Source organism: Aquarana catesbeiana, linkage group LG07, assembly GCF_042186555.1.
Source record: "Aquarana catesbeiana isolate 2022-GZ linkage group LG07, ASM4218655v1, whole genome shotgun sequence".
Lineage (NCBI taxonomy): Eukaryota > Metazoa > Chordata > Amphibia > Anura > Ranidae > Aquarana > Aquarana catesbeiana.
This window is the reverse complement of record NC_133330.1, coordinates 317,636,015-317,708,103: the sequence shown is the minus strand read 5'-3', so window position 1 is coordinate 317,708,103 and position 72,089 is coordinate 317,636,015. Positions and strand designations below refer to the sequence as shown.

At 46.6% G+C, this 72,089-nt stretch overlaps 1 protein-coding gene across 1 annotated transcript; it reads right to left on the bottom strand.

Annotated features, from left to right (window-relative positions):
- Nucleotides 1–35,396: 35,396 nt before the first annotated feature.
- FPGT (fucose-1-phosphate guanylyltransferase) lies at nucleotides 35,397–71,494 on the bottom strand. Its single transcript, XM_073593742.1, has 4 exons — nucleotides 70,971–71,494; nucleotides 53,246–53,413; nucleotides 47,858–47,950; nucleotides 35,397–43,043 (listed from the first exon to the last, which is right to left on the bottom strand). Exons 1-4 carry the CDS (start codon nucleotides 71,035–71,037, stop codon nucleotides 41,641–41,643), a joined length of 1,731 nt encoding a protein of 576 aa, XP_073449843.1. The 5' UTR covers nucleotides 71,038–71,494; the 3' UTR covers nucleotides 35,397–41,640.
- Between the last annotated feature and the right edge of the window lie 595 nt (nucleotides 71,495–72,089).

Below are 72,089 nucleotides of genomic sequence, written 5' to 3'. Positions count from 1 at the left end.
TCACTCTTAAAATTAGGTGCGTGTTATACGCCGATAAATACGGTAACTGCCAGTCTTCTGGAAACAAGGACCCTTGTGCTGATGTGGAGGCTTTGAGCGTAATGCGATTTTTTTTATTACAGTCACATGGATCAATAAAAGATCTTTATCCTTCTGCTAAATCTTTACGAATTGAACCTTCTGGTATTTTTTAGCTTAAACTCATAGATGGGTGATTTATCCCTATTGTTGGGATTTGAGTTCTATTCCCAATGCACTGAAAATGCAGCACTGCTAACAGAAATATTATCAATCAGTGATCAGGGATTCCAGTTCTTCTTGGACTCAAACTAAAACTAACTGATATTTTTTGAAAAAAAAAAAAAAAAAAAGGTGAACCGAACCTGATCGGCAAGTTTGGTCTGACATCAGTTGGCTTGATCTGAGATCGGCTAGTTTGGTCTGAGGTCAGTTGGCTTGATCTGAGATCGGCTAGTTTGGTCTGAGGTCAGTTGGCTTGATCTGAGATCGGCTAGTTTGGTCTGACGTCAATTAGCTTGATCTGAGATCGGCTAGCTTGGTTTGAAATTATGACATCATAGTCAGTTGGCTGTTTTAGAAAAGCATCCAGCTGGGAGATCAGTGTCAGTATAGCTTTTGACTTAAGCGATACAGTACTCGTGCGATTTGCTCGGCGATTACACTTCTCTAGATTATTATCTTTGTCACATTTGGATTCTTTGTGAGCAAAGCGATTTCATTTATCGTTATTTAAATATCTTCTTTATCACATTTAATTAATATCTTTGTGATAAAATTGGAAAATGAGCTTTTTCGTAGGATTGCTCATCTCTCTGTGCTGTCTGCACCTGGCAGCAGGTAAGTTTATATATTCATTTCTAATCTCAGCTCTTTTTTTGGGGAAATGTCTAAATTGTTGGGTTAGTTCTGTTTTGAAGTCTGGGGGGGGGGGGGGGATTCTATTTTTAGAAATACAACTCTTTTTTTTTTTTTTTTTAAATGTCACTGGACTAACTGTCAAAACGGCGGTTGGTTTGAAAACAGCCATTCATGTCCTGGTATGTTCATTCTGTGAATTCACCTTAGCCCCGGTTCACACAGGGGCGGCACGACTTGAAGGTCGCCTCACCGAGGCGACCTGCAAACGACTTCCGCGGCGACTTGCAAAACGACTTCTGTATAGAAGTCTATGCAAGTCGCCCCAAGTCGCCCCCAAAGTCGTACAGGAACCTTTTTCTAAGTCGGAGCGACTTGCGTCGCTCCTATTAGAATGGTTCCATTGTACAGAACGGGAGGCGACTTGTCAGGCGGCTAGGTCGCCTGACAAGTCGCCCCTGTGTGAACCGGCTCTTACAGCACATAGTGATGACACAAAAACGCATTTAAAAAAAAAAAAAAATTTCCTTCACTTTCTCTTGGGTAGCAAGGTAAGTGTATATAACGGTTGGCAATGGTTGTGCGGTGTATTGGTAGTAGTGGGGAGCCCAGGGTGGAGATCCTATTCCTGCAATGTTATCTGGAATTTTATTTACATGTAAAAATCTATATTTTTTTCTAGAAAGTTAGAACCCCCAAACATTATATTTATTATACAGTATATACATTTATAATTTTTTTTTTAAATCAGAGACCCTAGAGAATAAATTGGTGGGTGTTGCAATTTTTTTTAATGTCACACGGTATTTGTGCAGTAGTTTTTCAAATGCAATTTTTTTTGGAAAAAATTTCACTTTTTTGCATTTTAATGCAAAAAAAAAACCCCAATACATAACCCACATTTTTGGAAAATATAAATGATGTAAATATATAACAAACATGTCACGCTTTTAAAATTACGCACACCCGTGCAATGGTGACAAATGATGTAAATGTTACTATCCATCGGTGCCTTAATAACCCTTTTACTACCACCCATATATAAGTGACCCCCCCCCAATGCTCCCTGGGCTCCGCTGTCCAACTAGAGATCTCAGGACCTGTAGTGGGGATAGTCGCTGGGTGGAGGGGGGGGGGGGGGAGACCAGCAAATGTTCGCTCACTGATCCCCCCCTCGCTGAAAAGAACCCGGAAGCAACATGTATAACATATTTTCTGGTTTCGGGTGTCACTTTCAGTGCGATCTGCGCTCCATTAGCTTCAATGGAGGGCAGATGAGACATCGGGGGTCTATTAGAATTACCACCATTTTATACTACAGAGAGTCTGCTTTTTGAAAATATATATTTGGGGGTTTCAAGTAATCTTCAGGCCTAAAATTAATTTGAAATGTGTGCAAAAAACACAAAAAGGGTTAAAGGATCTAAACTCAGGAAGAATGTCATGTCCCCCTGAGATCTCCAAAAACGTTTTATCCCTTTGTATTTTGATGTAATAATATCCAGTTTTTAAAATGTTTCCTTATTAAACACATTTTTCTTTCTTTCTTCAGCATTTCCTCATGCCAACCTTCCATATGAAAATGTGGAGGCTAGAGCCGGCTCCAAAATGGTCATTCCATGTGACCTCACCACCAACAGAGAGACTGGCCATGAGAAGATCTACTATGAATGGGGATTCACACCAGATGGATCCAACAATTACAGGACTATCTTTCGGCGCAATGACGTCAAGCTGCATCCTGGGATGCTCCACGACCTAAGAATGCACCTACATCCCACCCATACCACTCAAGAGGACTGCTCTCTGGTGATCAGTCCTCTCCTCATGGAGGACAGTGGGACATATGAGATCCATGTCATTGTGAATGGTGCACGGAGCGGACCGATTCAAAAAACCAATGTCCACGTGACAGGTAAGTGTTAGATCCAGTAGGTCTTTTGGTTATCTATATTGTTATATTCTATAGCTCAGGACTAGAGTGACATTATGGGCAGGTAACCCAGTTAATTAAATATGACCCACCCCTTCCTGTCAAGGCCACACCCCTTGCTGTATAAGACCCGCCCTGAAATTTTCGAGTGGGGACACTAGTTCTGAGGGCCTGGTGGGGGGGGGGCAATCGATTCCCTTAATTTGCATAGATTTCCTCCCATTTCCTGTTTGGCTATGGGGCAGAAAGTAAAGGGAAATCTCTGCAATGGGACAGGGATGGTAAAAAATAAACGGCACAAGCCGGCGGGAACTCTTTCCGTGCTGCCCCCCTGCAAAGTGCTGCCCTTGTCGGCCTAGGCCAGGATACAGCGTTGATGTAACCACTGGTTAAATTTATTTGGCAATTTCATCTAGCGTTCTCTAGAATCATTAAATGAATTACATCTCTTGTTACAAAGACGTATGGATTTCATGCTTCTCCGTTGCATCTAGCGGCCATAATGTGGTATTTTACTACCACCCATAATAAGCTAACGTTCGTTCAGCAAAGGAAATAAACTTAAGAATGTTAATTTTTTTTTTTTTTGCACAGAACGAATGTACATGCATATCACTGAACAAATGGCTATGCAATTTCTTTTATAAATAGAGCCCCTATTAATAAATTCCATAATAATTTGTCCACCCCGATCTCAACTTATGAACCCAAAATGTTATATATTGAAGCTTACAGGTCCTTATTAGTGGTGGCTGCATTACATTTCAGAACAAGTACAGGCAAAATCCCTTGCCAGCTATCTTCTGAAAACTAGAATACCTCTTCCCTATGCAGGGCTTTTTTTCAGGGGGAACTTGGTGGAACTCAGTTCCACCACCTCTGGTTCAGACCCTTTGGTGCCTGCTCACCACAATCACTTGTAAACACAGAAGTATGGTTTCTGTGTTTACAAGTGACAGCTCTGCACTCTGTGTGTAATGCAATCCTGGTATTTAATGCCCCTTTAAGACTCTCCTACTGTTTTTGTGAAATTTGACTGAACACACCCACTATTTGATGTGATTTGGAGGGTGTGTGTAGGGGGGAGGGGTTTTGTGGGGGCGTGGTTAAGTTTCAGCAATTATTGTTTGAGAAAAAAAAGCCCTGTCCCTACGTAATATTGATGATAAGAGGGGGAGACGTTCTGTAGTCCTGACATACTTCCTATCCTAGAGTAAATACACTGCTCCTCCATAGTTACAGTGCAGCAAGTGGGCGTTGTCACTCTAGGACAAGACGTATGTTACTGGCAGAATTTTTAAAGAGCAAAGATTTTTTTTCTTTCATTTTACTAGAACGGGTAAGAATGGCAACCTCTGTCACATATATTTATTGCTGTGTCTCCATTGGTAAAGTAAGCTTACTTCCTGTGTGGTCACCGAGATGAGAATTGAAGGGAAGTTACCTTAAAGCAAGGGTAGGCAACCTGGGGCCCTCCAGCTGTTGCAGAACTACAAGTCATATCATGCCTGGGAGTAATTCTAACTGCCAGCCTTGCAATGCCTCATAGGAAATGCAGTTCCACAACAGCTGGAGGGCCTCAGGTTGCCTACCGATGCCTTAAGGCCTCACGCACACGGGCAAATTATGTTTGGAGACATTTTTGCTGGCAGGAAAATAACCTCTAAATGCCTCTAACCTTGCGTTTAGGCACATTTGGAAGCGTTTGAGCATAAATTCATTCTATTGGCTAGAATATTCATATATTCCATCCATTTGAATAAATGAACGCACATAATAGCACATTTTGCGTATAGGAATGTTTATGCACGTTTATGCCGGAAAAACTGCAAAACTGCTTCTCCAGGAACGCGTGACTGGGCAGTTTTTCTTTCCACCCCTAAACTCTGTGCATAAAAAACATTCTACAATGCCTGCATGCGCATGGGCACATTATATAACATGCAGATGCATTCAGAAGTGTAACAAAAAAAAAAAAAAAAAAAAAATCAAAATTCCCCAAAAAGCAGCTTTTATTTTCATATGCAAAAAAAAGACACAGAGAGCAATAAAAATCTGAGTGAGATGGTGATCCTCCCACACTGAATGCACACCTAAGAAAAAAAAAAGTTTGATCTGCTGCTTCACTGTACATTTGTATGACCTCTCTTTTCATTTGTTTTCATGCAGATTCTCCACTCATGACCGCTGGCAGTAAATTCAGTGCAAGGCGTAAGGCCATGGTTCAGCTTCCAGAACCAATGGCAATTGCGGAGGGAGAACAAATGGCGGCTGTGGATGAAGAACAAACACAGGCTGTGGAAAAACAACAAACAGCGTCTGTGGAGGTAGGACAACCAAGGCCTGTGGACGAAGGACAGACCACTGTCAAGAAACTAAACGCAAGGCATAAGCCCATGGTTCACCGTCCAGTCAATAAAATAAATGCATGGCATATGCCGCCCATGGTTCACCGTCCAGAACAAACACCAACTGTGGATGAAGAACAAACACTGGCTGTGGAAAAACAACAAACAGCTTCTGTGGAGGAAGGACAAGCAAGGCTTGTGGACGAAGGACAGACCACTGGCAAGAAATACAACGCAATGCGTATAGCCATGGTTCACCGTCCAGTCAATAAAATAAATGCATGGCATATGCCGCCCATGGTTCACCTTCCAGAACAAACACCCACTGTGGATGAACAAACACCGGCTGTGGAAAAACAACAAACAGCGTTTGTGGAGGAAGGGCAAGCAAGGCCTGTGGACGAAGGACAGACCACTGACAAGAAACTAAACGCAAGGCATAAGCCCATGGTTCACCGTCCAGTCAATAAAATAAATGCATGGCATATGCCGCCCATGGTTCACCTTCCAGAACAAACACCAACTGTGGATGAACAAACACCGGCTGTGGAAAAACAACAAACAGCTTCTGTGGAGGAAGGACAAGCAAGGCTTGTGGACGAAGGACAGACCACTGGCAAGAAATACAACGCAATGCGTATAGCCATGGTTCACCGTCCAGTCAATAAAATAAATGCATGGCATATGCCACCCATGGTTCACCTTCCAGAACAAACACCAGCTGTGGAAAAACAACAAACAGCGTTTGTGGAGGAAGGGCAAGCAAGGCCTGTGGACGAAGGACAGACCACTGACAAGAAACTAAATGCAAGGCGTAAGCCCATGGTTCACCGTCCAGTCAATAAAATAAATGCATGGCATATGCCGCCCATGGTTCACCGTCCAGAACAAACACCAACTGTGGATGAACAAACACCGGCTGTGGAAAAACAACAAATGGCATCTGTGGAGGAAGGGCAAGCAAGGCCTGTAGACGAAGGACAGACCACTGTCAAGAAATACAACGCAAGGCCTAAGGCCATGGTTCACCATCCAGTCAAGAAATTCAATGCATTGCAATGGCTTATGCCCATGGTTCACCGTCCAGAACAAACACCAACAGCGGATGAACGACAAACGACAGCTGTGGAGGGAGGACAAGCGGGGCCTGTGGAGGGAGGGCAAGCGGGGCCTGTGGAGGGAGGGCAAGCGGGGCCTGTGGAGGGAGGGCAAGCGGGACCCGTGGAGGGAGGGCAAGCGGGACCCGTGGAGGGAGGGCAAGCGGGACCCGTGGAGGGAGGGCAAGCGGGACCCGTGGAGGGAGGGCAAGCGGGGCCCGTGGAGGGGCCCGTGGAGGGAGGACAAGCGGGGCCCGTGGAGGGAGGGCAAGCGGGGCCCGTGGAGGGAGGGCAAGCCGGGCCTGTGAAGGAAGGACAAGCAGGGCTTGTGGAGGAAGGACAAGCAGGGCCTGTGGAGGGAGGACAAGCGGTGGACAAAGGACAGACCACCGTCAAGAAACACAACTCAAGGCGTTTAGCCATGGCTCACCGTCCAGGACAAACACCAACTGCGGATAAAGAACAAACACCAACTGCTAAAAAACAACAAACAGCGGCTGTGGAGAAAGGAAAAGCAAGGCCTGCGGAGAAAGAACAACAAGAGCTTGTGCACGAAGGATTGACCACTGGCAAGAAACACAAAGCAAGGCACAAGGCCATTGTTCACCATCCAGTCAATAAATTCAATGCATGGCGTAGGGACATGATTGACATTCTACTGCAAATACCGACTGTAGATGAAGAGCAAACACCGACTGTAGATGAAGAGCAAACACCGACTGTAGACGAAGAGCAAACACCGACTGGCAAAGGAAAGACCACTGGCAAGAAATACAACACAAGGCGTAAGGTACGGCACAAGCCCATGGTTCACAGTCCAGTCACTACCACCATCCAGATGACGACTGCGGCCGGAGTACAAACAGCAACTGTGGGCAAAAAACCAATGGGATCAGCGGAGAATAACACAAAAAAGCTGACGTTTTTCCGTATCCTGTTAAAATATGTCTACCTTCTCGGTATCGGCATCGTTTCCGGAATCATCATCTTAGTAATCACAGTTTGCATCGCTGCAAGAAAAGTGAGAAAACGGTAAGTTGATTTTACACTTTCTATAGCATTTTATCAACATACAAACCAAAAGGTCCATTTTCTACTTTACCAGCAGTTTGCCCTCTGTGTTCAGTCCCCAAGTTTTAGCAGCAAAAGCTGATCTTTGAGCATAGAGTTATCTTTCACACACCAACAACTGATCTGTTTTGCTAGTAATAAGGGCATTTTATAGCTTTAGCATTTCTGTGGGACAGAGATGGATGGTTATGAGACTGCAGGTAATAGCAAATGGGTTCCTGATGACAGACGTCATAGCCAGGACAACACCAAATGATAGTATCTCACTTTTCCAATAGTTTCCAATGGCAGAGCAAAGTAACTTACAATTTTAAAGGAAGTAACACGCTGGTCACGGCCCCGGAGAGGGCAGATACCTAGATTATTATAGGGAAATCTTCCCATTGCCATGTCTATAAAAAAAAAAAAAGGCGAAATGACGAGCGTTTCTCTAATACCGAGATATCGATTTTAGGTGGAGTCACGCTTTATTGCTGCTAATTTCTGTTAGTTTATGAAAACTGTTTATGTCATTCTTACACTTTTTTTTTGCCTTTACAGTCGACAGAAACAGACAGAGTTAGCAATGGAAGAAGGAAGAAGGATGGAGGAAGACTATTAAACTCAGGATGAAGAAACGGCACCATCAAAAAAAAGTGATGCAATGACATACTGTATGTATGTATGTATGTATATATATACACACACATACATATACACACACAGGGACGTAGTCAAGGGGGGGGGGGGTTGGGGTGTCTGAAAGAGCCCCCCCCCCCCACCCAGGGCAGAGTTACTGACTGTCCAATAGGGAGGGACTGTAAAAAAACAGGGAAACAGGGCGCCTTGCTCCCGCCCATAATTGTCAGTGGATGGGAACAAGCTCCACTAATGTCAGTTTCCCAATCTTCCTGCATATGGATTGGGAGTGTAAGCTGTAGATGCGGGGGCTACAAAGTTGAGTTGTTGACAGGTGGTACAAAAGGTGAGTTGTGGGGGGTGCTAAGATGACATGTGGATAGGGGTGCAGAATTGAGGAGGGACAGGGGAAAGAAGAGGTGTGTGTGTTGTGGACAGAGGGAGTAGCGAATCAGGGGAAGAAGTGGTGAGTAGCGAATGGGGGAGAGAAGTGGTGAGCTGCAGACAGGAGAGAGAGAAGTGGTAAACTACGGGGGGGAAGAAAAGGTGAGCCGTGGACAGGAGGGAGGAAGATATGAGCCGTGGAAGTATAGGTGAGCTGTTGACAGGGCAAAGAAGAAGTGAGCTGCGGACGGGGGGGGAAGAAGTGAGCTGCGGACGGGGGGGGAAGAAGTGAACAGCGGACGGGGGGGGGAGAAGTGAGCTGCGGACGGGGGGGGGGAAGAAGTGAGCTGCGGACGGGGGGGGGAGAAGTGAGCTGCGGACGGGGGGGGGGGAGAAGTGAGCTGCGGACGGGGGGGGGAAGAAGTGAGCTGCGGACGGGGGGGAAGAAGTGAGCTGCGGACGGGGGGGGAAGAAGGGAGCTGCGGACGGGGGGGGAAGAAGGGAGCTGCGGACGGGGGGGGGGAGAAGGGAGCTGCGGACGGGGGGGGAAGAAGTGAGCTGCGGACGGGAGGAAGAAGTGAGCTGCAGATGGGGGGGAAGAAGAGGTGAGCTGTGGATAGGGTAAAAAAAAAAAAAAAAAAAAAAAAGAGGTGAGCTGTGGACAGGGGAATATAGGTGCGCTGTGGACAGGGGAATATAGGTGCGCTGTGGACAGGGGAATATAGGTGCGCTGTGGACAGGGGAATATAGGTGCGCTGTGGACAGGGGAATATAGGTGCGCTGTGGACAGGGGAATATAGGTGCGCTGTGGACAGGGGAATATAGGTGCGCTGTGGACAGGGGAATATAGGTGCGCTGTGGACAGGGGAATATAGGACAGGGGAAAATAGATGAGCTGTGGACAGGGGAAAATAGGTGAGCTGTGGACAGGGGAATATAGGACAGGGGAAAATAGATGAGCTGTGGACAGGGGAATATAGGTGCGCTGTGGACAGGGGAATATAGGTGCGCTGTGGACAGGGGAATATAGGTGCGCTGTGGACAGGGGAATATAGGTGCGCTGTGGACAGGGGAATATAGGTGCGCTGTGGACAGGGGAATATAGGTGTGCTGTGGACAGGGGAATATAGGTGCGCTGTGGACAGGGGAATATAGGACAGGGGAAAATAGATGAGCTGTGGACAGGGGAAAATAGGTGAGCTGTGGACAGGGGAATATAGGTGCGCTGTGGACAGGGGAAAGGGGTGAGCTGTGGACAGGGGAAAGGGGTGAGCTGTGGACAGGGGAAAGGGGTGAGCTGTGGACAGGGGAAAGGGGTGAGCTGTGGACAGGGGAAAGGGGTGAGCTGTGGACAGGGGAAAGGGGTGAGCTGTGGACAGGGGAAAGGGGTGAGCTGTGGACAGGGGAAAGGGGTGAGCTGTGGATAGGGGAAAGGGGTGAGCTGTGGACAGGGGAAAGAAGAGGTGAGCTGTGGAAGGGGGGCATAGGTCGCCTGTGGACAAGGTTTGCAGCGGTGAGGTTTGAATTGGGGGAACAGAAGTGAGCAATAGATATTTACAGTACCGTCCGCTGATTTATGTTTTTCTGTGCCCTGTGTGATACACACACCTAATCACTGCAGAGTACACTTTCCTGAACCCTGTGTGTTATGCCCTCCTAAGTGCCGCACTCTGTGCCTTTTGGGCCTACGTGGACTTGGAGCTGCTTTACTTCTCTCCCCGTGGAACGACAGGATTGGGGGTGGAGAGTTAGCTGGGGAGGGCGAGTTCCTGCACCTGGGGCCCTCCAGCTGTTGCAGAACTACAAGTCATATCATGCCTGGGAGTAATTCTAACTGCCAGCCTTGCAATGCCTCATAGGACATGCAGTTCCACAACAGCTGGAGGGCCTCAGGTTGCCTACCGATGCCTTAAGGCCTCACGCACACGGGCAAATTATGTTTGGAGACATTTTTGCTGGCAGGAAAATAACCTCTAAATGCCTCTAACCTTGCGATTTTTAACTTGCGTTTAGGCACATTTGGAAGCGTTTGAGCATAAATTCATTCTATTGGCTAGAATATTCATATATTCCATCCATTTGAATAAATGAACGCACATAATAGCACATTTTGCGTATAGGAATGTTTATGCACGTTTATGCCGGAAAAACTGCAAAACTGCTTCTCCAGGAACGCGTGACTGGGCAGTTTTTCTTTCCACCCCTAAACTCTGTGCATAAAAAACATTCTACAATGCCTGCATGCGCATGGGCACATTAGATAACATGCAGATGCATTCAGAAGTGTAACAAAAAAAAAATCAAAATTCCCCAAAAAGCAGCTTTTATTTTCATATGCGAAAAAAAGACACAGAGAGCAATAAAAATCTGAGTGAGATGGTGATCCTCCCACACTGAATGCACACCTAAGTAAAAAAAAGTTTGATCTGCTGCTTCACTGTACATTTGTATGACCTCTCTTTTCATTTGTTTTCATGCAGATTCTCCACTCATGACCGCTGGCAGTAAATTCTGTGCAAGGCGTAAGGCCATGGTTCAGCTTCCAGAACCAATGGCAATTGCGGAGGGAGAACAAATGGCGGCTGTGGAAGTCGCAGTAATGGATCGCAACACATTGATCAAAGATAAAACCCCACAGAAACGTTTGATGGAGGGACCAGCACTTATCCTCAATTACAATGTACAATACAGGAAAATAGAAAGAATAATTAGACGTCACTGGCACATTCTAATAACAGACTCACAGCTGAAAGAAAGACTGCCTACAAACCCGAGATTTATCTACAAGAGGGCACCATCAATTCGTGATAAACTGGTGAAAACTGTGACAGAGCCTCCAAAGAAACCTTTTACGTTTTTTTCGGGAAAAGGTTTCTTTCCATGTAAAAGATGTTATGCATGTCTGAGAACAAGACGCCCCAATGAGAAAGTGTTCCACTTCTCATCTACATCGACGGGGGACATTTATGAAGTTCGCAACTTTGTTTGTTGTAACACAGAAGGGGCCGTTTATGCCTTACAATGTAGCTGCGGTCTGCAATACATAGGCCGCACTAAGAGACCGCTTAAAGTCCGCATCAAGGAGCATGTAAAAAATATTATCAACGGATACGATAAGCATAGCGTATCAAAACACTTTCTAATTCACCATAACAAAGATCCCTCCCAGCTTAAATTTTGGGGCATTGAACCCTATGTGAGGCACTGGCGGGGGGGACACAAGGTTAGGACTCTGAGCCAAATGGAATCCAGGTGAATTTTCACCATGGACACCTTCTCGCCAAGAGGCCTCAATACAGAATTTGATTTAAATTGTTTCCTGAGTAATTTCTAATTTTTAATTATTTTTAATCCGTCCACGTTGAAGAGTCTTGTATACACTCTCTATATTTTATCCACACACGCCACCAGCATCCCCATATAGTGCTGACATGTAGGCATATGTTGGAGTTCACACAATGGAGGGAACCCTACCACTACTGAATAGAGAAGCGTGAGCCACACATACCCACCGTTCTATCTAGACCCGAGGGTATACTTATATATGAACTACCTCCCCTTGCCATCTACGTTCACATAACTTCAATGGTCGTATATAATTTTACCTGGTATTAGTACTTATGTATGATCTGACTCTGTATAGGTTAGTTTGGATTTATTTTATTTTATTTTATTTCATACTGTTCTAGTGTGTCGAGATGCCTGTCCTAGACCGTGCAGCTTTATATATATATTTTTATACATTTCCTTAAATCCCTCTTTCCAGCGTTTAATCTTGCTTATTTTAATATTTTTTAATTAAATATACGTTTTTTATATTCTTTATGGTGAGACTATACAGCCATTTTATGTATTATATAGCGATTTAATACATTTTTATTTTTATCTGCTTCTAACATGTCTCAACTATGTAACATGGTTAAAGCTCCATGTCCCCTGCCTGAATGTCGATCTGTACGGGCTGATAAAATATTCACCGCCACACACAGACGATCACTCGGCTGGCCGGCATGTTATGCCGATTTCCCCCTCTGCTGACAGTCTTTAAGGATGAGGATGTGGGCTGGCTGGATGAGGCGGGGCCGCTACTGTGAGGCGCCCGCCCCGGTTATGGTGACTGGCCGATTACCTTCATAGTTGCGCCCACTAGTCTCAGGCAAAATGGCCGCCGGAATACTTCCTGGCGGCTCCGGGAAAATGGCCGCTCATTATAGCCTATGGGGCGCTATTTAAAGACATCTACAGTGCCTCCCTGTATCCCCTGAAGAAGTCACGTGACCGTGACGTCATGCATAGGGACGGGACAGGCACTCTCTGACTGTTATTTGCATTACGAGCTCGCCGGATCTCCACCCGGTTTTTAATGTTTAATGTGAGTACTGTATTTTATGTTGTAATAAAAGTGATACGCTTCCATGCAATACTATACTATTGTGGGCTTCCTTTCTTAATCTATCTGGGTGACCCCGGGACACTACTTGGAAGGACCAGACGCCCCTACAATAGAAGCGATCAGGATAGGACCATATTTCCACCATCCTCCATTACAGAGTATACCTAGGGTCTCTACAAAGGCTGCCATGCCTCTGATTGGCTAAACGAGATTACCCCATTACCGTCAGGTAAGGGGCCACTGCCCACTAATGTGCACACTGTTGCATGAAGACTGACCACCACTGTCACCCATGTTTAGCACCCATGTTTAGCACGGAAGTCAATACACGTTTTATGGACTTTTGATTGAGCACTGCAGCTGTTAATATTTTGCACGCAGTTTTGCATGCATGTTTATGAACTTTTAGCACTTAGTCACATTTAACTTGCACTGGATGCACTTTGGCTATATATGCACTTATGAATGTGTAGATTTATATTGTTTTTAGCTAGTTGGCGATTGGTGATAGTTTTAGCCAGCTGCTATTTTTACCGTAGCCATATGCACCCATACATTTATGTTTGCTACTGTGATATTTAAGCACTAACAACTTTGCACGTTATATTTACTATTATTTATTGTGTATTTATTACGATTTCCTTGACCATACACACTATCAGCACTCAAGGACACATTTGTTATATGAGGTTATCTTTTTATTTGTTATATTTGTAAAGCCTATTTTGGTGCACTATAAGACGCTCACGAGCACAGAGCCAATATGCGCCAATCTCATTGGGATTAGCGCAGCACCACACTTTACTCCATTGTGGATGAAGAACAAACACAGGCTGTGGAAAAACAACAAACAGCGTTTGTGGAGGAAGGGCAAGCAAGGCCTGTGGACGAAGGACAGACCACTGACAAGAAACTAAACGCAAGGCATAAGCCCATGGTTCACCGTCCAGTCAATAAAATAAATGGCATATGCCGCCCATGGTTCACCGTCCAGAACAAACACCAACTGTGGATGAACAAACACCGGCTTTGGAAAAACAACAAATGGCGTCTGTGGAGGAAGGGCAAGCAAGGCCTGTAGACGAAGGACAGACCACTGTCAAGAAATACAACGCAAGGCCTAAGGCCATGGTTCACCATCCAGTCAAGAAATTCAATGCATTGCAATGGCTTATGCCCATGGTTCACCGTCCAGAACAAACACCAACAGCGGATGAACGACAAACGACAGCTGTGGAGGGAGGACAAGCGGGGCCTGTGGAGGGAGGACAAGTGGGGCCTGTGGAGGGAGGACAAGCGGGGCCTGTTGAGGGAGGACAAGCGGGGCCTGTGGAGGGAGGACAAGCGGGGCCTGTGGAGGGAGGACAAGCGGGGCCTGTGGAGGGAGGGCAAACGGGGCCCGTGGAGGGAGGGCAAGTGGGGCCCGTGGAGGGAGGGCAAGCGGGGCCCGTGGAGGGAGGGCAGTGGACAAAGGACAGACCACCGTCAAGAAACACAACTCAAGGCGTTTAGCCATGGCTCACCGTCCAAGACAAACACCAACTGCGGATAAAGAACAAACCCTAACTGCTAAAAAACAACAAACAGCGGCTGTGGAGAAAGGAAAAGCAAGGCCTGCGGAGAAAGAACAAGAGCTTGTGCACGAAGGATTTACCACTGGCAAGAAACACAAAGCAAGGCACAAGGCCATTGTTCGCCATCCAGTCAATAAATTCAATGCATGGCGTAGGGACATGATTGACATTCTACTGCAAATACGACGAAGAGCAAGTAGACGAAGAGCAAACACCGACTGTAGATGAAGAGCAAACACCGACTGTAGACGAAGAGCAAACACCGACTGGCAAAGGAAAGACCACTGGCAAGAAATACAACACAAGGCGTAAGGTACGGCACAAGCCCATGGTTCACAGTCCAGTCACTACCACCATCCAGATGACGACTGCGGCCGGAGTACAAACAGCAACTGTGGGCAAAAAACCAATGGGATCAGCGGAGAATAACACAAAAAAGCTGACGTTTTTCCGTATCCTGTTAAAATATGTCTACCTTCTCGGTATCGGCATCGTTTCCGGAATCATCATCTTAGTAATCACAGTTTGCATCGCTGCAAGAAAAGTGAGAAAACGGTAAGTTGATTTTACACTTTCTATAGCATTTTATCAACATACAAACCAAAAGGTCCATTTTCTACTTTACCAGCAGTTTGCCCTCTGTGTTCAGTTCCCAAGTTTTAGCAGCAAAAGCTGATCTTTGAGCATAGAGTTATCTTTCACACACCAACTGATCTGTTTTGCTAGTAATAAGGGCATTTTATAGCTTTAGCATTTCTGTGGGACAGAGATGGATGGTTATGAGACTGCAGGTAATAGCAAATGGGTTCCTGATGACAGACGTCATAGCCAGGACAACACCAAATGATAGTATCTCACTTTTCCAATAGTTTCCAATGGCAGAGCAAAGTAACTTAGAATTTTAAAGGAAGTAACACGCTGGTCACGGCCCCAGAGAGGGCAGATACCTAGATTATTATAGGGAAATCTTCCCATTGCCATGTCTATAAAAAAAAAAAAAGCGAAATGACGAGTGTTTCTCTAATACCGAGATATCGATTTTAGGTGGAGTCACGCTTTATTGCTGCTAATTTCTGTTAGTTTATGAAAACTGTTTATGTCATTCTTACACTTTTTTTTTTGCCTTTACAGTCGACAGAAACAGATAGAGTTAGCAATGGAAGAAGGATGGAGGAAGACTATTAAACTCAGGATGAAGAAACGGCACCATCAAAAAAAAGTGATGCAATGACATACTGTATGTTTGTATATACACACACACACACACACACACACACACACACAGGGACGTAGTCAGGGGGGGGGGGGTTGGGGTGTCTGAAAGAGCCCCCCCCCCCACCCAGGGGGGGAAGAAGTGAGCTGCGGACGGGGGGAAGAAGTGAGCTGCGGACGGGGGGAAGAAGTGAGCTGCGGATGGGGGGAAGAAGTGAGCTGCAGATGGGGGGGGAGAAGAGGTGAGCTGTGGATAGGGTAAAAAAAAAAAAAAAAAAAAAAAAAAGAAGTGAGCTGTGGACAGGGAAATATAGGTGCGCTGTGGACAGGGGAATATAGGTGCGCTGTGGACAGGGGAATATAGGTGCGCTGTGGATAGGTGCGCTGTGGACAGGGGAATATAGGTGCGCTGTGGACAGGGGAAAATAGGTGAGCTGTGGACAGGGGAATATAGGTGCGCTGTGGACAGGGGAATATAGGTGCGCTGTGGACAGGGGAATATAGGTGCGCTGTGGACAATGTAATGTTTGGTGGGATCAATCCACCTTGGAAAAATACTTGAAAGATAATTTGATACCCAGAAAATTAAGGTGGGATATACCCATTAGTGATGGTTTACTGGGAGATGATGATGTGGATGAATGGTATGCTTTCTTTGCTGGTAAAGGGAAAGAGGTTATGGATTTCCTGATCAAAAGGAAACAATGGAAACTTAAAGCACTAGAGGTGCAGATAAAAGAGATTAGGGATAAGATTAATCCATTTAAGGAGACACCTGAATATAACAAATTGATGGGTGAGTTGCAAAAAAGTATGCAAAAGAAGGATACAGGGAATAGGAATGTGAAGAAAAAGAAATATTGGAGAGATCTTGAAGATTACCAAAAGAAACAAGTTTTTCGCTGGCAGTCAACATTAGCCAATAGGAGTACTGTTAACCCTCAAGAGCAGACCACCACTGATAGAAATGGGGGAAATAAAACACCAATACCGCAGAACCAGCAGCATCGCCCACAGTATGATACTAAACAGCCCGTTAAGGGGTATCCTCCATATTATCAGGAGGTCAGACAGTCTAACACCCCATATGGGCAACCACCGAGAAGACCTGATTATGAGCAGGAGTATCGAGGATATAATGGGAATGATGACCGATATCAACAATATGGTCCACCACCTGAATATGACAACAGGGGTTATGGGGGATCACAGTATCACAGAAATAACAACAGAGCTCAACCACGTAGAAATCAATATGGAAAGGGCTTTCCACCAAATCGCACACCTTATCGGAGAGGGGGGCAGCAACATAATTATTACAACAATGGTCATCAAAATTATGGCTACCAACAAGGAATACCATATGGTGGAGGCCAACGTCAGCCCCTTAGGGGCCCCCCACAGGGTGATTTTCAGCACCCTAGGCAGTTGCGTCGCCCCTATGATGGTACACAAAGGGGGGGGAACTTACTATTCGCCCAAACCTCAGCGTGTAAGATATGAGAAATCACCGGATCAATATGAGATACCTGTGTATAATAGTTATCAACCATTGGAGGGGATTGTAGACCAGCATAATGATGAGTCTTTTTTAGGGGCAGACAGGGGGGGGGGCGTCCGCGATATAAGAAACCTAGAAAGAGGGGGGAAGAGCTGGACGAAGGGTACAACAAAAAAAGAAAGCTGGAAGATTAGGAGAAGGAATTTACAACTTGAGTGGAGCCACACTATCCAAGGAGGAAATCTTGACCCTGGACAAGGGTATTAAGTTTGCGCCAAAAAAGGGGCTTAATAAATTCGAAACTTATGTTGGATTACAAAAATTCATTAGGAAGCTCAACATCAAAAAATACTATGCCATTAATCCGATGGAAAGGGCGATTACGAACAACAGTTTCACTAATTTGAGGAACAACTCTGTATTCAACCCCCACATAACCAACAACAAATATGTTGACCTATTCAAAAAACTAGTCACGAGTGAATTAGAAAGACTACCTATCAAGAAGGTGTATGAATCCATTGATCTCAGGAAGGGGTTGGAATCATTGGAAGGCAGGACTGATACAGTGATCAGGCCTGCGGATAAAGGGGGGGGGATTGTTGTCCTATCCCTTGAACAATATAAAGCAGAGATGAACAGAATATTAAATGATGAGGACACTTACCAGCCTCTAAATGCTAATCCCTCTAAATTATACAAAGAAAGATTAGAACTTATCGTGCAACAGGGTATGGAGAACAAACTTCTCAGTAAACGGGAAGCAAAATATCTGGTTCCCATGGTCAGTAAAATCCCGGTAATATATTACCTTCCTAAAATTCACAAAAATAGCGTTGAACCTCCCGGAAGACCTATAGTAAGTGGGATCGAGTCTTTAACCTCGAGATTGGGAGAATATATCGATCTCCACTTACAACCACTAGTAAGGAAAACGGATGCCTACCTCAAAGATACCAAGCACACTTTACAATTATTAAAGAGATTTAACACCAATGAAGATCTTATCATGGCCACAGGAGATGTAGCCTCGCTGTACACTAATATTGACCATGAAGGGGCCCTGGATGCAGTTAAGTGGGCTCTGGAAAAAGAGGATGATTTAACGCGAGAGGACCTACACAAATTTATTTTGAAGTGCTTGGACTTTTGTCTACATCACAACTTCTTCTGGTATGATAATAAATTTTATCTGCAAGTACGAGGAGTAGCTATGGGCGCCAAGTTCGCCCCGAGCATAGCGAACCTCTATATGGCCAAGTGGGAGGCTGAACGAGGTCTGGGTGATGGATTTGGAGATATCCGGTTGTACAAAAGATTTATTGATGATCTCCTGATTATCTGGAGTGGAAATATGGAATCACTGATGAGGTTACTGGAATCAATGAACAATAATGACCAGAGTATCACGTTAACCTGGGATATTAGTAGGGATCGGATACACTTCCTTGATTTAGAGATATTTAAAACTGTTAGTGGTATTGAAACCAAGTCCTTTTTTAAGGTTACGGATCGTAACTCATATATTCCCACATCAAGTTGTCACCATAGGCCATGGCTTGACAACATTCTCAGAGGCCAATATATGAGAATGCGGAGAAATTGTACGCGGGATGTGGATTTTGAGACCCAATCGGACAGGTTGAGCGCAATGTTCTCTGATAAAGGTTATGGTAATGAATTTCTGAAAAAAGAGAGAGATAAAGTCAGGCATCTGAATAGGGAAGATCTTTTGAGGGATAGAATTGGAACAAGGGATGATGACGATAATGGGAGCACATCTGTCATTTTGGACTACAATCTACAGAGTAAGGAAGTGGAAAAAATCATAAATAAATATTGGGATGTATTAAAACAAGATGTACATCTTAGGGATACACTCCCCAATAAACCTAAAATTGTGTATAAAAGAGCGTCGAGTCTACGTGACAAATTGGTACATAATGTTGTAGAACCGCCCCTTTCCAGACCCAAGATGTTCTGGGATCTAAAAGGATTTTATGGTTGTGGAAGATGTTACAGTTGCATCAGGGTTCCTACTAATACTAAGAGGGTTAAGGAATTTCAGCATCCCCACACTAACCACATATACGCGATAAGGGATTTTATATCCTGCAATACAGTGGGAGTGGTATATGCGGTCAAATGCCCATGCGATTTTCTTTATATTGGGCGCACCACAAGAGCTTTAAAAGATCGTATGGAGGAACATGTGAGGAACATACGGAAAGGTTTCGATAAGCACTACCTTTCGATACATTTTAAAGAGGTGCATAACAAAAGTACAGTCGGGATGCGATTTTGGGGAATAGAGGCACCTAAGAAACATTGGAGAGGTTCAAATTATACTAGGGAGATTAGCAAGCGTGAGTCATGGTGGATACACCAGTTAGGCTCCCTCTTCCCGGGGGGGTTGAATAAAGAATTTGACCTTAGGTGCTTCCTTAGCAATTTTTAATCCTCAGATTGAGCATTCCTGGTGGTTTTTCAGGCCTATTAATTTCCCAGCTTGAATGTTTGATTGATGCGTATCAATCACGTATTTCTAGGGTTAAGGATTATATTAATATATAGGATTTGAGCGATGGTTGGTACGTACATGAGGATTGAGCGATAGCCTTTTAATGGTCTTCTATGGTTATCTTTTTATTTCCTAATTTTATCTATTTTTTATTTTCATATTTTATTCATTGTACATCATACTGTATTAAAATATTAAAATATTGACTCATAATGGGGATATCTATTTACCCCACACGTTTATTCAGATCACTCTGATGAGACGCATTTTAAAATCGCATGGACAGGGGATTCGTGGTATAATAATTTTATTGTATAAAAATATTGATTCATAATGGGGATATCTGTTTACCCCACACACATATTCATATCACTCTGATGAGATGCATTTTAAAATCGCATGGACAGGGAATTTGCGGTATAATAATTTTAGTTTTGATTTTAATCCTAGATTACTGTTATTTATTATATTTTATATGTAGATATGCATTTATCTGTAATTTTGGAGGTATGCTGTGGTATGCGCTGTGCGGGGTACCAGCGCTCTGTCCTGGAATTACACTTACAAATGAGTCTCATTCGACTGTTATTGACAGGTCGTAAAATAACACTAGGCAAATTTTCCCCACTTACTATTTTCAGCAGCAGTTAGGGTTAATGTGATGGGATAGGCTCATTAGTCGTAACAGAAGTTGTAGCCTAGCATTAGAGTGTCTGCGATCTAAGGCAAAATGGCCGCAATCGCCTTATATAATCCTGTAGAGCATCCATCTAATCATATCCCCCTGATGATGACACGTGATTCCTGTGTCGAAGACGCGTAGGGGAGGGGCCAGGACGGAGAGACTGACACAGACTTTACACCAGTGCTGTCTCAGCACAGCATACCGCACCAAACTTCCACTGATTTTGCATAGAAAGCCGTTATAGTATGGTGCACTGACGCACCAGTGCCATGTGAGTACCCCGGTGTGGGGAGCGTTTTCTTTTAATAAAAGCATTTTGACTATATTACACTATATAGTTTCCTTTTCATTCTATGTATGGAGCCACATTGTTTCCAGCTGAAGGAGTGGAGCAGACACTGAGATTGAGCCCAGGGGTGGCTCCAAAGCAATTTTGGACTCAGGGTAGAAGCTGAGTCACACGCTCTGAGGTGAGCACATTAGCTTAAGGGGGTCACGAAGGAGCACAGGAGCATGTTTTGCAGCACTCAGGATATCTTTGGCATGATGTTGGATTGTTGTCACAGCTGAACACCACCTGCACATATTGTTTTATTATCACTGCTGGACATTGTGCCAAAGAGAACTTTTTTTTTTTTTTCATTTAAGATAATTAGGTTACTGTGTATTGAGCACTAAGCACACTTTTTATGTTGATTAAGACACTATGTATGGTGTAAAAAGCACTAATAAGCACTAATTTATGGTGTAACAAGCACTTGTTTTTTCACACCTTGTTTATTTATTCTACATTCATATTATTTGTATTTAATATTATCGCACTAGTAAGCACAAAATTGGTTATTATTAATTTTGTTTTTGGGGTCACCCAAGCGCAGCGCATAACTTGTAAATAGGTGAGCTGTGGACAGGGGAATATAGGTGCGCTGTGGACAGGGGAATATAGGTGCGCTGTGGACAGGGGAATATAGGTGAGTTGTGGACAGGGGAATATAGGTGCGCTGTGGACAGGGGAATATAGGTGCGCTGTGGACAGGGGAAAATAGGTGAGCTGTGGACAGGGGAAAATAGGTGAGCTGTGGACAGGGGAAAATAGGTGAGCTGTGGACAGGGGAAAATAGGTGAGCTGTGGACAGGGGAAAATGGGTGAGCTGTGGACAGGGGAAAATGGGTGAGCTGTGGACAGGGGAAAGGGGTGAGCTGTGGACAGGGGAAAGGGGTGAGCTGTGTACAGGGTGAAAATGAGGTGACCTGTGGACAGGGGAAAGAAGAGGTGAGCTGTGGAAGGGGGGCATAGGTCGCCTGTGAACAAGGTTTGCAGCGGTGAGGTTTGAATGGGGGGCACAGAGGTGAGCAATAGATATTTACATTGGGGGAGATATGCAAGTACCGTCCGCTGATTTATGTTTTTCTGTGCCCTGTGTGATACACACACCTAATCACTGCAGAGTACTCTTTCCTGAACCCTGTATGTTATGCCCTCCTAAGTGCCGCACTCTGTGCCTTTTGGGCCTACGTGGACTTGGAGCTGCTTTACTTCTCTCCCCGTGGAACGACAGGATTGGGGGTGAAGAGTTAGCTGGGGAGGGCGAGTTCCTGCACCTATTTTCTGAGAAAAAAAGCCCTGCACATGGGCATGCAGGGGCGGATAATTTGCTGTAATCAGAGGCAGCTAAATAGCGCCTCTAGATGCCGCAATGCTCCGTACCATGGCTGTGTACAAACTAGCGGATTAGCTGTGCCCAGTATGTGTGCAGCCAGGACCCTGCACAAAGTCTGACCCTGAATTCACACCGTCTGCATCCAGGGTCAACTGTATTATTATTATTATACAGGATTTATATAGCGCCAACAGTTTGTGCAGCGCTTAACAAAATAGAGGCAGACATTACAGTTACATTACAATTTGATACAAGAGGAATCAGAGGGCCCTGCTCGTTAGAGCTTACAATCTAAAAAGGAAGGGTCAATTGATACAGGCCTGATACATCTGTAAGCTCTGTTCACATAAGCACTCAGATAAGCAGTTACACGTAAACAGCAGCACAAGCCATTGATTTGTACAGAGTAGATTTCTGACACCTGTGGCTAACAGCCATTACTGGTCACACACACTGTGTGCAGGCAACTTTACAACCGGTACCAAGAATCTACTGATTCTTGCCTGCAACTGCCCCAGATGTAGCCCTTGGCAGCCCATACACGATTATTTTTTTTATTTTTCATCCAACCAGGAGGTTGAAAAAAAACAAACAAAAAAAAAAACAAACAATTCCCCTATCCACACACTCAATGTGGATGGTGGAATCATTCTTGGTGAGCTGTTGTGTTCTTCGCTGCCGTCACAATACAATGGCCAGTGTTGTTGGCTAAAGCCATCGGCAGTGATTGTTTGGGAAAAAACCCAACAGGCTGGTTGTACACAAGTCAATCAATAGATCAGGGTTAGGATGGGGGATAGCAGGGTTAGGATGGGGGGGGGGGGGTGGCCTGCACTGGGAGGCTACATATACACCCCAACATCTTGATGTACAGTGGAACCTCGGATTACGAGCATAATCTGTTCCAGGAATATGCTCATAATCCAAAGTACTCGCATATCAAAGCGAGTTTTCCCAGTGAAGTCAATGGAAACAAAAATAATTTGTTCCGCATTGACTTCAAAGGGTTGCAATACCACATATGTTATTGGTTGTATTATTTTTTTAAAGGTATCTCTATGGCTGGAACAGTGATTGATTTGTTGTCTTGGAGCGTCAGAGGCCTTAACGATAAATTTTATCGTGCCCTAATGTTCCAATACTTAAAACCACTTAAACCGCATATTGTCTTCTTACAGGAGACTCATTTAGATGGCAATAGAGTTCTGACTATGCGGCGCTCCTGGATCCAACGTGCCATACACGCTACATACTCCACATATGCCAGGGGTGGGTAGCTATTTTGATCAGTAAAACAGTCGCCTGCATTGTTCATCAAGTTATCACGGATCCAGGGGGCCGATATGCGATTGTTGTAGCTGATATTTGTATGCATAAGATGGTGTTAGTAAATGTATATGTTCCTCCACCATTTCAAATTCAGGTGCTGCATGACCTGCTGGGTAGGTTGGCTCCCTTCATGCATCTGCCTCTTATTGTAGCAGGCGATTTCAATGCCATTTTAAATGCTACTCTAGACTCATCTAACTCCAGGAGAGTTGCGTCTGTAGAATTGTCAGCTTGGGCTGAGACGGCTGCTCTCACGAAACTATGGAGATGGAAAAATCCCAACACAAGAAGTTTCTCACACTTATCCAAAATGCATAAGTCGCCCTCAAGGATTGATCTGGCATTCGCCAATGCTTCAATGCTGGAGTTGGTGAGAGGAGCAAACTATATAGCGGGGGGCTGTCGGATCACACGCCCCTACGGTTACATATTGGCTTGCCCTTGCAGGTTGGGGGGGTGCAACATGGGATGGTTGGAAGTAGAATCTATTGCTTCCCAGGTGGCACCAGTTTTTCTGGTTACTGGGAAGACAACCTTCAGTCAACCCCCTTGCCTGTAGTGTGGGATGCCTTCAAGGCGTGTATGAGAGGACAGTATATCTTAGAAATAAAACAGGCACGCAAACAATTTAATGCTGAGTCACAGGAATTGCAGGACAGAGAGAGGATGTGTGAACTGACGCATGTAGGCAACCAGTCAGATGTCACCTACACTGAACTGCTCGAGGCGAACCGTCCTCTGGCATTGCACTTCACTAAGTTGACACACACTTCTTGGGAGAGGAGGGCAGAGTCCCTCTTTGAACAAGGAGATAAAAATGGGAAACTTCTAGCTGTTGGTTGCGGAACAGACCAACATTCCTTGTATTACCAACTCTCAGGGAACTCAGCTGTCAGACCCAAATGACATCCCAAACACTTTTGTAGACTACTACAGCACCCTTTACACACCTATACCGGTATATAACAAACAGGATCTGGAATCCCTGCTTACCTCAATACGTATTCCAAAACTGAGGAAGATAAAAATAGTTTAGAGGTAGAGATCACTGAAAAAGAAATCGAAACTGCCATTAGATCATTCCCACCGCACAAATCACCGGAGCCAAATGGATTTTGCATAGAATGGTATAGGTTACACCTGGAGGCTCTTGTACCAAGACTTAGGACTTTGTTCATCTTTTGCCTTGAAAACAAGATCTTACCAGATTCTCCCATGGAGGCTCAGGTGGTCCTGCTGCCTAAATCAGGCAAGGACCCCCTGAGCTGCTCCTCCTATAGACCCATAGCTCTCCTCAACCAGGATCTTAAGATCCTAACAAAAATACTAGCCACAAGATTATCAAAGGAGATTACCACACTGGTAGATATAGACCAAACCGCTTCTATTCCCCAGAAATCCACCGACACTAATCTCCGCAGGCTGTTTGCGCACTTACAGATTAATCATACTAACCCTGGGGCCAGAGTGTTGGTGCTCTTAGACATGGCCAAAGCCTTTGATTCCGTGGACTGGCATTATATGTCCATGGTACTAAGCCATATGGGATTTGGAGATGTTTTTCTTACCTGGATTTCCCTCCTGTAGAGTAAACCCAAGGCGACCATTAAGATCACATCAGTTTCCACAGTTTTCGGTAGGTAGGGGAACGAGACAGGGGTGCCCACTTTCCCCGGCTTTATTTGCCTTGGCCATTGAACCCATAGCCATTGCTCTACAAGCATCCACAGTGGTCAAAGCCCTTGAGATAGGAGGCATTTGTGAATGCACTGCCCTATATGCTTCTTTTCTCAGAGGATCCCGGACCATCAATGGAACCAGCATTTGAGATTTTAGGCACCTTCACAAATTTTTCAGGCCTACGAGTTAACTGGGAGAAGTCCAATGTCATGGCCATTAATGATGGGGCTCAGGCACAGGCATCACCTTTGGTCCCTATAGCTTGGGTTTCTGAATTTAACCACTAAGCCACCGCCCACCGTCATATGACGGTTGGACGAGGCTTCTATTGTTCTGGGAGGACGTCATATGACGTCCTCGCCTTCCCGAGCCACTAGGGGGCGCGCGCGCGTGCCCGCTGCGTCGCTCGGGACCCGGTGCGCGTGCCCGGTGGCCGCGATGTCCGCCGGGCACCCGCGATTGCCGGGTAACAGAGCAGGAGCGTGGATCTGTGCATGTAAACATAGATCCACGTCCTGTCAGAGAGGAGAGGAGACCGATGGCGCGTCCCTTGTACATAGGGACAGCGATCGGTCACCTCCCCCAGTCAGTCCCCTCCCCCCACAGTTAGAATCACCTCCTTAGGTAATACATTAACCCCTCGAGCGCCCCCTAGTGTTAACCCCTTCCCTGCCAGTCACATTTACACAGTAATCAATGCAATTTTATAGCATTGATCGCTGTATAAATGTGAATGGTCCCAAAAATGTGTCAAAAGTGTCCGATATGTCCGCCGCAATATCGCAGTCACAATAAAAATTGCAGATCGCCGCCATTACTAGTAAAAAATAAATAAATAATAAAAATGCTATAAATCTATCCCCTATTTTGTAGACGCTATAACTTTTGCGCAAACCAATCAATATACGCTTATCGCAATTTTTTTTTACCAAAAATATGTAGAAGAATACATATCGGCCTAAACTGAGGAAAAAATTTGTTAAAAAAAAAAAAAAAATTGGATATTTATTATAGCAAAAAGTAAAAAATATTGTGTTTTTTCAAAATTGTCCCTCTTCTTTTGTTTATAGCGCAATAAATAAAAACCGCAGAGGTGATCAAATACCACCAAAAGAAAGCTCTATTTGTGGGGAAAAAATGATAAAAATTTCATTAGGGTACAGTGTAACATGACCGCGCAATTGTCATTCAAAGTGCAACAGCGCTGAAAACTGAAAAATGGCTTGGGCAGGAAGGGGGTGAAAGTGCCCTGTATTGAGGTGGTTAAATATCTGGGCATTCGTGTATCCCCGACTACCTATCACTCAATCTAATGCCACTACTCGCAAAGATTAAGATACAGTTGGACACCTGGAAACATTTACCACTTTCCCCTAATCGGTAGGGTGAATCTACTTAGAATTAAGATATTAGCAGTTTTCCTGCATTTTCTGCGCAACGCTCTAATCTGGGTCCCATGCTTGTTCTTTAAGTGTGCAAATAGCCTGTTCAGTTCTTTCTTGTGGTGCTTGGGTCATCCTAGAATAGGTCTTTGAACATTACAGGAACCCTGTGGGCAGGGAGGATTAGCTCTCCCAAATCTGTTCAAATATTTTATTGCAGGGCAGATGGTGTTTGCCCGGCGCTGGCTGATAAGAGATATTGGCGATGCAGCGAAAGTACTTGAAGCTGCACTTATGGGATCCTACAAGAGTCTATAATACTTGGTGCATAGGGGACTACAGGTGTTAGCGCCTTTGACTGGCTCCATGCGCGCTACTATTCACGTGTGGGACAGAGCAAAGGTACTCATGCACTTTGAATCGGAGCGGTGGTCACCAGACACCCCATTATGGCTCAATCCCAGATTATCCCATTTGAATTAAATTGGCTTCAAACAACTAAAGAACATGGTGGGAGGGAGAATGTTTACTTTTGATCAATTGAAGGATAGACACAAGCTCCCAAACTGGTACTTTTTTCGTAATCTACAGCTGCGGCACACATTCGCCACACAGTTTGGTACAGGCAAGGTGGAACTCCAAACTTCACCTCTGGAACGGTTACTCTGTGACAAGTCTGTGCAGAAGATGCTGTCAGAAACCTATAAAGAGCTATTTGTCGACAGGCCACAAACACTCAGTAAGTGTAGGGATAAATGGAGCTCACTAGTGCCCAATTTTCAAGGGGACGACTGGGACAATACGTGGGACCACCCATTTCAGGTCCTGGTCTTGGCTTCTTTGGAGCGGTGCGTTTACCGCTTCTCCACCGCGTCTCCCCATTGAAATCAATGGGGCAGCGCTGCGATACCGCCGGCAAAACGCCACTACTGCGGTGCATTGCGGGCGGTTTTAACCCTTTCTCGGCCCCTAGTGGGGGTAAAAGCGCCCCGCTAGAGGCCGAAATGCGCCGCAAATCTAACGGTAAAACGCCGCTAAAATACCGCCGACTCTATGGGCGGCTCGGCGTGAAAGCCGTCTTAGTGAATAAGGCGTTGCCCTTCTATCAAGCCACATACTTGAGCAGAGGTTGCCCCAAAAAGTTTGAGAAGGTATGGCAATGCTGGCTTTCATCAGATGACACTCTGTAATTGAGAGGTTTAAGTAACGCATGAACAAGAATCGCAAAGTACTACAGATTCGAAAAAATAAATATCAAATAAATCATTGTTTAGAAGACCGTCAAAATTACAAATATTTAAAAGGAAATACTCAAAGTGATTCAGAATGGAAAAAAAAGTAACAAAGTATAGTAGTCCATTGCAACCAATCAGAGAAAAAAGTAAAAGTAATAAAGTGCAGTAAACATCAGAAAAAAACAGTAGTAACCCACAGCATCCAATCATCTTGCTCTGGCTGATCTAAACTAAAGAAAGGTGGCATCCCATTGATGGCTCTGGGTTACTTTCTATTCCACCCATTACCTTACAAATTAAGCCCAATAATTCACAGCTATAAGCCATTACCCGATTTCCATTTGCTCCACTAAAGAATACGAAGTAAAAAAAAATAAAATAAAAACAAAAATCAGAACCTGGAAATATAAATAAGCAAAGCATTATTAAATTATCTTTGGATGTTTTCCAGTTTATGCTGTAGAGGTTTCACATCAAGCAGCGAGTTAATTAACTCAACAATCGCATTACGAAAATAATCTGATTCATTATCACAGCGAGAAATACCCCTGTACGTTTCTTATTTTGCAACATAATAGTAATTAATGAGAATTATCATTAAATCCTCTACCTGCAGTTCCCTTCTCTACATTCCTTATTTACAAAGAATGGTCTGACTGCGGTATTGTGGGATGCCACGCCTGGACTGTTGGTAACATGATCTATGGTTTGCCTATGCCGTTAAAAAGTAAGAAAACTTTTAAGGCTGAAGATATTAAAAGGCACAATGTTAATGCAGCACTGTAATCATTAAGACATTGTTTAAAGCCAAACTCCATAGTTACAATGGTCCAGCTTGGATCAATGCGAGTACACATACGGCATGCATACCTACCTGTGGGATCCCTGGGAGAGCTGGAAATACCTCTAGTATTGGAAAGCCGTTGTCTTACAGATCCTGCTGCATAGTAACCACAGCTGCCCTGCTGCATAGTAACCACAAGGGGTCACCCGCTCGGCAGGAGCTCCATTCACAGAAAACCTTGCATTTTTCTCAATTAATGCAAGACATTCTCTCATTGGAGTATGTGGAGATCCTATCCCGCTGATCTACCTTTTCCAATACGACAGCACCTTACAATAATTGAGAAAAACGCAAGGTGTTCTGTGAATGGTGCCCATGCCGAGCAAACTTGGAAGTAGAAATGCACCAATATATGTTGGCCACTGGAAATTATTGTGCGAAAATATGGTTATACGCGTTTTGTCAATATAAAAAAAAAAAAGGGAGGCGATAATGGCTTAAAAAAATTTGCTTCTGCATCCAATCAGAGCGCGGCTTTCTGTTCCACCTTCGCAAAACTGAGTGCCATGGGTAGTCGGGGTGATTGTCCAATCATCATGTGACAAGGGGCGGGGGTTGCGCTGCGATATGCCCAATCGGATGTGCAGAGCAGCAGAAGGGGCAGCGAGTCCGAAAAGCTGAGTGAATCTCTCCAATCAGCTGAGAGAGGCCTGGGGTAACTGGAGAGCCCCAGGGGAACCACAAGTACCGGCATGTCCTGGCACTGCCACCCTGGAGACACCATGAGTACAAATATCCAGATATTACAACCCTTGGGGCACCATGAGTACAAATATCCAGATATTACCAAACTCGGGGTGCCAGGAGTACAAATATCTGGATATTACCCCCCTGGGGGCCTTATAAGTACAAATATCCAGATATTACCACCCTGGGGGCACCATAAGTACAACTATCCAGATATTACCACTCTGGGGGCACCATAAGTACAACTATCCAGATATTACCCCTCTCGGGGCATTAGGAGTACAAATATCCAGATATTAAATACCCTGGGGGCACCAGAAGTACAAATATCCAGATATTACCACCCTGTGGGCATCATAAGTACAATCCAGATATTACCAACCTTGGGGTGCCAGAAGTACAAATATCCAGATATTACCACCCTGTAGGCCCCATAAGTACAAATATCCAGATATTACCACCCTGGGGGCATCATAAGTACAAATTTCCAGATATCACCACCCTGGGGATACCATGATTAGTATTAAAAAGTCAAATAAAATACAACTATATATAGAAATATATATTTTGAAAAAACTGTCGATTTCGGTTTCCCGGCCAAGTGTATCCTGAATTTTCAGTTTTGGAAGACAGCGGTGATCACTGTAGTGGTACAGACTAAAACAGAGATTTCCAGATTCCACAGTGATGCCACAGGTATGGCATATGCATACTTACATTGCTACAAGCTGGACCAATGTAACGGTGCTTTAAAATCCCTACTTGGAGTTCCACTTTAATGTATTTTTGAATGCAAGCTGTGCAAGTAACCACATTTGACCTAGTATCGGCTTCTTGCAGTCCACTGTACAGCAGAGTTCAGACTGGGAAAGCAACACAAGTCCATTGTGATGTAGTGTGCCAACACTGGACATGCTAATAGGAGGAAAGAGCAGAGTGACAAAGATGAGCTCATCAGTCTGCTGCTTTTCCGTTTACTGTCCGGTTACAGGCTGGGGCCAGGATAGGAGCATTGGCTGTGCTGTGTGACAGAGCTGTGTATATCTCAGGACTGGATAGACAGAAGTGCACATTCTTTGGCAGGTACAGATCCTTCATATGTACAGTATTTCATCTGTGTATTTACCTAGAGTTCAGCTTTAACCAGGAAAGTCTGGAAGTGGCCAGAATAGAGAAAAACACAAGGTTAAAAAAAAAAAAAACTATTTGTAAAATGTGTAACCTTGTAATATCTCCTCTAATTCTGCTGCCCAAAACAAGACCTATGATTGTGTTCTTTGAACAGGGATGCCTGCAGGAAATGTGATTGCAAAGTCTCATTGGTATTCCAGGAGGAGCCGCTGCTCTGTGTGTCTATTCAGACACGGAGCCACGGTTTGGCTCCACCCCCTCTCTCTCCTGTTTGGCTAACTGACTTTGATTGACAGCAGCGGGAGCCAATGGCGCCACTGCTGTGTCTCAACCAATCAGGACAGAGAGGCAGTCGTCCACATCGCTGGACCGAGATGGACCTTAAGTATTGGGGGGGGGGGCTGCTGCACATAGGTTTTTTATTTTAATGCATAGAATGCATTAAGATAAAAATCTTGTGCCATTAGAATCACTTTAAGCCCCCGTTCACACTGGTGTGATTTGTCATGTGATTTGACAGTTCCAAATCGCATGATAAGTCGTACCCCATTGCCGGCAGTCAAACCATTCAAACTGTTGCAACTCATGTCGCCGCGACTTTGAAAAAGGTTCCTGCACTACTTTTTTCCCCCGATTTCATTACGACCTGTGTAGACTTCTGTTAAACTAAGTCGCAATGAAATTGGAGGTGCAAATCACACTGATCTGCATCTTTGAAATCATGCTGAAGTTGCACTATTTCAAAGCCACACTGGTGTGAACCAGAGCTAACTGTCACAGAACAGACAAGAGCATAATGCTTTTGACAAACACAATCAGACCAGAATACTGCTCAATGACCCACCCCCTCAAATTGAAATTCAACCCCATTCAATATAAATTAGCAAAATCCAGCAAACTGATTCCTCCAACCACACATTCGAGGTGCATGGGGAAATCACCCCTCCCACCGCTGTGCTATTGTATTCTGGCAGTGGGACTCCTCCACTGTCAGGATACACTGATCAGTGTTGCAGCCAACTGGCTTTGAGTGCTGATTGAACATCAATATAGTAACGCCCCATACACACGATCGGATTTTCGACAACAAAACCATGGATTTTTTTCCGAAGTATGTTGGCTCAAACTTGTCTTGCCTACACAAGGTCACATAAATGTTGGCCCAAAATTCCGAACGTGAGAAAGCGGTGACGTACAATGAGCCGAGAAAAAGGAAGTTCAATAGCCAGTGCGGCTCCTTCTGCTCGATTCCGAGCATGTGTGAACTTTTGTGTGACGGACTTGTGTACACACGATCGGAAATTCCGACAACAAGTTTTGTTGGCGGAAACATTAAGAACCTGCTATCAAACATTTGTTGGCGGAAATTCTGACAGCAAATGTTCGATGGAGCGCACACACGGTCGGACTTTCCGACAAGCTCACATCCATTTGTTGTCGGAAAATCCGATCGTGTGTACGGGGCATAACAGTCCTGTCACCAGTTCCATTCCTCTTGAATGAAACAGCCATACATGGATTGAACGTCAGGATTATAAAACGGGGCAGTAGCCAATAGCATTCGTCTCTTAATTTATTCTGAGCATGCGTGGCACTTTTTGCATCGGATTTGTGTACACACGATCGGAAAATCCGACAACGGATTTTGTTGTCAGAAAATTTTATATCCTGCTCTCAAACTTTGTCAGAAATTCCGATGGAAAATGTGTGATGGAGCCCACACACGGTCGGAATTTCCGACAACAAGGTCCCATCACACATTTTCCATCGGAAAATCCTATTGTGTGTACGGGGCATAAGACGAACCACCACTCACTCTGTGTTCAACCTTTGTTAGACCTCAAACCACTAGATCAGACATTCACAACACGGCTGGTGGGCATGACTTTTTTCAGATTTGGCAACCCCTTAGAGCTATGGGACGCCAGTGGGATGACATCACAGCGTGGGTGTCGGTCCCCCACACAGAGACATACTCGCTGGAGCCTCACGTGGTCATGTGACAGCTCAGAAAAAAAGATTTTAAGATACTAAAGTCTAATTTTTTTCCCATTAAAAAATTACAAACATGTTATACTTACCTGCTCTGTACAGTTTTGCACAGGGCAACCCCGATCCTCCTCTACTCGGGTCCTGGGCCCTCCCTCCTGCCGAGAGCCCCCACAACAAGCAGCTTGCTATGGGGGAACCCGAGCTGAGCCGCTGCTCTGTGTGTCCATTCAGACACAGAGCCGCGGTTTGGCCCCACCCCCTCTCTTTCCTCATTGGCTCACTGGCTTTGATTAACAGCTGCGGGAGCCAATGATGCCCCGCTGCTGTTTCAGCCAATGAGGAGGGCGCGTCCCGGGCAGCTGAGTCTCCTATGCAACGTCGCTGGATTGAGATGAGCTCATGTAAGTATTAGGAGGCTGCTACACACAGAAGGTTTTTTATCTTAATGCATAGAATGCATTAAGATAAAAAAAACCTTCTGACTTTACAACCACTTTAACCAGTTGCCGACCGCCGCACGCTGATGTACGTCGGCAGAATGGCATGGGTAGGCAAATGGGCGTACCTGTACGTCCATGGGCGCGACTGGGTATGCAATTCTATTATACTTTACTGTTTAATGTGTTTTATTGTTAACCTTTTTTTTATTTCAGATATGCCATTCAGCTGCAGCACTGATTTATTTATCTTGACAGCAACAGCGTTTGCTCCCATGATATGTAAATCTGCGACTCCAGCGCTGTAGAAGGTGCTTTCACCATCACAGTAAAAAAAAAAAAAAAAAAAAAAAAAAAAAGAAAAAAAAAGAAGAGCATTTATGCCGAAGCATGGGGGCAGGGGTGGTTTGACCCTAACATTAGGGGGGCGGATTGCCCCCATGCTTCGGCATATATTTTTTTAGCACAGATTGCGTTAAAAAATGTTTTATTTTTACTATGTTTTATTGTATTTGCTTTGCAGGTATGGTATGTCTTACTGTTATACTGTAATGTTACTTTGTTTTATTGTCCATCGTTTGCTTAGCAGGTACGCCATTCAGCTGCAGCACTGATTTATTTATCTTGACAGCAACAGCGTTTGCTCCCACGATATGTCAATCAGCGACTCCAGCGCTGTAGGAGGTGATTTCACCACCACACCCACCGATCAATCTATTTTTTTCGTTCAGCCCACAGGCTGCATGAAAAAAAGAACATTACAATGTATGCCCAACAAGGACCAGCAACATACTGGTATGTTGTTGGACTTTGATTGGTTATACCAGAATGATGCCTGCAGGTTTAGGTATCATCTTGGTATCATTCTTTTCAGCCAGCGTTCGGCATTCATGTAAAAGCAATCCTAGTGGTTAATTAGCCTCTAGACTGCTTTACAAGCCATGGGAGGGAACGACCCCCCCCCCCCCCCCCACCGTCTTTCATGGATTTCTCGGGCTTTCCTGTCCCAACAGGGAACCTGAGAATGCAGCTCGTGGTTCCACCAGCTGACCATAGAGCTTATCAGAGACCAGAATGGCTCCAATCATCTCTATGGCCTGAGAAACCAGAAGCTACGAGCATTTCATGACTTAGGTTTCGCTGGATATAAACAGCGCCATTGGGAAATTGGAAAAGCATTTTATCACACTGATCTTGGTGTTTTGAGGGCAGAGGAGAGATCTAGGGTCTAATAGACCCCAATATTTCAAAAAAAGAGCACTTGTCATTACCTATTGCTATCATAGGGGATATTTACATTCCCTGAGATTACAATAAAAATGATTTAAAAAAATGAAAGGAACAGTTTAAAAATATAATAAAAAAGCAACATAAATAATAATTTTTTTTTTTAAAAGCACCCCTGTCCCCCCGTGCTCACGCGCAAAGGCGAACACAAGCGTCAGTCTGTTGTCATATGTAAACAGCAATTGCACCATGCATGTGAGGTATCACCGCTGAGGTCAGATCGAGGGCAGTAATTTTAGCAGTAGACCTCCTCTGTAAATATAAAATGGTAACCTGTAAAGGCTTTTAAAACTGTATGTAGTTTGTCGCCGCTACACGTTTCTGCGCAAATTTTAAAGCATGTCGTGTTTGGTATCCATGTACTCGGCATAAGATCATCTTTTTTATTTCATTAAACATTTGGGCAATATAGTGTATTTTAGTGCATTAAAATGAAAAAAGTGTGTTATTTCCAAAAAAATTGCGTTTGAAAAATCGCTGTGCAAATACTGTGTGAAAAAAAAATTGCAACACCCACCATTTTAATCTGTAGGGCCTTTGCGTTTAAAAAATATATAATGTTTGGGGGTTCAAAGTAATTTTCTTGCAAAAAAATAATATTTTTTCATGCAAACAAAAAGTGTAAGAAAGGGCTTTGTCTTCAAGTGGTTAGAAGAGTGGGTGATGTGTGACATAAGCTTCTAAATGTTGTGCATAAAATGACAGGACAGTTCAACCCCCCCCAAATGACCTCTTTTTTGGAAAGTAGACACCCCAAGCCATTTGCTATTAGTCCACAGAATATTTTATATTTTGCCACAAGTTTCAGGAAAATTACACTTTTTTTTTTTTTTTTTTGCACAAAGTTGTCACTAAATGATATATTGCTCAAACATGCCATGGGAATATGTGAAATTACACCCCAAAATACATTCTGCTGCTTCGCCTGAGTACGGGGATACCACATGTGTGGGACTTTTTGGGAGTCTAGCCGCGTACAGGACCCCTGAAACCAATCACCGCCTTTGGGATTTCTAAGGGTGTACATTTTTTATTTCACTCCTCACTACCATCACAGTTTCGAAGGCCATAAAATGCCAAAATAGCACAAAACCCCCCCCAAATGATCCAATTTTGGAAAGTAGACACCCCAAACTATTTGCTGAGAGGCATGTTGAGTTCATGGAAAATTTTATTTTATGGTCACAAGTGATTGAAAAATAACAAAAACAAAAAAATTACACAATCACTTGTGACAAAAAAAATTAATATTCAATGGGCGCCACATGCCTCTCAGCGATTTCCTTGGGGTTTCTACTTTCCAAAATGGGGTCATTTGGCGGGGGGGGGGGGGGTTGTACTGCCCTGACATTTTAGCACCTCAAGAAATGACATAGGCAGTCATAAACTAAAAGCTGCGTAAATTCCAGAAAATGTACCCTAGTTTGTAGACGCTATAACTTTTGCGCAAACCAATAAATATACGCTTATTGACATTTTTACCAAAGACATGTGGCTGAATACATTTTGGCGTAAATGTATGACTAAAATTGAGTTTATTGAATTTTTGTCATAACAAAAAGTAGAAAATATCATTTTTTTTTCAAAATTTTCGGTCTTTTTCCATTTATATCGCATAAAATACAAATTTCAGAGGCAATCAAATACCATCAAAAGAAAGCTCTATTTGTGAGTAAAAAAAGGACGCAAATTTCGTTTGGGTACAACATTGCATGACCGCGCAATTACCAGTTAAAGCAGCGCAGTGCCAAATTGTAAAAAGTGCTCTGGTCATTGAGCAGCCAAATCCTCCGGGGCTGAAGTGGTTAAAAAAAATATATCACTATAACCGCCCTTTAAGTGTTGCCTCCAAAATGCTCTGATCTCTCTTCTGCTGTTTGTTTTAATTTACGGATAGAAAGATTTATTCAGAAGGTATATAAATCCTTTTCTGAACCTGAACTTCATTTTGCCTTTGTATATCCAACACCACAGGATGCCTCCTGTTACCTTCATTAACTACAGAAGCCTATTCAGTGCCCCTCTCTGATTCAGTTTCACTCCGTCACGAGTCCTGCCTTTTCTTGGGGTAATAGTTAAAGTATATTTCCAGCCTGGGGGAGAAAAAACAAAAGTAAGCAGCTACAAATACTGTAACTGCTGACTTTCAATATAAGGGCACGTACCTGTCCAGGGAGCCCGCAATGTCGGGACCCCATGCCGATCCGTCTATCGGCTCCGAGTGCAGGCGCCGGCATCTTCACCAAGGGAAATGGGAAGTGAAGCCTTGAGGCTTCATAGCCCGTTTCCTACTGCACATGCGTGAGTCGTGCTGCGCTCTCTTAATGGTCCCGCTGTCTTCTGGGACCCATGTGTCTCCCAGAAGGCAGTGGGGGACAGAAATGACGTAGATCGCTGCACAACGATTGCGCCAATCTTACCCAGAAGTTCGAGCGGGTACCTGGTTTTTGACAGGTATTCCCCCCCCCCCCAAAAAAAAAGGAAAAAGGTGCCAGGTGAGGGGGGAGAGGAAGCAAACAAGCAGAGCGTCCCCTTTTGGGTGGAGCTCCGCTTTAAGTTCCCTCAACTGCCATTCCTGGTCCAATGAGGTTGCCCTCTGCAGTAACTGAATGGTAGAAATGGCAATTGGCACGGTTTAGTTATGAAGTAAGTAGTTTAGTAATAAAGTGAAACTAAATCAGAGAGGGGCAAACAAAAGCACTGACTAAATGGGTAAGGCCCGGTTCACACAGGGGCGGCACGACTTGAAGGTCGCCTCAGCGTGGCGACCTGCAAACGACTTCCGCGGCGACTTGCAAAACGACTTCTGTATAGAAGTCTATGCAAGTCGCCCCCCGAAGTAGTACAAGAACCTTTTTCTAAGTCGGAGCGACTTGCGTCGCTCCTATTAGAACGGTTCCATTGTACAGAACGGGAGGCGACTTGTCAGGCGGCTAGGTCGCCTGACAAGTCACACCTGTGTGAACCGGCAGTAACAGCAGGTATCTTGTGTTACTGAAAATGGGGTACAGGTCCCCTTAAAAATGGACCTTAAAGCTCAACCTCTGGGCTGCTTTGAAACATACCCATGCTAGCCTGGTTGGGGGATGGGGGGAGGGGTAAATAAGTATGAATACTTTCTTTCTTTGCTCCTGCAGGCCTCCTCCTAATTGTGCAGCCACAATGCAGGACCAGCAGGTCCTGCATTGTACACAGGAGGACGGCAAGGTCCCCACCTACAACCAGAGACACTGGACAGCAAAGGAGAGCACTGGCTGCCAGGGAACGAGAAATAAGGAAAGTTCTTTATTTCAGATATCACTTCTCCCCCCCCCCAGCCAAATGAGCATTTAGGTAGAATGAATAGGAAAAACTTGAGCCAGAGGGTGAAGGACTCCACCCTTAATCTATGAGGTGTGTTCCCTGTTGTGAGCGCTGTCTTTGTGCTTTGCTTTCCTACACAGATTGGTGCAGGATCTGTAGATGGAGTTCTGTCCTCTCTGCTGCTGAAACGGGGAAGAGACGAGCTTCCCTTCCCGCATGGAGAAGCGCAAGATCTGGCAAAGGAGTTCTGTCCTCCTCTCTGCTGGTGACTGTTGGGGGGGGTATGATGGAGGGGGGTGCCAGAGAGGTGTGAGGGCCACATGAAATGGCCTGGTGAGCCGGATTTGGCCTGCGGGCCTTGAGTTTGACACATATGGTCTAACCCAGTGATGGCGAACCTTGGCACTCCAGATGTTTTGGAACTACATTTCCCATGATGCACAACTACACTGCTGAGTGCATGAGCATAATAGGAAATGTAGTTCCATCTGGGGTGCCAAGGTTCGCCATCACTGCTCTTAGCCATGGAGTAAGGAGCAGGGAGGGTTGTTGGGGTGACCCCCCCAATGTATTGGTACAATAAAAAGTTGGGCTTTAACTTTACGTTTATCAGCAGCGAGGAGCAGACTAATGCCTCTGTCATGATCCTGTTACTGGAGACAAATCGCCAACAACAGAATAACAGAATAGACTACTCAGCTGGATGGTTCACCTAGAAAGGAAGCGTGCATTGGCTGGCCGGTTACAGAAACCCCAGCTAAAAAAAAAAAAGTATATTTGGTAAAGCCTCCAAGAAAGAGTTAACCCAACATTTCTCAGCATTATAATACCCGTCCCCCCCATGTAGAAGCAGATGGATTCTAAGTACCCGCTGATATGATGGTAGTTATCTCAATACCCCCTCTAGTGTATATATTAATTATCTCTACCTCTTATATGTCTATAAAAGTTTTCTATGCCACCCCCTATGGTTTTCATTGAGTAAAATAGATCAACTTTGGGTTGATTGCTACGGTTTTTTTTTTTTTAACATTTTCTGAAAATGTCATTTGAAGAAGAAAGTAGCAGCCTGCATAATCCCTTCTCAAAAGCGCCCCCCCCCAGCCTTCCTGAAGTACGTATAGCAGGGGTCATGAACCAATAAATTAAAGCAGAACTCCGGCCTAACCGCTAAATACACAGAAGATATACAAAGGGAGAAAAGTTTTAAATCCCAATAAATGTGAATTTTTGTACATCCAGCCTTGAGATTTACACAGCTCTGTTGAACATCACTTACCCTATCTGGCAGACCTGATTTTTCACTGCTGTAGTTAAAGTGTAAGTAAACTCTCCTATCGTTTTCAGCCAAGGAAGCGGCCGTCTTTGCCTCTGTTTAATCTACAACTGCCATGGTGCTGCACATGTGATCAGTTTAGACACCAGCCATTGGATGGCTTGATAGTTTGGTTGAGAGCACAACCAATGGGAGTGCCGGAAATGAAACTGTTTTATGGATGAGTTTACTTCCGCTTTAAAGTAGAAGCAAACTTCGATTTTTAAAATCTGCTAACAGGCAGGGTATTTATGACAGAAGAGACCCCATCTGTCTTCTACCATGAATGCATCCTGCTGCCTGTCAGCTGTCCTGTACACTGAGCTGCTCATGCGCAGCTCAGTGAACATTTACAGCCCCGATCTGTGCCGTGGCGATGTGACTCCTGAGCGAATGCGTGGGAGTGATGCCATTGCGGCCCGGCCTGTCTAACAGCTAAAAGGCACAGAATGCAGAAGGAAGACCGGGCAAAGATAGAAGCGCCGGGGGCCCGCCAGATTGATCCTACCGTAGTGCAGCGCGGCACTGTTTGACAGGCAAGTCTGCCTTAATGTACTGTGCATACTAGCACATTATGGCATAACCAACCTGGGGGCCCCTAAAAAGAAGATATATAGCGGAGTCATCTACCGCTTTATCACTTACAGGTCTTGTCCTTTCTCCAGCCTAAGATTGGACGATGAAAGAGAAGCAGCAGACTGAAGAGGTTACCTCTCTGCTCATTCTTCTACCATCAGCATGATCCATACTAGCACTGATGAGCTCATCCCTCCGTTACACGGCTTTCTTCTACTATCAGCATGTTCCTTGTTAGCAATGAGCTCTGCAGAACAGCTGACTGGCTTTGTGTGCTGCTTCTCCCTCTCACACCGTGACAATTGCATCGTATTTGGGGTGCCATGAAAGGATAACAGCACTCAAAACGCAAGCAGTGCGTAGTGCGGTCACCCAAAAAGAAGCCCCAAAGACTCAAAGGAAAGCAATATTAGGAAAACCGCTATTGATATGTGACTCCATTCCCGGCGGAATTCAGGAATTGCCCACGGCAGGTTAATGAGCAGGAGGAAGAGGAACTGTGATGTCACATGACTGGACTGAAGCCCTCTTGGAAAAAGGGATGTTTGCCACAATCTTAACCACTTTCCATTGCCAACTGGCGTCCCTCTTAAGAGGGTGTTCACCTGGGAGGTGGACTTCCCGATTATGTAATCACTGCGATTGGCTGTCAGAAGTCACATGATCGGAAGCTCATGATCATAAACAATGAGTGGAAGTAGTACATGACAGCTTAGTCACTGTGCTGGGAGCATGCACTGAGCGCGCTCTCAACATGGATTTCAGTTCCCATGCACGTAGCAGCTGGGCATTATTGCCCACTCATCCTGCCGCTGCATATATGCGTACAGGATAAGGTTAAAAAAAAAAAATGCCGGGGTGGAAGGGACTATGGCAGTGGCTGTCAACTTATGAGCCATAGGGGCCTCAAATGTGACCCCCAACATCAATAAAGGGCCACACTTAATGTTCAATATATGTAATGCTTAAGAAGACTGTCAGACACTGCAGGCCTAATAGAGGAAGAGAGGGTCAGAAATAGAGGACAGGATATATTTTTGGCTGGGGATATGCTGGAGAAGACAATACAAAACTGGGAACATGTTGTTACATGAGACTAGTGGAGATCAATGCTATTATCCTAATCTAGTGGTCTTCAAACTGTGGCCCGGGGGCCAGATGTGGCCCTTTTCTTGCCTTTATCCAGCCCTTGATGCACTATTCCTGCCACTATTCCTTCCACTGACGCCAATGATGGGGCACTATTCCTCCCACTGACACCAATGGTGGGGCACTGTTCCTTCCACTGACACCAATGATGGGGCACTGTTCCTCCCCCTGACACCAATGACGGGGCACTATTCCACCCACTGATACCAATGATGGGGCACTATTCCTCCCACTGACACCAATGATGGGGCACTGTTCCTTCCACTGACACCAATGACGGGGCACTATTCCTCCCACTGACACCAACGATGGGGCACTATTCCTCCCGCTGACACCAATGATGGGACATTATTCCTCCCACTGGCACCGATGATGGGGCAATAGTCCTCCCACTGATGCTAATGATAAGGCATCAAGCCTTACCCTGATACCAACAATGGGGCATTTTTTTACCCCCAGGAAATCTTGTTAATCACATTGGCCACAGTCTTGGGGGGGGTAAAGTCTAAAAGACAGTAAACGGGCCTTTTGTTTGGAAAGTTTGGACACACCTGCCATAAATCGATGCTCCCACTACAAACTACTGAGATCCAAAGGCCACACATCACATTCTAAAGGGCCCTTTAGGCCAAAGGTGTGGCACTAGGGGACTATGGTAAAAGGGTGGGGCTTATGTAGAATTGAGTTTTAGGTTGTGTAGGAACAAAGCCTAGAGTTAATGCAGGAAAATCTCACCACTGAATTCCTCCTAATCTCAGTTTTGGGTGGGCTGATCCTTTAAAGCAGAGCTCTACCCCAAAAGGGAAGTTCTGCTTTAAGCACTCCTCCCCCCTCCTATGCCATATTTGGCATGTAAATTTGGGGGGGCGGGTACCTAGTTTTGACAGGTACCCACTACCACTTCTGCTCGGACCGTCTAGGCCAGTGATGGCGAACCTTGGCACCCCAGCTGTTTTGGAACTACATTTCCCATGATCCTAATGCACTCTGCAGTGTAGTTGAGCATCATGGGAAATGTAGTTCCAAAACATCTGGGGTGCCAAGCTTCGCCATCACTGGCCTAGGCGATCTGAGCGGAAGTTCTCTCCCTCCCTGCAAACTTCTCGGACAAGTCACAGGTCCCAGCAGATTGCACAGCCAATGATGAGGCTCAGCACGACTCGCGGTGCGCACCTGGCTGTGAAGTTGTAAGCTGTCACAGCCGGGGGCACACACCTGTAATGCCGGCGCCGGGAGAAGAGAGGAAGAGAACCGAGGGTTCAGGCAGCCACATCTCTGGACCGTGGGACAGGTAAGTGTCTGTTTATTAAAAGTCAACAGCTACACTTTTTGTAGCTGCTGACTTTTAATAAAGCACAAAAACTCTTTAAAAATATATTGCTGCTATAAAACATGTTCCAAACATACCCCTCTGAAAATCTACATTTTGCTTTCTTTTTCAGAGCAGATTTCCTTATAAAGGAGATTTCTAAAGTTCAACATCTCTTCAACATTCTTGCATTTCAGCATCTCTTCAATCGACAGCCTCTCGGCATCTCCCCGACGCACTTGCGACTGGCTGTACGCGGCTGTCAGCATCGCCAGAGAAGCCTTGACAGACTCTTGCAAAGTTTCATACACCGGGAAGAGACGGGCGCTCCACAAACTCTTTTGGTCGCTAGAAAAAAGCTTTTCTGAAACTGGAATGCCCCAGAGCTCCAAGCACTGCAGAAGACTCTTGCCGAATATCTGAAGCGCGTTCAGATCCGACAACGAAGCCGCGCTCCGTTTCAAGTCGTCCTCAGTCCCAAACAGGATTGTCGCATACATTAGCCGTCCATCAATCACCAGGCTTAATGAACTCACAAAAGATTTGTCGGGTATGGCTGATCTGATGCTTATGCATGAGCCGCTGATGATACAGCATTCCCCTATGGAGACGCCGGGCCCCAGCCTGGAATATTCAATCACCGTGTGAGGTGAAACCTGGCACTGAGCGTCTAATACGCTTTGAATGACACAGGCCTCTTTATTCACATTTTTATCTTGATCCGGAACGATGCTAAAAACGTTCGCCTGTAATCCTAGTTCTGCCCGGAGCTGGGCGTCAGAAGTAAAATGATGTAAGTATTCCTGCAAGGTCCCGATGTGATAGAATTTCGAATTGTTCAAAACGACGACGGTGAAGCCCGTTGCCCTCAATAGGAAGTAGATTTTCCTCCGCACATCAGTCAGCTGTGATTCTATTTTCGAGACGTTGGCGGTGTTCTCTGTGTAGTCTAGCGTGGCATCGGGCCCCAAGGCCTGCAGAAAGTCCCCGTATGCGTCGATCTCGCACTGCACGCCGCCTGACTCTTGAAAGAAACCGAGAAGAAGTTTTGCAGTCGGGTGATCCATATAAAACAGGCTGTCGGTATAGACGACTTCAGAACGGGGGTCATTTTTGTCCTGGCTTGGGTAAACGGTAACAGCGCCCGATTGGCGCATTTTCTCCACGGAGGGCTTGTGAAGGTATGATTTGCAGGATCTAATTTGCAGTTCGCTAGATTCTAAGTCAGATTTTTCCAACACAAACACCCCGTGGGTGGTGCCTATAGCCAACGTAGATGGGTGAGCTAGAGCAGTGATGCCAGGCCTATCAAATGTAACTGCCGCCTCCTGGCTCGAATACAGTTCTATGTCATCAGCGCAAGTTACCAGGACGCCCGGCTTCATGTTGGAGGGAAAGTCAATGTAAATAGCCAGTTTTAAATCAATCATTTGATAAACGGGGTCACCGAAGGGCAAGGCTGTGAAGATCTTCCCCAAGGCGCTGGCATGGGGCAACCGCTGGCTGTAGCCACCTAAAGAAGAAATGTAAATTATAGATGACCAATAGTGCAGTGTAAATTAAAATAGACCTAACACACAATTATTTTATTGTAAAGTGATTGAAAAGCCATATTTTTGTAAAGACATTTTTAAAATAAACATGTTATACTTACCTGTTCGTTGTAATGGCAGCCCTGATCCTCATCTTCTCAGGCCCCAGCCAGCGATCTTGGCTCCTCCCCCACCTGCTGAGGGCCCCCATAGCAAGCATCTTTCTAAGGGGCAACTTGCATGTGCTCACTCCCAAGCCAGCTCTGTGTGTCCATTGACACACAGTGTACGGCTCAGACACGCTTCCTCTCCCTCCTCACTGTATGTGATTGACAGCAGCAGGAGACATCATCTTCAGACGAAACACGTAGGGCAGAGCTATGTGCTTCTTAAATCCCGGAAGGACGGGTAGCTACGATTAGCCGGCCGGCTTCTTTTGTTCCTAATGTGAATACATGTTCTTCTTGCTGTAAGTGCAATATTTTATACCCTAAATAGAGTTTTTAAGGTATTTAATACTATGGTGAGCCTTTTGTATTTTGGGGACTATCCGTGATATCCTTACCTGGACAGAGGGTCGGAGGGTCTACATGCGCTAAGAGGTTCCTGGGATGGATAAAGGCCCTGGCTGGGTTTAGAGCTACAAATGTCACTGACCTTCCGTGAAAGCTGGTAAGCGAGCACTTTGCCTATGGTGGAGGTGATTGTCACAGGATCACTTAACTATTGGGACTTTACCTCTATTATTATTAGTGCAATTCTGTATATGAATTTATGACTTGGAACAGTGCTATATCTCACAGTAGAGTTAGGCACTCGACCTGAGCCACAGCACCCTGTGTCCTTTCAGACACAGAGCCACGGCCCTGGCCAGCCCCCCCCTCATTGGCTCACTGACTTTGACAGCAGCGGGAGCCATTGGCGCTTCTCTGCTGTCTCAGCCAATCAGGAGGGAGAGTTCCTGACAGCAGTGTCTCTCGTGCAACATTGCTGAATCGAGATGGGGCTCAGGTAAGTATTGGGGGGGCTGCTGCACACAGAAGGTTTTTTACCTTAATGCATTAAAATAAAAAAAAACCCTCTGCCTTTATAACCACTTTAATGCAGCCAATGAATTAAAGAGGAGCTCCAGCCATTTTTGCAAACTGTAGCTGCTGAACATAAAGAAAAAAAAAAAAAACAGACACTCGCCTGTCCCAAGATCCAACGATGAGCTCACCCGTGCCATCCATTCCCTCCATCTTCTGTCCCTGGCATCTCAACTGTGGGCACTTGTCGGCTATGACAGCTGCACAGGCCGAGTGTCCACTGCGCATGTGCAAGCCACACTGCGCATTGTGAATGATCCTGCAGTCTTCTGCAACCTGTGACGTGTCGCAGATGACTGCGGAGAGGGAGGTGGTGAGGAGAACCTCTGGAGTGGGAGCAGGTACCTGTCAAAACCAGCTATTTGGGACAAGGCGGGGGGGCCTTAAAGTAGAACTTTCCCTTTTGGGTGGAGCTCCGCTTTAAAGGTAAAACACCTGCAGCCTTTAGAACCACTTTAGGATTCCGAGATAAACCTAGCTACTCTTAAAACTGTCCCTTCACCCTCCTAACACCTATTCTGACTAACCTGTGTAAGAAAGATTCATATACTTACCTACTTTCAGGAAGCTCCAGTCACGTGATTTGGTTCCCCCATGTCAGCTAGCAGTGGCAGCAGGGGAGAGGCTGGGCTATAGTAAGCCCTTTGGACGATGTCACTGATCTCAGGCATTCCAGACGTTATCAAGTGCTCTCTCCTCTCCCCTGCAGCTGGCGCTGGCTAACACAAGGGAGATCACATGACCGGATTGGAGCGGCCTGAGAATAGGTAAGTAAACGGATCTTTCTTAGGTTAGTTGGTATAGGTGTTGGGGGGTATTTTCAAGATTATTATTATCTGCTTTTCTCCACAGAAAGACAGAGCCATCTTTATTTGGGCATCATCCAGGGTCATTGGATTGAGATGCCAACTGAACAGACACAATCATGTATATATCCCGGTGTCTGAGTAAGGCTCCAAACAAGATATTTGGGGTGCACACCCTAAAAGATGCATTAAAGATGGTGCAGCCATAAAACCATACAACAGAACAAAATATTACAGCGCACACATGCAAAAAATACATTTACCTCCTGCTGCAAGGCTATTTAAAACACCTAAACATTTTCAAAAAACATTATCAAAAAATATGGGGATTTAAGCACCATATAGCTATATGATGTGACCAAATCCCCATATTTTTTGATAATGTTTTTTGAAAATGTTTAGGTGTTTTAAATAGCCTTGCAGCAGGAGGTAAATGTCTTTTTTGCATGTGTGCGCTGTAATATTTTGTTCTGCTGTATGGTCTTATGGCTGCACCATCTTTAATGCATCTTTTAGGGTGTGCCCCCCAAATATCTTGTTTGTCTATTGTATGGATTCTGACCAAATCCTTTTGGGCTGGAGCACCCCACTCCCTCATCAGTGCTTCTCATTAGTGTCCGCCTGTGTCATGGGTGGAGACCTTTAGTTCTCCCATATAGAGTAGTGTTTGCTCCCGTGGTTCAGAGAAGCAGGATCTCCCATTCTATGGATAGTGTAGGACCCACTAATCATGGGGTACTTTGACGCTGTAAGTGGGCTTAAGCACCATATAGCAATATGGTGTGACCAAATCCCCATATTTTTTGATAATGTTTTTTTGAAAATGTCTAGGTGTTTTAAATAGCCTTGAAGCAGAAGGTAAATGTCTTTTTTGTATGTGTGCGCTGTAATATTTTGTTCTGAGTAAGGCTCCATTCACACTTGTGTGACTTGTCATGCAACTCTGGACAACAGAGTTGCAGGACAAGTCGTTCCTCATGTTTTCCAATGATAACCATTCATAGATGTGCGACATAAAGTTGCAGCAACTTCAAAGTAGTTCATGCACTACTTTGGTCAAACTTTCATGCAACTTGAGGGTCATAGACTTCAATATTAACACTCAGAAGCTGCATGAAAGTCGAACCTGAATGTTATACAATGCAACTTGTGTGCAACAGTTGTCCATTATCACTGATCAAAGCCAGAGTCGCACCCAAGTTGCACCCATCCAAAGTTGTCACAACAAAGTGTGAATGGAGCCTAATTCTTGGCTGTTCTCTCTAATGTCTGACATAGACCAGCCTCTGTTGCAGCCTCTCACCTAAAAGCGATAGTAAAGTCTAAAAATTGGACCCTTGTCGGGCAGTTTAAGCCATAGTGTGCTAATATGCACAACATACAGACTTACCTTAAAGTGATTGTAAAGGAAAACATTTTATAAAAAAAAAATTCAAAAAATAACAAACATGTCATACTTACCTGAAGTGCCAATCCTCCTCTTCTCTGGTTCCCCATGGGTCCTCTAGGCCCCTCCACCTTGCCGAATGCTCCCATAGCAAGCTGCTTGCTGTGGGGGCACTCGTGCGTGCTTGCTCCAGAAGCTGGCTCTCTGCATCCATAAGACACAGAGTGTGTGGCTCAGCCCCACCCCTAGTTCCCGCCTCTCTGGCTGTGATTGACAGCAGCAGGAGCCAATGGCTCCTGCTTTTGCATCTCAGCCGATCAGGAGGGAGACCCGGGAGAGCCTAAGGTTTGGTGTACATTGTTAGATCGAGGTTTGGCTTAGGTAAATATTAGGGGGGGCTGAAGGGGGAGCTGCACACTGAAGTTTTTTTTTTACCTTCATGCATAAAATTCATGAACGTAAAAACCTTCTGCCTTTACAACCCCTTTAAAACAAAGTCCTCCAGTGGTGAGCTGTCACCGCTTTCATTTTCACCCTTTCGCCCAAGTTCATGCTCTCCGGCCGTTTGATTGGCCGGGGCTTGATGAAGTCACTCTCACGCATGGGAGTCACAGTTGCAGCACAATGCTCTCAATGGACAAAATACTCGAGTGTGCCGTCCATTCAGAGCATAGTGCACATATGCCAGTGACATCACCGGCCACTAAAATGTGAATATCTCCTAAACTGTACCTGCAGTGAAGCCTCATTATAGACTTACCTGTAGGTACAAGCCATAAAGCGGAGTTTATAACCACTTTATGACTTGCTACCAAGTTAAAAAGTGTCAGGCTGATCACTGGAGGAGAGGAGACTGAGGAAATGGCATCATCTTAGTCTAGGCAAAGTCACTGACTAGAGCCCAATGGCCGTTTTTAATGATAAAAGGTGGAGGTTTTATTTTTTGAAAAATGCGATTGCTGTATATTGTGACATGTTAGAAATTAAATTGGTGGTCAGTGTTGGCGGAAAATCAAACTATTGCGGGTTGCTCAAGGAACCCCCTGCAACTTCAGGAGGAATCCCAAGGTTTCAGAGATTCCACGTTGAGAAAGAAAGACTGCCAAGACAGTTATCAAGCGACTCGACCAGCTACACTGGATAAAATGCCAAGTTAAATACGAGATCCACTTACAAGTAAACCGAGTTGAAACGCCCCATTTTCTTCTTGCATTGGTGTGCATAATTAAAGTTTAAAAATGAACCAATTATTAAAAGGCCTGAGCCACGCACCACCAGGCAGGCAAAAAAGTTCCTGGCACAGACAAGGATGTTCAGATAATTGAAAATCAGCGTGAGACCCATTCAATAGACATCGGATCGATTATGTTTAATTTGTTAAAACAAGATCGTTTAAGATAAGGTATTGACCTCAAAATGTATCCTGTGTTAGCTAATTATTTCCCTGACCTGTTTAATGAGGAAATTATAAGAAAAAAAAAAAACATCCAGATCAGTAAATGTACAAAACATACCAGCATGGATTAGCATGACTGTAAAAGAATCCAATTCACTGGGGTACAGCTGATGCAGGCAGTGCAGGGCATACAATGTAGATCCTCCATTCCCTGCAGAAAAAAAATGGAAAATTACAATCTGGCACAGTGTTTAAACTTTAATATGTTAGAAATTAAAATGGGGGATCTAAAGGCATCTACAGGTAACTCTTATACACGTTCCCTTATGAGCTTTAACTGCAGCTCTGCCTTAGAGCTCGTAGAACCCCCCCCCCCTTCGAAATCAAATCACAAATGTAGGATGGAGGTCTCTACTCAAGCTCCTGTAAGTCAATCCAATGTTTCCTGCAATGGCTGCTGGCTGGGCAGGAGTCCGTCTAACTCCTAAAATACTATGGATATGCAAAGAGAAAGGTCCCAAACACTGCACACCTAACAAAGCCATTAGTAAAACAGGTGAAAGCAGCCTCAGCCAGCTTCATCCAAAGCCACTCCCTCAACATGTTTCACCCCACCCAGAGGGCTTAATCATGCCCATGGACAGAGTGGCTTTAAATGAAGCTGGCTGGGGCTGCTTTAAAGTGGTTCTAAAGACAGAAGGTTTTTTATCTTTATACATTCTATGCATTAAGATAAAAAAAACTTTCTGTGTGCAGCATTCCTCCTAATACTTACCCGAGCCCCATCTCGATCCAGCGATGTTGCACAAGAGACTCAGCTGTCCGGGACTCTCCTTCATGATTGGCTGAGACACAGCAATGGGCGCCATAGGCTCCCTCTGCTGTCAAAGTCAGTGAGCCAATTAGGAAAGAGAGGGGCTTGAGTGCCCCTATAGAAAGCCGCTTGATGTGGGGGCAATCGGCAGGAGGGAGAGGGGCCAGGGGCGCCGACGAGGGACCTGAGAAGAGGAGAATCCAGGCTGCTCTGTGCAAAACCATTACACAGAGCAGTTAAGTAGAACAGGTTTATCATTTTAAAAAATAAATAAATAAATGAAAACAACATAATTTTAACCTGTTTACTAATGGCTTTGCTAGGTATGTGGTGCTTGGGACATCTCTCTATGCACATATATAGGATAATACAGTTACTGGCCACTGAGACGCTCTCATAGGTCTGTGGGGTAGCCTGGTCGCTTTTTGTTGGCGGGTTGACAGCAGAAATTATGCAACACTTTTTTTTTTTTTTCTTAAACACAGGAATACTTTTTATTCCATATGTTATACGCTTACCCCATGTGGGAAATTAATATACATATAAAATACATTCCCCAATAGAGCTGTGCTGAGGAGCAGGCAAAAGAGATGGCTGCTTAGGGCGCTTCAGCAGAAGGGGGCCTACAACTTATAAAGCTTGTGGAGTGGGGCACATTGTGGCCTTTTCGTCGGGTGCTAAAGGACCTCGTCCTCACGTTGCTTCCCAAAGAGTAATAGTCACTTACTGACTCTGAAAGAGAGACACTGGGGCTGATTTACTAAAGGCAAATAGACTGTGCACTTTGCAAAGTGCAGTTGCTCCAGAGCTTAGTAAATGAGCAGAAGCTCTCCTGACTTCCTTCATCCTGTGCACGCAAAACTGCTGTTTTTTTTTTTATTTTCCTTGCATGTGATTGGGTATTGTTTTCAAAACGAAGCTTTACCTCATTTACTCAAGTCCTGGAGCAACTGCATTTGCAGAGGGCAACTGCACTTTTTAAAGTGCACAGCCTGTTTGTCTTTAGTAAATCAACCCTACTGCTACTTTGCTCATTCTGTGAAAAGGCCCATTTGTCCCATTGACACTCATCTCTCTAGCACTCCCCCACCTTACCTTGGGTTGGCTGATGTCAGAACAAGAGAAAGTGGTGAAGATACCCTGTCATGTGACGGTGCTTGGGCATAGCCAAAGTACTGTTATACAAACCCGACCCTTTTCACCGCTCATAGACCAGTCTGTATCCTCCTCGATTACCTGCAATCAGCAAGGTGCCAAGGCCAAGGAAGCTCTTGCTCCACTGTAGACCACCATCCAAATAACAGGCCACGCATCAGAGACATTCAACTGCTGCCGAGGTTTCTTGCAATGACAGAACAGTGTTGAGGCCAAATAATTCCATTTTAGTCTCATCTGACCACCTAAAAACGCACCTTGAAGGTTCCGAGTCCACATGGAAAGGGGTGTTCTGGTCAGACGGGACTAAAATTGAATCTTTTGGCCTCAACACCAAACGATATGTCTGGTGGAAATCCAATACAGCTCATCATCCAAATAACACCATTCCTACAGTATAGCATGGAGGTGGTAATATCCTGTTATGAGGGGTGGTAATATCCTGTTACGGGGGGGTGGTAATATCCTGTTATGGGGGGGGGGGTGGTAATACCCTGTTATTGGGGGGGGGTGGTAATATCCTGTTATGGGGGGGTGGTGGTAATATCCTGTTATGGGGGGGTAGGTAATATCCTGTTATGGGGGGGTGGTGGTAATATCCTGTTATGGGGAGGTAATACCCTGTTATGGGGGGGGTGGTAATATCCTGTTATAGGGGAGTGGTGGTAATATCCTATTATGGGGGAGGGGAGGGGTGGTAATATCCTGTAATGGGGGAGTTTCTCTGCAGCAGGGACTGGATAGAAGGGAAAATGAATGGGGCGAAATACCATCAAATTCTTGAGGAAGATCTGCTGCCCTCTGCCAGAAAGTTGTCAATGGGAAGAAGGTTTACCTTCCAACATGACCCAAAGCACACAGCAAAGATGACCACAGAGTGGATGAAGGAGAAAAAGGTGACTGTCCTTACATGGACTAGTCCGAGCCCAGACTTAAACCCAATTGAAAATCTGTGGAATGACTTGAATACTGCAGTTCACAAATGGTCACCATCAAATAGAACTGAACTTGGGCAGTTCTGCAAAGAAGAGTGGACAAATATTGCAAAGTCTAGATGTGCACAGTTAGTAGAGACATCCCAGCAGACTAAAGGCAGTCATTAAAGCAAGAGGTGGTTCAACAAGATACTGACATAAGGGGGGTGATCCTTTTTCCAACTCTGTGATTTGGTTTTTAATTTATTAATTTATTTTTTTCTGACACGTTGGTGTTATATCTTTCACTTGGATAAGTTGCACTAATAAATACAGCTGGATAAAACAAAAAGTGTGTGTGTGTCTTTATTTCAGGCTGAAAAGCAACAAAATGTGATTATTTTAACAGGAGGGTGATTATTTTCTATACCCACGGTATATATACTATATATCCTATCAGAGTCATGGCACAAACATGAAATACAGGCCTCTGCTGGAAGAAAATTTTACTGACTGGGTGGCCTTCAATGTTAATTCAATACCCCTGATCTATATTATTCAAGAAAAACAGATAGTTATATGGACAAATGTACAGTGCATCCGGAAGTATTCACAGCGCTTCACTTTTTCCACATTTTATGCTACAGCCTTATTCCAAAATGGATTAAGTTCATTATTTCCCTCAAAATTTTACAAACAATACCCCATAATGACAACATGAAAGAAGTTTGTTTTAAATCTTTGCAAAAGTATTAAAAAGAAAAAAAGAAAAAAATCCCATGTACATAAGTATTCACAGCCTTTGCTCAATACTTTAGTGAAGCACCTTGTGCACCAATTACAGCCTCAAGTCTATTTGAGTATGATGCTACAAGCTTGGCACAACTATTTTTGGGCAGTTTTTCACATTCTTCTTTGCAGGACCTCTCAAGCTCCATCAGGTTGGATGGGGAGCGTCGGTGCACAGCCATTTTCATATCTCTCCAGAGATGTTCAAGTCTGGGCTCTGGCTGGACCACTCAAGGACATTCACAGAGTTGTTCTGTAGCCACTCTTTTGTTATCTTGGCTGTGTGCTTAGGGTCGTTGGAAAATTAACCTTTAGCCCAGTCTGAGGTCCAGAGTGCTCTGGAGCAGATTTTCATCAAGGATGTCTCTGTACATTGCTGCATTCATCTTTCCTTCGATCCTGAATAGTCTCCCAGTTCCCGCCACTGAAAAACATTCCCACAGCATGATGCTGCCACCACCATGCTTCACTGTAGAGATAAGATTGGTGATGAGCAGTGCCTGCTTTCCTCCAGACACAATGCTTGCCATTCAAGCCAAAGAGTTCAATCTTTGTTTTATCAAACCAGAGAATTTTGTTTCTCATGGCCTGAGAGTCCTTCAGGTGCCTTTTGGCAAACTCCAGGCGGGCTGTCATGTGCCTTTTACTGAGGAGTGGCTTCTATCTAGCCACTCTACCATACAGGCCTGATTGGTGGAGTGTTGCAGAGATGGTTGTTCTGGAAGGTTCTCCACAGAGAAACACTGGGCGCTCTGAAAAAACTGATCATCTGGTTCTCAGGCACCTCCCTAACGAAGGCCCTTCTCCTCTGATCGCTCAGTTTGGCCGGGCGGCCCTCTCTTGGAAGAGTCCTGGTGGGTCCAAACTTCCTCCATTTAGTGATGATGGAGGCCATTATTGTCATTGGGATCTTCAATGCCGCAGAAATGTTTCTGTACCCTTCCCCAGATCTGTGCCTCGATACAATCCTGTCTCGGAGATCTACAGACAATTCCTTGGACTTCATGGCTTGGTTTGTGCTCTGACATGCTCTGTTAACTGTGGGACCTTATATAGACAGGTGTGTGCCTTTCCAAATCATGTCCAATCAACTGAATTTACCACAGGTGGACTCCAATCAAGTTGTAGAAACATCTCAAGGATGATCAGTGGAAACAGAACGGACCTGAGCTCAATTTTGAGCGTCATGGTAAATATGAGACATTGTTTTTTTTTTCATTTTTTATTTTGAATAAATTTGCAAAGATTTCAAACAAACTTCTTTCACGTTGTCATTATGGGGTAGTGTTTGTAGAATTTTGAGGAAAATAATGAATTGAATCCAGTTTGGAATAAGGCAAATGTGGAAAAAGTGAAGCGCTGTGAATACTTTCCGGAAGCACTGTATACCATGAAAGAGACATGTGATGGGTGTAGAGGGTAATGGCTCGGTAAAGGCTATAAGCACACACGGTACTTGGCAGTGGCGGTGACAGGCTAAGCTCCTCTATTGTTGTGTGTGGGGTACGTCAGGGAAGAACACACACCGCACCTGACGTGTTGATACATCCAGGAGACTCAGTGACAGTTCATTAAGTGACAGTACACAGAGCAGTGATTTGGGGGGGGGGGGTGGAGTGCCATGGAGGGGAGATTAGAGGGGACGCCGGTTTGTTCCTCTAACGAACAATAAGGCTCGGGGAGGGTGGGATATTTATAGGCTCGGATCACACGCTAATTGGCGAGCTGGGTGCAAGGCGGCAGACACAAAGCCCCCACAGATGGAATCTCGGCTCTTGTGCACGCTGCGTTCAGGCTTAAGACTTCCAATTATAAAAATAGCTGAAGAGCTCACCTATTTTGGGTCCCGGCGGATCAGAGAAAACGTGATAACGAACTCCGAGAGGAAGTTCTTTTCTGGCTAGTTTATCAGCAATCTGCTGCTGATAGGCGCTCTCTTGTTGTTTGTCGGCCGCTGTAATGACAATCACATCCCAGAATTCCCCAGGCTGCACTTCTCTACCTGTAGACATTAGAAAACAGAAATGTTATTCACAATGGATGGAGGAGGCGCGGGGGGGGGGGGGGGGGGGGCTTTAGAGAACGGAGGAACTAGAAGTGGTTGTTAATCTATTTTGCTGTAATCCTGTTAATTTTGGCGAGTTTATAAAGTGATCCTTCATATCATGTTATGTGACTTGTATAAAATATTTCATTAAAGTGGTAGTAAACCTCAGACATGAAATACAAACAAAGCATATCCCTCTATAGTGTGTGCTTGTCTCATTCCAAGGCTCTAAGTGTCATTTCTGTCGGCTGCTTCATTCCTCTGCTATCAGCACTTCTGACAAGTTTACCTGACATTAAGAGAACGCAGTCTGTGATTGACAGCCTCAGCTCTATTCCTGTGTGGTATGTGGAAGGGGGAGGGGGGGAAAAGGGGAAGGGGGGGGTGTCCCTTCCTTCCCCTCCAATCAGAACTCTCCTCACTGAACTCTGCAGCGTGTAACTTCAGCTCTCTTCCCCCTTTTTTCTGACATCTCAGACAAGCTTTAGAAATTATGGACTTTGAATGGATGCAGAGAAGACTGCAAATAAACAGGTGCAACTTATGTAGGAGGATTTCTCTGTGAGGCCATTCTCTTCACTGGGTATTTGTAAGGGTTTGCAACCATTTTAAAGTGGTATCGAAGATTTGTTTTTTTTTTTTAAATAACAAACATGTTATACTTACCTGCTCTGCGCAGTGGTTTTGCAGAGAGCAGCCCGGATCCTCCTCTTTTCAGGTCCTTCCCATTGAGCAGTGACCCCAGAGACAGCCGCTGCGTGCTCGCTCCCAAACCGCTGCTCTATGTGTCCATAAGGCTCGCCTCGCCCCCCACACTCTCTCCTCATTGGCTCACTGGCTGTGATTGACACAGCCAGTGAGGTGGTAGAGTCCTGAGACAGCTGAGGCTATTGTGAACATCGCTGGATCAGAGGGAGCTCAGGTAAGGATTGCATGAAGGTAAAAAAAAAAAAACCTTCAGCCTTTAGAACCACTTCAACCGCTTGCCGACCAGCCGCCGTCGTTATACTGCGGCAGATGAGCACAATCCCGCAAGTTGTCATAGCTATACGTCGGCTCGCGGGATCGGGATAGCAGGCGCGCCCGCTGCACTGCGGGGGGTGCCGATGCTCGTGGCCGACGGTCGCGATGACCTCCGGCCATGAGCGATCGCGGGCACGGGGGGCAGAACAGGGATGTGTGTGTGTGTGTGTAAACACACAAATCCCTGTTATGTTCTGTGAGGAATGACAGTTCGTGTGTTCCTAATAGCTAGGAACCACGATCTGTCATTTCCTCTAGTCTAGTCCCCTCCCCCTACAGTTAGAAACACACACAGGAACACACTTAACCCCTTGTTCGCCCCCCCCTAGTGTTAACCCCTTCCCTGCCAATGACATTTTTACAGTAATCAGTGCATTTTTATAGCACTGATCGCTGTATAAATGACAATGGTCCCAAAAATGTGTCAAAAGTGTCCGCCATAATGTCACAGTCCCGATAAAAGTCGCAGATCACCGCTATTACTTTAAAAAAATAATAATAATAAAAATGTTTTTAATCTATTCCCTATTTTGTAGACGCTATAACTTTTGCGCAAACCAATTAATATACCAAAAATATGTAGAAGAATACATATCGGCCTAAACTGAGGAAAAATGTGCTTTTTTTTTTTTTTTAAAAAAAAGGGGATATTTATTACAGCAAAAAGTACAAAATATTGTGTTTTTTTTCAAAATTGTCGCTCTTTATTTGTTTATAGCACAAAAAATAAAAACCACAGAGGCGATCAAATACCACCAAAAGAAAGCTCTATTTGTGCAAAAAAAAAAAAGAACGTCAAGTTTGTTTGGATGAAACGTCGCACGACTGCGCAATTGTCAGTTAAAGCGACGCGGTGCTGAATCGCAAAAAAAGGGCCTGGTCATTCAGCAGCCAAATCTTCCGGGGCTGAAGTGGTTAAAGTAGAATCACAGGCAAAACTCTTTTATTTATATTATATATATATATATATATATATATATATATATATATATATATACATACATACATACATACATACATACATACATACACATATATATATATATATATATATATTTTTTTTTTTTTTTTTAAGGAGGGTTATAACCCCTGTCAGCTTTTTTTGTCATCTATGTCCCATTGCACAGAATTACCTTTACTTCCTGTCCCATAGCCAAACAGGAAGTGAGAGGAAATCCCTGCATATTAAGTGGGGGGCCCTCGGGTCACCAAACTCGTGTCCCTATTGGAAGATTTCCCCCCACCCATTACTTTTCTGGGGACAACCCAAAACTTGGAATTTTCTTTTACTTTCAGTGATAATTGTAAAGAGGACAAATAGAGAGGATGAATCTCCTTAATGGGGGGGGGCACAGACAGCAATAAAAACCTGACAGGGGCTCTAATCCCTCTCCAAGCTATCCAAATCTAAAGATAAAAGTTTTGTCTTTAGTTCGGCTTAAAGAAATGAACCTTTATTACAAGGAAATTCTAATTAGGTGGCTGCGCATGCTGGTGGGCTCTCTCTCTTATGAGAAAGCCCAGAACTATCTTTTTACCTTGTTGACTGCTCATTCAGGGTGAAGTATCCTTGTAAAGGCCCCGAAAAGACAGAACTTTTTTTTTTTTGCACTACCTAGGTATTTTATATTATCTGCCTGGAGCTCTGCTTTAACATCCAATACATTTCTGAATTAAAAGGATTTTTTTTTTTTTTTCGGAGGTTATAATAATTGGGCTCTGTGCAAAACGAGCTGCACTGTGGAGGTAAGTAGGATATGTTTGTTATTTAAAAAAAACAAACCCTTAAATCACTTTAAGTCTAAAATATTCGTAAGCGTTTTTGCATTTTTAAAAATTTTTTTTACAGAATATTTTAGATTTAAAGTGATTGTAAGGCTCGGTTCACACTGGGGCGACTTGGGATCCGACTTGTACGCCCTCAAGTCGCCCCAAGTCGCTCCAGAAATAGTTTCAATGGGAGTTAACGCTAGCGTCTTAATAGACACTACTGAAGTCACTCCGACTTCAGAGCGTACTCCCTGTACTACTTTGATCCGACTTTGATCCGACTTCAGCCTATTGACTATCATTAAAGTCGGATCAAAGTCGGATCACCGTCTCGCATGATCCGACTTCGGCATGCGACTTGTGCTCAGATGATCTTGAGGGGAACTCCGCGCCAAATTTTAAATAAAAATCCGGCATGGGTTCCCCCTCCAAGGGCATACCAGGCCCTTGGGTCTAGTATGGACCTTGAGGAGAACCCCCTACGCCGAAAAAACAGCGTGGGGGGTCCCCCCCCAATCCATACCAGACCCTTATCCGAGCACGCAGCCCGGCCGGACAGGAATGGGGGTGGGGACGAGCGAGCGCCCCCCCCCCCCCTGAACCGTACCAGGCCGCATGCCCTCAACATGGGGGGTTTGGTGCCTTGGGGGAGGGGGGCGCGCTGCGGCCCCCCCCACCCCAAAGCACCTTGTCCCCATGTTGATGAGGACAAGGGCCTCTTCCCGACAACCCTGGCCGTTGGTTGTCGGGGTCTGCGGGCGGGGGGCTTATCGGAATCTGGGAGCCCCCTTTAATAAGGGGGCCCCCAGATCCCGGCCCCCCACCCTATGTAATTAGGTATGGGGTACATGGTACCCCTACCCATTCACCTAGGGAAAAAAGCGTCAATAAAAAACACAGTACACAGGTATTTAAAATAATTTATTAGGCAGCTCCGGGATCTTCTTCCGACTTCGGGGGTCTCTCCGGCGTCTTCTCCCGGTGTCCGCATCTTCTGCCGGCTCCACCGCTATCTTCTGGCGCTCTTTTGCCAGCGGTGGTCCGGACCTCTGGATCATCTTCTTCCCTCTTCTCTTCCAGAGATGTTGACACGACGCTCTCCCCAGCCAGAATGGTTTCTGTGCGCTCTGCAAGGGACTTATATAGGCGGTGACCCCGCCCCCTTATGCCGTCACAGTCCCTGGGCATGCTGGGTCTGTGACGTTTTAGGAGGCGTGGTCACCGGGTGATGACCACGCCCCCTTATGACGGCACAGCCCCAGCATGCCCTGGGACAGTGACCTCATAAGGGGGCGGGGTCACCGCCTATATAAGTCCGTTGCGGAGCGTTCAGAGACCATTCCAGCTGGAGAGAGCGTCGTGTCAACATCTCTGGAAGAAAAGAAGAAGGCAGAAGTCCGGACCACCGCTAGCAATTGAGCTGCAGAAGATAGCGGAGGAGCCGGCAGAAGATGCGGACACCGGGAGGAGACGGCGGAGAGACCCCCCGAAGTCGGAAGAGGACCCCCGAAGTCGGAAGAAGATCCCGGAGCTGCCTAATAAATTATTTTAAAAAACCTGTGTACTGTTTGTTTTATTGACGCTTTTTTCCCCTAGGTGAATGGGTAGGGGTACCATGTACCCCATACTCATTCACATAGGGTGGGGGGCCGGGATCTGGGGGCCCCCTTATTAAAGGGGGCTCCCAGATTCCGATAAGCCCCCCGCCCGCAGACCCCGACAACCAACGGCCAGGGTTGTCGGGAAGAGGCCCTTGTCCTCATCAACATGGGGACAAGGTGCTTTGGGGGGGGCGCACACTGCGCCCCCCATGCCCCAAAGCACCCCCCATGTTGAGGGCATGCGGCCTGGTACGGTGGGGGGGGCCGCCAGCGAAGTCGCCCGTCATGGAGGCGACTTGAAGTCGCCTCGTAATTTGCCGAAGTCGTGCCAAAGTCGCGCTGAAGCCGCGTTGAAGTCGCGGTACAAAGTCGCGTTAAAGTCGTGTTGCCCATGTGTGAACCGACCCTTAAGGGTTTGTTTTTTTTTTTTTTTTTTTAAATAACAAACATAACGAACCCTTACAATCACTTTAAGTCTAAAATATTCTTTTAGAAAAAATGTAAAAAATGTAAAAAAATGCACAAACGCTTAAGAATATTTTAGACTGAGACCCCTTTCACACTGGGGCGGTGCGGGCGCCGGCGGTAAAACGGCGCTATTTTTAGCGTCGCTTTAACGTCATTTTGGCAGCACTACTCGGCCGCTAGCAGGGAGGTTTTTCGGCTAGCGGCCGAAAAAAGGGTTAAAACCGCCCGCAAAGCGCCGCTGCAGCAGCGCTATGGCGGCGGTATAGCCGCGCTGCCCCATTAATTTCAATGGGTAGGAGCGGTGAAGGAGCGGTGTATACACCGCTCCAAAGATGCTGCTAGCAGGGGTTTTTTTAACGTCCTGCCAGCGCACCGCTCCAGTGTGAAAGCCCTCGGGGTTTTCACACTGGAGACACAGCAGCGGCTGTTTCATGGCACTTTGCAGGCGCTATTTTTAGCGCTGTAGAGCCTGCAAAGCGCCCCCAGTGTGAAAGGGGTCTTAACCACTTCCTGCCCAGCCTATAACAGATTAATGTCCAGGAAGTAGTTCTGTTATCCTGACTTGGCGTCATATGACGTCCAGCAAGACAACATGCCGGTGCGCAGCACGGCGATTGCGAGTGCGGCGTGTCAGTCTGACACACTGCATCTCCGATCGTGATAAGAAGCCTCTGACAGAGGCTTCTTACCACGTGATCAGCTGTGACCAATCACAGCTGATTATCGCATGAACCAGGAAGTGCCGGTAAACGGCTTTCCTCGGTTCGCACTGACAGAGAGAGCCAAGTGGCGGCTCTCCCTGTCAGAGGGGGGGGGGGGGGTCTGTGCTGATAATCAGCACACTGATTATCAGCACAGCCCCCATCAAATGTACCAATAAGCTGCCAATTGGTGCCCAGTCAGTGCCCCATCATAGCCCCCTGCCAGTGCTCAATAAAGTGCCAATCAATGCCCACCACAGTGCAAATCAGTGCCCACTATAGTGCCAATCAGTGTCCATCACAGTGCCAATCAGTGCCCAGCATTAACACCTGTCAGTACCTTCCCAATCAGTGCTGCCCATCAGTGCCATCTATTAGTGTCCATCAATGCCACCTGTCAGTGCCAATCAGTGCCTCCATTCAGTGCCCATCAGTGCTGCATATTAGTGCCACCTATCGTTGCCCATCAATTCTACATATCAGTGCCTTCTCATCAGTGCCCATCATTGGCACCTTATCAGTTCCAACTCATAAGTGCCCATCGGTGCCGCCTCATAAGTGCCCATCGGTGCCGCCTCATCAGTGCCCGTCAGTGAGGGAGAAAACTAAATTTTATAACAGAAACAAAGAAAAACGTTTTTTTTTTTTCAAAAATGTCAGTCTTTTTTAGTTTGTTTAGCAAAAAATAAAATCCAGAGGTGATTAAATACCACCAAAATAAAGCTCTATTTGTGGGAAGAAAGTGATAAAAATTTTGTTTGGGTACAGTGTTGTATGACCGCGCAATTGTCATTCAAAGTGCGACAGCGCTGAAAGCTCAAAATTGTCCTGGGCAGGAAGGTGTATAAGTGCCCGGTATTGAAGTGGTTAAAGTGATTGTAAGGGTTCGTTTTTTTGTTTTTTGTTTTTGTAAATGTCACTTCCAGCACAGATTTCAGGAATCACCAAGCATCATTCACACCTCTTCTCTATCCTCCGATCTCGATGACAAATCACAAGTGGCTGCTCAGCTTCCATTTCCAGTAATATTTGCTGAAGAAGCAAAAATTTGACAAAGTGCCCCCCCCTCCCCCCCGTCTCCCCCGGGGACCCGTGTGATAGAGAAAGCGGCCAGGACCAGATTAATTAAAATCTATCAAATCGCCTGATTTCGCCGTTCCTCCTCCCCGGTATCCAAACTTGTCAGGCGATTCTTCAGATGGGGTGTCGGGAAAAAAAAGAAAACGTGTTCTTTTAATTGACTAAAGCAGCTGTCACTGAATATTTCAATGCACTGAGATGAAACTTAATTACGACCTATTCTTTGCAATGTTCCTGGTGCGGCGTACATGCGAGCGTAATTGCTGAAGTGAGGACGTGACAGGTACTCATTTGTTATGCACGGTGCGTGTCTTTCGCTACTCAGAAGGGCCGGTCGGGTGGGATCCGTAGTTAACCCCTTACTATCCAGGTGCTGTTGCTAAAACAAACTATTACCCACCGCCGCCCCCCTTATTTCTGGCGATTAGTTCTGCAACTGACAGCTTGGCTTACAGGGAAGTCTGCTGCAGCCAATCAGAGCCTCTGCTGCAGCTGAGAAAGGTCATCAAAGACTTTTTTTGGTGTCACTGATTGGTTTAGTCCAGTGATGGCGAAGCTTGGCACCACAGATGTTTTGGAACTACATTTCCCATGATGCTCATGCACTCTGCACTGTAGTTGAGCATCATGGGAAATGTAGTTCCAAAACATCTGGGGTGCCGAGGTTCACCATCACTGGTTTAGGGTTTAGTGTTCATGATAGGGATGTGGGAGCCGATATGGCCGACTTGCCTTTAACCACTTCCGCCCCGGATCATTTTGCTGGCCAAAGACCAGAGCACTTTTCGCGATTCGGCACTGCGTCGCTTTAAGTGACAATTGCGCGGTCGTGCGACGTTGCTCCCAAACAAAATTGACGTCTTTTTTTTCCCCACAAATGGATCACCTCTGCGGTTTTTATTTTTTGCGCTATAAACAAAAAAAAAAAAAGCAACAATTTTGAAAAAAAAAACTCATTTTTTACTTTTTGCTATAATAAATATCCTCCATAAATATATAAAAAACATTTTTTTCCTCTGTTTAGGCCGATATGTATTCTTCTACATATTTTTGGTTTAAAAAAAAAAAAAAAAAAAAAAAAATCGCAATAAGCGTTTATTGATTGGTTTGCGCAAAAGTTATAGTGTCTACAAAATAGGGGATAGTTTTATGGCATTTTTATTAATTTTTTTTTTTTTTACTAGTAATGGCGGCGATCAGCGATTTTTATCATGACTGCGACATTATGGTGGACACATCGGACAATTTTGACACATTTTTGGGACCATTGGCATTAATACAGCGATCAGTGCTATAAAAATGCATTGATTACTGTAAAAATGTCACTGGTAGTAAAGAGGTTAATCACTAGGTGGCGCTGTAGGGGGTAAGTGTGTCCTAGGGAGTATTTCTAACTGTGGGGGGGGGGGGAGGGGCTGTGTGTGACACTACACTGATCACCGCTCCCGATCACAGGGAGCAGAGATCAGTGTCCTGTCATTAGGCAGAACGGGGAAATGCCTTGTTTACATTACCATCTCCCCATTCTTCCTCTCCGTGAGACAATCGCAGGTATCCCCGTGGACATCCGGTCTGCGGGACCCGCGATCACGGAGCTCACGGCGAGCCCTTGAGCCGCCTCTAAAAGGGCAACGTACAGGTACGGTAATCTGCCTGTACCTGCCCTTCTGCTGCAGTATATCTGCGTGAGGCGGTCGGGAAGCGGTTAAAAGCCCAAATCTTTTACGCCAGGAGGTGGAGGCGGAGCTCCTGAGCATGTGATCACTGTGACTGATTGTCACATGATTGGGAGCCCATCCCACCATAAAACGGTGACAGCTCAGTCAGTGTGCTGGGAGCCCCATGAATGCACATATATGATAGTGTCAAAAGTATTGGGACGCCTGCCTTTACACGCACATGAACTTTAATGGCATCCCAGTATAATGGCCCATACACACGAGCCGAAGATCGTACGACTTTTTACGCTTAATAGTCGCAAGTAGAAATTGAATAGGTTACTAAAGTCACGAAAATTCTCGTATGACAGAAAACAAAAACAAACACAAAAAATCGGAAGCGATGTGACGTGTTGTAATGTATTTGTATTGTGTTTTATGAGGACAACTGTACTAACTAAACGAAAATCCTACAATCTGATATCGTACCAGGAAAATTTTTGTGCTTGTCTGATCGAATAATAATCGGATGATTTGTCGTGATCGGTTCTCAAAAGCTCTGTACTAACAATCCAATTATCATACGATCACATCAAAAGCTGTATTTTTTCATCCGATTTTCGGATCGTGTGTACAGGCCATTAGTCCGTAGGGTTCAGTATTGAGTTGGCCCACCCTCTGCAGCTATAACAGCTTCAACTCTTCTGGGAAGGCTGTCCACAAGGTTTAGGAGTGTGTCTATGGGAATGTTTCACCATTCTTCTAGAAGTGCATTTGTGTGGTCAGGCACTGATGTTGGATGAGAAGGCCTGACTCGCAGTCTCCGCTCAAATTCATCTCAAAGGTGTTCTATCGGGTTGAGGTCAGGATTCTGTGCAGGCCAGTCAAGTTCCTCCACCCCAAACTCGCTCATCCATGTCTGTAAGGACCTTGCTTTGTGCACTGATCCAAATCATTTGGTGGAGGGGGGATTATGGTGTGGGGGGTTGTTTCTCAGGGGTTGGGATTGGCCCCTTAGTTCCAGTGAATGAAACTCTTAAGGCGTCAGCATACCAAGATATTTTGGACAATTTCATGCTCCCAACTTTGTGGGAAGAGTTTGGGGATGGCCCCTTCCTGTTCCAACATGACTGCGCACCAGTACACAAAGCAAGGTCCATAAAGAAATGGATGAGCGAGTTTGGGGTGGAGGAACTTGACTGGCCTGTACAGAGTCCTGATCTCAACCCGATAGAACACCTTTGGGATGAATTAGAGTGGAGACTGCGAGCCAGGCCTTCTCGTCCAACATCAGTGCCTGACCTCACTAATGCTCTTCTGGAAGAATGGTGAAACATTCCCATAGACACACTCCTAAACCTTGGGGACAGCCTTCCCAGAAGAGTTGAAGCTGTTATACCCTGTTTCCCCGAAAATAAGACCCAGCGTGATTGTCGGTGATGGCTGCAATATAAGCCCTACCCCCCAAATAAGCCCTAGTTAAAGTCCTTGTGGGTCTTATTTTCAGGGTAGGGCTTATTTTCGGGGAAACAGGGTAGGGCTTATTTGGGGGGTAGGGCTTATATTGCAGCCATCACTGACAATCACGCTGGGTCTTATTTTCGGGGAAACAGGGTAGCTGTAAAGGGTGGGCCAACTCAATATTGAACCCTACGGACTAAGACTGGGATGTCATTAAAGTTCATGTGTGTGTAAAATTTCAAATGTATAAATATTAACCTTACAAGATTGATGTATTTTCTGTCTTGTTTCAGAAATTGTCTTTTTCGATGTATTCCCACCATGGATCCTTTTATGTGGTCGATTTCAGCCATGTATTATATCAATGTTTTTTACAATCTTGTAAGGTTAATATTTATACGTTTGGAATAGCTGTATACAAACATTTACCATATGGTCTTTTTTGCTACCCATTGAATAGTCTTTTGGAGACAATTCAAAGGATCTCATGGTTATGAATCCATTTTTAATCATCCAACATGTGTGTCCTTATTACAAGTAATTGTTGTTTAATGAGTATGGACGTTAACATCCTGTTTTCTCCCTTCCTCTTTTTCCTTTATATGCACTTTTGTTTGTCTGATCAAACTTAGCTATGAGTAAGCAATCTCTGAATGTGAAACGCGTTAGCTATTTTACACCTGGTTTGTCCACCTTTTGTTTTGTTTGCCTTTTTTGGATTTCAACCATTTTCAAATAAAGATGTTTTTTTGCATGGAGTGCGGCAGTCCAGGACCTCTTTTCTTCTCGCACTTTGAAGCACAGCCAGCACCCAGCTTTGTGAAGTAGGACGGGATTTACACAAGGGATTACAGAGGCTTTTGTAGCGGTCTTTCCTTCCAATCTCCTGGGATGAATGATATGAGTATTAAAGGGAGACCTCAGACAGCTGGGGGCTACATCGTTCTCATCCAATGCCCTGAGTGATCATACACTAGGGGACATGGCTCCCAGGCAATCGCCCACTAGGGGACATGGCTCCCAGGCAATCGCCCACTAGGGGACATGGACCCCAGGCAATCGCCCACTAGGGGACATGGACCCCAGGCAATCGCCCACTAGGGGACATGGACCCCAGGCAATCACCCAATAGAAGACGCGGACCCCAGGCAATCACCCAATAGAAGACGCGGACCCCAGGCACCCGCCCACTAGGGGACATGGACCCCAGGCACCCGCCCACTAGGGGATGGACCCCAGGCACCCGCCCACTAGGGGATGGACCCCAGGCACCCGCCCACTAGGGGATGGACCCCAGGCACCCGCCCACTAGGGGATGGACCCCAGGCACCCGCCCACTAGGGGACATGGACCCCAGGCACCCGCCCACTAGGGGACATGGACCCCAGGCACCCGCCCACTAGGGGACATGGACCCCAGGCACCCTCCCACTAGGGGACATGGACCCCAGGCACCCTCCCACTAGGGGACATGGACCCCAGGCACCCTCCCACTAGGGGACATGGACCCCAGGCACCCTCCCACTAGGGGACATGGACCCCAGGCACCCTCCCACTAGGGGACATGGACCCCAGGCACCCTCCCACTAGGGGACATGGACCCCAGGCACCCTCCCACTAGGGGACATGGACCCCAGGCACCCTCCCACTAGGGGACATGGACCCCAGGCACCCTCCCACTAGGGGACATGGACCCCAGGCACCCTCCCACTAGGGGACATGGACCCCAGGCACCCTCCCACTAGGGGACATGGACCCCAGGCACCCTCCCACTAGGGGACATGGACCCCAGGCACCCTCCCACTAGGGGACATGGACCCCAGGCACCCTCCCACTAGGGGACATGGACCCCAGGCACCCTCCCACTAGGGGACATGGACCCCAGGCACCCTCCCACTAGGGGACATGGACCCCAGGCACCCTCCCACTAGGGGACATGGACCCCAGGCACCCTCCCACTAGGGGACATGGACCCCAGGCACCCTCCCACTAGGGGACATGGACCCCAGGCACCCTCCCACTAGGGGACATGGACCCCAGGCACCCTCCCACTAGGGGACATGGACCCCAGGCACCCTCCCACTAGGGGACATGGACCCCAGGCACCCTCCCACTAGGGGACATGGACCCCAGGCACCCTCCCACTAGGGGACATGGACCCCAGGCACCCTCCCACTAGGGGACATGGACCCCAGGCACCCTCCCACTAGGGGACATGGACCCCAGGCACCCTCCCACTAGGGGACATGGACCCCAGGCACCCTCCCACTAGGGGACATGGACCCCAGGCACCCTCCCACTAGGGGACATGGACCCCAGGCACCCTCCCACTAGGGGACATGGACCCCAGGCACCCTCCCACTAGGGGACATGGACCCCAGGCACCCTCCCACTAGGGGACATGGACCCCAGGCACCCTCCCACTAGGGGACATGGACCCCAGGCACCCTCCCACTAGGGGACATGGACCCCAGGCACCCTCCCACTAGGGGACATGGACCCCAGGCACCCTCCCACTAGGGGACATGGACCCCAGGCACCCTCCCACTAGGGGACATGGACCCCAGGCACCCTCCCACTAGGGGACATGGACCCCAGGCACCCTCCCACTAGGGGACATGGACCCCAGGCACCCTCCCACTAGGGGACGCAGCACCCAGGCACCCTCCCACTAGGGGACATGGACCCCAGGCACCCTCCCACTAGGGGACGCAGCACCCAGGCAATCACCCACTAGAAGACGCGGACCCCAGGCAATCACCCAATAGAAGATGCAGACCCCAGGCACCCGCCCACTAGGCGACATGGACCCCAGGTACCAGCCCACTAGAAGACGCGGACCCCAGGCACCCGCCCACTAGAAGACGCGGACCCCAGGCACCCGCCCACTAGAAGACGCGGACCCCAGGCACCAGCCCACTAGGTGACATGGACCCCAGGCACCAGCCCACTAGGTGACATGGACCCCAGGCACCAGCCCACTAGGTGACATGGACCCCAGGCACCCGCCCACTAGAAGACGTGGACCCCAGGCACCCGCCCACTAGAAGACGTGGACCCCAGGCACCAGCCCACTAGGTGACATGGACCCCAGGCACCAGCCCACTAGGTGACATGGACCCCAGGCACCAGCCCACTAGGTGACATGGACCCCAGGCACCAGCCCACTAGGTGACATGGACCCCAGGCACCCGCCCACTAGAAGACGTGGACCCCAGGCACCCGCCCACTAGAAGACGTGGACCCCAGGCACCAGCCCACTAGAAGACGTGGACCCCAGGCACCAGCCCACTAGGTGACATGGACCCCAGGCACCCGCCCACTAGAAGACGTGGACCCCAGGCACCAGCCCACTAGGTGACATGGACCCCAGGCACCAGCCCACTAGGTGACATGGACCCCAGGCACTCACCCACTAGAAGACGCGGACCCCAGGCACCCGCCCACTAGAAGACGTGGACCCCAGGCACCCGCCCACTAGAAGACGTGGACCCCAGGCACCAGCCCACTAGGTGACATGGACCCCAGGCACCAGCCCACTAGGTGACATGGACCCCAGGCACCCGCCCACTAGAAGACGTGGACCCCAGGCACCAGCCCACTAGGTGACATGGACCCCAGGCACTCACCCACTAGAAGACGCGGACCCCAGGCACCCGCCCACTAGAAGACGCGGACCCCAGGCACCAGCCCACTGGGTGTTGTAACCCGGGGGGGCACTCAGGACTCAACGTACTCATGGGGCTCTGATGAGATGTATGTGGAATATTGAATACAGCCTCTATTCAACGGAATGTTTAGCCCTGTACTGATAGAATGATTGTCATCAGCCCCTCCGCCTGTGACCCCCCCCCCCCCGGGGGATTTCATGCACTATTATTGACACATTAGAATATCCACACCCTCAAGTGTCTCCCGTGTCCTCCTTGGGGGGGGGAATCACCTTCGGGGGGCCTCAGTAGGTGCTGATTTGTGCTCCGCTGGTCCCCACTGATGGGAACGATTGAGTCCTCCTGAGGAAGCGACTATAGTGGCGAAACATGTAGGGGAGACGAGACGTGTAGGGGAGACGTGTAGGGGAGACGTGTAGAGGAGACGTGTAGAGGACACGTGTAGGGGACACGTGTAGGGGAGACGTGTAGAGGAGACGTGTAGAGGAGACGTGTAGGGGAGACGTGTAGAGGAGACGTGTAGGGGAGACGTGTAGAGGAGACGTGTAGGGGAGACGTGTAGGGGAGACGTGTAGGGGAGACGTGTAGAGGAGACGTGTAGAGGAGACGTGTAGAGGAGACGTGTAGAGGAGACGTGTAGAGGAGACGTGTAGGGGAGACGTGTAGGGGAGACGTGTAGGGGAGACGTGTAGGGGAGACGTGTAGAGGAGACGTGTAGGGGAGACGTGTAGGGGAGACGTGTAGGGGAGACGTGTAGGGGAGACGTGTAGGGGAGACGTGTAGGGGAGACGTGTAGAGGAGACGTGTAGGGGAGACGTGTAGGGGAGACGTGTAGGGGAGACGTGTAGAGGACACGTGTAGGGGAGACGTGTAGAGGAGACGTGTAGGGGAGACGTGTAGGGGAGACGTGTAGAGGAGACGTGTAGAGGAGACGTGTAGGGGAGACGTGTAGAGGAGACGTGTAGGGGAGACGTGTAGGGGAGACGTGTAGGGGAGACGTGTAGGGGAGACGTGTAGAGGAGACGTGTAGAGGAGACGTGTAGAGGAGACGTGTAGGGGAGACGTGTAGAGGAGACGTGTAGGGGAGACGTGTAGGGGAGACGTGTAGGGGAGACGTGTAGGGGAGACGTGTAGGGGAGACGTGTAGGGGAGACGTGTAGGGGAGACGTGTAGAGGAGACGTGTAGGGGAGACGTGTAGGGGAGACGTGTAGGGGAGACGTGTAGGGGAGACGTGTAGGGGAGACGTGTAGGGGAGACGTGTAGAGGAGACGTGTAGAGGAGACGTGTAGGGGAGACGTGTAGAGGAGACGTGTAGGGGAGACGTGTAGAGGAGACGTGTAGAGGAGACGTGTAGGGGAGACGTGTAGAGGAGACGTGTAGGGGAGACGTGTAGGGGAGACGTGTAGGGGAGACGTGTAGAGGAGACGTGTAGAGGAGACGTGTAGGGGAGACGTGTAGAGGAGACGTGTAGGGGAGACGTGTAGGGGAGACGTGTAGGGGAGACGTGTAGGGGAGACGTGTAGGGGAGACGTGTAGGGGAGACGTGTAGGGGAGACGTGTAGAGGAGACGTGTAGGGGAGACGTGTAGAGGAGACGTGTAGGGGAGACGTGTAGAGGAGACGTGTAGGGGAGACGTGTAGGGGAGACGTGTAGAGGAGACGTGTAGGGGAGACGTGTAGGGGAGACGTGTAGAGGAGACGTGTAGAGGAGACGTGTAGGGGAGACGTGTAGAGGAGACGTGTAGAGGAGACGTGTAGGGGAGACGTGTAGAGGAGACGTGTAGGGGAGACGTGTAGAGGAGACGTGTAGAGGAGACGTGTAGGGGAGACGTGTAGAGGAGACGTGTAGGGGAGACGTGTAGGGGAGACGTGTAGGGGAGACGTGTAGAGGAGACGTGTAGAGGAGACGTGTAGGGGAGACGTGTAGAGGAGACGTGTAGGGGAGACGTGTAGGGGAGACGTGTAGGGGAGACGTGTAGGGGAGACGTGTAGGGGAGACGTGTAGGGGAGACGTGTAGGGGAGACGTGTAGAGGAGACGTGTAGGGGAGACGTGTAGAGGAGACGTGTAGGGGAGACGTGTAGAGGAGACGTGTAGGGGAGACGTGTAGGGGAGACGTGTAGAGGAGACGTGTAGAGGAGACGTGTAGGGGAGACGTGTAGGGGAGACGTGTAGAGGAGACGTGTAGAGGAGACGTGTAGGGGAGACGTGTAGAGGAGACGTGTAGAGGAGACGTGTAGGGGAGACGTGTAGAGGAGACGTGTAGGGGAGACGTGTAGAGGAGACGTGTAGGGGAGACGTGTAGGGGAGACGTGTAGGGGAGACGTGTAGAGGAGACGTGTAGGGGAGACGTGTAGGGGAGACGTGTAGGGGAGACGTGTAGGGGAGACGTGTAGGGGAGACGTGTAGGGGAGACGTGTAGAGGAGACGTGTAGGGGAGACGTGTAGGGGAGACGTGTAGGGGAGACGTGTAGGGGAGACGTGTAGGGGAGACGTGTAGAGGAGACGTGTAGGGGAGACGTGTAGAGGAGACGTGTAGAGGAGACGTGTAGAGGAGACGTGTAGGGGAGACGTGTAGAGGAGACGTGTAGAGGAGACGTGTAGGGGAGACGTGTAGAGGAGACGTGTAGGGGAGACGTGTAGAGGAGACGTGTAGAGGAGACGTGTAGGGGAGACGTGTAGGGGAGACGTGTAGGGGAGACGTGTAGGGGAGACGTGTAGGGGAGACGTGTAGGGGAGACGTGTAGGGGAGACGTGTAGGGGAGACGTGTAGAGGAGACGTGTAGGGGAGACGTGTAGGGGAGACGTGTAGGGGAGACGTGTAGGGGAGACGTGTAGGGGAGACGTGTAGGGGAGACGTGTAGGGGAGACGTGTAGAGGAGACGTGTAGGGGAGACGTGTAGAGGAGACGTGTAGAGGAGACGTGTAGGGGAGACGTGTAGGGGAGACGTGTAGGGGAGACGTGTAGGGGAGACGTGTAGAGGAGACGTGTAGAGGAGACGTGTAGGGGAGACGTGTAGGGGAGACGTGTAGAGGAGACGTGTAGGGGAGACGTGTAGGGGAGACGTGTAGAGGAGACGTGTAGGGGAGACGTGTAGAGGAGACGTGTAGGGGAGACGTGTAGGGGAGACGTGTAGGGGAGACGTGTAGAGGAGACGTGTAGGGGAGACGTGTAGGGGAGACGTGTAGGGGAGACGTGTAGGGGAGACGTGTAGAGGAGACGTGTAGGGGAGACGTGTAGAGGAGACGTGTAGGGGAGACGTGTAGGGGAGACGTGTAGAGGAGACGTGTAGGGGAGACGTGTAGAGGAGACGTGTAGGGGAGACGTGTAGGGGAGACGTGTAGAGGAGACGTGTAGAGGAGACGTGTAGGGGAGACGTGTAGAGGAGACGTGTAGGGGAGACGTGTAGGGGAGACGTGTAGGGGAGACGTGTAGGGGAGACGTGTAGGGGAGACGTGTATAGGAGACGTGTAGGGGAGCGCCTCCAGGCACACATCTCCTCTCCCCGTACTACCAATGGGGATCTCCTCTTCCTTCAGAACCTTCTGTATCTACCATGTACAATTGTCATTAACTGTTCATCAATTTATGTACGATTGCTTTTAATCGTGTCCTTTGCTTAAATAGTTGATTTTATTCCAACCCCGGCTCGATCTCTGGGCACTGTGATCGTCCGAATTCCTTTCTAAACCCGGGGGCATGCTTGGAGCACCCCCCCCCCCCCATGTTTTCCTCCATATGTAATGCAAGGAGCGGCAGCATTGTATACAGACTGATTGGAGAGATGAGGGAGGGGCTCCGATCACATCGTTTTGTTAAATCGAAAGTCAGATTGTACTGTGTATGGTGATTGTACAATCAGATTGTACTGTGTATGGTGATTGTACAATCAGATTGTATGAGGTGTGACATAGATCGGGAGACTCGATCAGCTCATGGTATTCTCCTCACTTTCCCCCCCTGCAGATCTGTACAGAGGTGAGTACACACACACAGGACGATCCTCCAGGAAGTGTCAGCACTGTACACGTCATTATTGGAGTATATACACCCCTCCCCTTGTATATACTCCCTGTATACCTCTCAGAGAGCTGTACTGGACCAGCCTGCGGTGGGTCTCCCTCTGTAACTTCGCCTGATCACCCATCTTCACTCCTGTCAGCTCTGACAAGGCAACGTCACCTCACGTCACGTCACGGCCTACTCCTCGCACCGGGCGGCCATCTTTGTCGAAGGAAGAGCCCGAAGCCGATGTTGTAAAAAAAATCTGCGTAGTACAATTGGTATCCCGCGGAAAAAAAAATAAATAAAAAGTATCCCCTGCTGCAACTGCGCATGCGCCGGTTTCAGGCACAACAAGCCGAGCGCAGAGCTGTCGCTACCGAACACAGCTGAGGAGAGGAGAATTAACCACTTGTATGCCGAACTTTATCTGTTTGACAGCGGGACACGGGCTGGTATAGGAGAGTACAACGGGCCACGTAATGCGTGGCTTTTTTTTTTTTTTTTTCTCCTTGGTTAGTTGTTAGTCAGGTGATAGGGCACGGCTTACGTTTGTAAAAAGGTGAGGAGGCGTGGTTTCTCATCCCAGGCTATGGGTGATAGGACTAGGTGATAGGCCACGCCTTACTTTTATAAAGGGGCGCGGTTTCTTAGAACAGGTATGGGCAGTAATCAGTGACGGGGCGTGGCTTCTGTGCACAGAGCTGGGTGTCTGCAGTCTGCTCTCATCATTTGTAATAAAAAACAATCTTTGCCATTCTGAAGCTTCCCTCCAACCACTTTGCATATTATTTTATATATACTGTGATTCTGTATTTTCCAAATATGCTGCAGAAATTTCCCTCCACTGAGTCTGGCTGCAGCCATTTTAACTGTGGGCAGCTGAAGCTGCTGCCTGTTCACTTCCTGGATTTACACAGAGGCACACCTCCGGCACTGCAGCTCTCATTGGCCCTCTTATGACATCCCCCCACCCTTCCTGGCAAAATCTCACAAGAGTGAGAGAGAGAGCTGTGTATGATGTCATAAGTCTAATGACCAGACAAGAAACAGGAAGTGAACTGTATAAGGGATTTACAGGCAGAAAAAAAAATGTTTTACTATCCAAAGTGAAAATAACAACAAGGGCAGACGATTTAATAGATAGAAAGATGAAAAAATGACTGAAGTTCCGCTCTAATTACACGCAGGGCATAA

Coding starts and splice junctions, on each gene's coding strand:
- FPGT (XM_073593742.1), bottom strand. CDS start 71,037: ATGGGTGATCAGGCGAAGTTACAGAGGGAGACCCACCGCAGGCTGGTC. Junction 53,414..70,970: donor CCAGTACAGCTCTCTGAGAG/GTATACAGGGAG, acceptor TAATGTCTACAG/GTAGAGAAGTGCAGCCTGGG. Junction 43,044..47,857: donor AGTCATGCTAATCCATGCTG/GTATGTTTTGTA, acceptor TTTCTTCTTTAG/GTGGCTACAGCCAGCGGTTG.